The sequence below is a fragment of the Ambystoma mexicanum genome, chromosome 2p (assembly GCF_040938575.1).
Source record: "Ambystoma mexicanum isolate Mex_15411 chromosome 2p, UKY_AmexF1_1, whole genome shotgun sequence".
Classification (NCBI taxonomy): domain Eukaryota; kingdom Metazoa; phylum Chordata; class Amphibia; order Caudata; family Ambystomatidae; genus Ambystoma; species Ambystoma mexicanum.
In genome coordinates, this window is record NC_090923.1 from 133,531,244 (window position 1) to 133,603,332 (window position 72,089).

The window sequence follows — 72,089 nt, forward strand, 5'->3', positions numbered from 1 at the left end:
AATATAATCTTCCCCGCCCTCGACTCTTTGAAAAACATGACAAACGATGGCGCAATAACAAACTTTAGTCACATCTCTCCCCACCCATGGCTTGATACTATGTTAGTGACCTTAGTCTAAGCAAAGCCACACAGTTTTTAACAGAGTTCTGGTACCTTGCCTTTCACTCTTTCCAGGAGCCAATAAAAAGGATTTAAGGCAGTACCTGACGTAAACCAGTACCTGACGTCTATGGACAGAGACATCTAAATTGCGACACGGTATCCAGACGCACACAGGCACCAGGTACCCCTAAGTGATTCTCTCATTTATTCACTCATGGAACTAGAGCTCAACATAGAGCTGACCCTATTTCTCTACTCTACTATATGGGGTATTAGTATCCACATCAACCAGTTTAATTTTTCTGAACCCATATAGAAATACCTGTATTTGAACTCCATTTGGAACCTTACATCCTGTTGGTATCCATATGACTACCCTTGCTGCCTGACACCAAGCCTATGTGGGAATGAATCTGAGTACTTGGGAACTGCAGCACCGGCAGGTAAGACATTTGAAAGGCACTACGAGAATGGATTCACAATATTAGTGCCCAATAATTATGGGCATCCACACTATAACCCCACTCACTAGATATATCTTTACCCCCCACAGGGTCCCAGATTAGGAGCCCTGATTAAGGCGGACTTGCCACACTCTACCACCACCGAAACGTGATGAGTACAGGGAACATTTGAAGAGAACTTGTTTCCCTGTCTTAAGATTTTTTGTCCAACAATCTTCTGCCAGCAATAGCAAGGCAAAGATATGTTTTACCCCACGACCCTGCAACATTGATTGTTTTTCGAAAATAAATTGATTTCTTGGGGGTAAATTTGTACCCTCACCGGGCTCAATAATGCAGTGGACTCACTGAACTCTCAATATGCACTTGAGCCCCCAAAATTGCTTTGACAGTGATTGAACTAACACGCATTGTTTTTCTGTTATTTGTGTTTTCATTATTTTCTGTATATGAAGCATTATTGTACACTGCACATAATAATGCGCACTATGCTAAGTTTAGTCACTACAATTATTGTAAAAATATTATTGCATTTTATCACAGTTGTAGGTTGGCTTTTTGTCACAATTACTTGTTTAGATATTCATGTATTACTCTCTGAAGAACAGAATAAATACATGTTTAAGAGCACCCATTACACTGATACAGTGGGTGGTGATTATTAACAGCGGTTGATTTAATCATAGGATTTCTACATTAGGAAACCTAATCTCTTTTTCCAGAAAGAAATCAGTGGACAGCTCTCTGCTCAAGTACCTGTCCATCCAAAATCTTTGTGGTTCTAACTAGTAACAGTAAGGGTGCACTCACTTGTTTAGATGTCCGTGGACAGCACCACCACATATGTCCTCTCGAGCCAACCTTGCCACCCCCCTTTGGACACCGTTGGGAAGCCCCTGCAAACATCTTAGATGTCTTGAGGGGGTCTCTATGCCATCCCTGGAGTACTTTGAAATTATGTTCCATATCTTCGTTGTAGAAGTTCCCATGGAAAGCTACCTTATATATCTTGGCCCATACCTCCTCTGTGAGATCCTCCCCCGCCAGTTTGTTCCAATACTGTTGAAGCCCCTGCCTATCCTTTTTATTGCTGGTGGTTATGATTTTGTACAGTTTGGACACCATCCCTTTCCTGGACTGGCTGAGTCTATTACTTTCTCGAAAGGAGTTATCGGTCTTTTGAGTGTCACTCCCCATTTCTGGTCACACAAGAGTCCCTTCAGCCGGAGGCATTCGAATACTGTGATGTTGCCGGCTCCCAGGGCTTCTACCACTGCCTCGTATGTTTGGAATTCTCCCTCTAGGAATAGCTGTCCCACCCTCTCCAGACAGTTCTCTGACCAATTTTTGGCGCATTTCGGAAGCCCCTATCTCCCAGTCTTATCACGGGCCCCAGAGTGAAATCATTGGGGAGGGCCATGTCGATAAATTCTCTGATTGAGCATCCTTTTCCCACAGGAACCACAGTACTCCTATAGTGGGGTGGTTGAATAGGCTGCTCAGTGTGTCCTATGTGGAGACCATAGGAGATCCCTCACCTTGACCGGGTGTGTAACCATGTACTACAAATAGGCCTAGTACGTACCCATTTCATCTCACATGTGGTCCAGTAACACCATAAACTGGGCTACTTTGTAATATAGGTGGAAATCAGGTAGGCCGAAGCCCCCATACTCCCTCGGGAGTGTAAAGGTTGATCTCTTGGTTGTGGAGTTTTGCCTTGCCAGATACATTTCTGGACTCCTGTCTGGAATTCTTTAAAGGTAGATTCTGGTACCTTCATGAGGAGGGTTGTGAATAGGTACAATAATCTTGGTAGGATATTCATCTTTACCGCTGTCATGCGGCCACACCATGATAGGATCATGTTGCCCCAGTGTTTCAAATCTGCTTTAATGGTGGACAATAACAGGTCATAGTTGGCCTTTGCCAGGGCCGGTAGGTTTATTGTCCCACGTACTCCCAGATATTGTAGTACTATTTTTTCAACCCTGAGCCCTAGGAAACTATTCACGGGGTCTAGGACCGGGACATTCGGTCAGAGAGGTAGTAGCATGGATTTAGATTTGTTAATTGTCAAGGCTAAGAAGGCTCCGAAGATGTCGATTAACGAGAGGAGGGCTGGGAGAGACGAAGGAGGGATCGACAAGGCATACCAGGATGTAGTCTGCAAACTGGGAAAGTTTGAATTCAAATTGGCCCCTTTGATTCCACTGTATTCCTGGGTGGCTCCTCACGCTATCACCAGGGGTTCCAGCCTGAGAGCGTACAATAAAGGGGACAGAGGGCACCCCCTGTCTCTTACCCCATGAAAGGCTGAAGGGGGCCGTGAGTTCCCCATTCAGTTCCCCATTCAGTTGCACTTTCTCCCTGGGAGCCCTATATAGAGAACCCACCCATTTTCTCATGTGTTCCCCAAATCCCATTTTTGTAGGAGAACCGTCATGTACCTCCATTCCACTCTGTTGAAGGCTTTCTCTGAGTCGATGGAAAACAAGCTAGCATTGAGTTCAGTTTCCTGTGCGTAGGGAATCAGGTCATTGGTCTTTCGGATATTATCCGAACCCTGGCACTCTTTAATGAAGCCCACTTGCTCCCCATGGACCAAGGTGGGCATAAAACCCTCCATCCTCCTACCAAGCACCTTTGCCAGGATTTTGACGTCTGTATTTAATAGAGAAATTGGACGGTAAGAGGAGCACTGCGTTGGGTCTTTACCCTCCTTCAATAACACCATTTTAATGGCCCCCATCATTGTCTCGGGCAAGATGTCCCTCTCGAGAATTGCGTTAAAGACCATGGATAGGTGTGGGGCCAGGGAAGAGTGATACAGCTTGTAAAACTTCACTGAGAACCTGTCCTCCCCCCGTGTCATACCTCCCTTCATTGCCTTTATTACCTGGACTATTTCCTCCTCCGATATCGGGGCCTCAAATTTTTCGCCACTGTCTCACGCTAGACCTAGTAAGGGTAATCTCATTAGAAAGTCTTCTATGAGGGCTTCATTTCCATTGAATTCCGATTTGTACAGCCTTTCATAGTACTGCTTAAAGGTCCCCACTATGGTCGGAGTATCATGTTTCAGTGTTCCCTTGTCGGTTTCTGTGGCTTTAACCATTTTGCTTTTCTGGGCCTCCCTCAGTTTCCACGCCAATATTCTATCTGGCCTATCCCCTTAATCGTAGTATTTTTGATTGAATAACAGAAGGCTTTTTTCAGTTTTGCTCAATAATAGATCCTTAAATTGGGTTTTAAATTGGTCTAGGGACACAGCTTGGCCTGGGGTGATGGACCCGCCAGATACCTGTCCCGGTTGAAATTCTGCTATTCTTTCTCGTACGGTCTTTTCCTGGTTATCCATTTCCCTTTTCTTCTGCGCCCCTACTTTCATGAGGACAATATGGTTGCCTTGAATGTGTCCCATAGGATGGTGAGTGTGGGCTGACCTCCCAACTCTCATTTATCTAAAAAAATCTACAATATTTTCTAGTACCATTTGGGCAGTTACTGGGTCCTTCAAAAGGGCATCGCTGGATTTCCACCTCCCCATTCACCGGCGACCCCAACCTCCCATCAATGTGACCCTCACCAGGTCGTGATGGAACCAGGGGACCGGATCCACCCTTAAGTTTTGTGTGTGGGCAGGTAGGGCACTATCCACCAGGATGTAGTGTATCATTGAGAAAGTTTTGCATGTTTTTGAGTAATATGTGTATGGGGGATCCCCCATGGCCGAGCTAGAGAGCGTGTCCTCTAGACCCTGCTCGCGATTAATTCTGCAGAAACTGCGAGATGTGGATCATCTTGGGTGTCTGTGTTGTCATTCTCGTCCTGTCTCTCGACGGGCCTATTAACATATTGAAATCCCCTGCCACTATAAGCGTGCCCACCACAAAAATTCTCAATTCTTCCCTTACTTCCTCCCAAAATGGCACTTGACCCTCATTAGGACCACAGAGCACTGCCAATGTGAGTGGGGTTACCTGTAGCTCCTCTCTAATGAAAATTTATCAGCCCTCTGGGTCCCTAATCGAGGCCTCCATTTTAAAGCCCAGGTTGTTAGCCATTACAATCGCCACTCCCTTTTGTTTAGATTTGTAAGAGGCATGGACCACTTCCCCTATCCCTCCACCTCGAATGCGTGGTTCTTTTCCCCTCACCAAGTGGGTCTCCTGGAGGAAGAGCAGGTCTAGTTTTGCACACCAGTACTCTCTACCGAGGAGAGATCTCTTTGTGGGTGAATTCATTCCCCTGATGTTAAGGGAACCTATTTCCTGGACGGTTAGTTGATCAACCATTACAGGGTGTGGGTCTACCTCTTTCCCCAGCCTCATTATGTATCCCTGAGATGTCGCCGTGACCCGCCTTATCTTCCCTTGGTCTGCGTCTAGCACTTGCTGTGTGCACAAAACAATCAACCCTATCCCCCTTCTCCCCCCTCCCCCTGGCCCTCTTAACCCCTCCCCCCTGGGTGGAGCCTGACTCCAACTGCCACCCCTTCCCTACAACCAAACCCTTAGTCCTTACCCTCGGTCTCTCCCCTTCCGCCCCCCCGGTACCCAGCCAACAAGTTCGACCATTCCTGGTAATTGACTGGACCACCAGTTTGCCCGCTTCTTCAGGGCCCTACTTTATAAACACCTCATGTGTAGAGCCCATGTACCCCCCTTGTGTGAGATCCTCACTCCCCCGTAATGATTGTCACTTTACTAGCATATCACCCTTCAGTGTGCCCCCATACTTGCTGTTAGCTTGGGTGTGGACAATCTCTTGCCTCACATACAGGTACAGTTGCTTCCCCCCCGGTTATGACCTTCTTCACACTTTGGAGCTTCATGGACCGTCATCGTGGGGTGGTGAGGGAGTGTTAGTTTCTTACATGTTCTTGATCCTAGGATCCGCCTCCTGTTCCTCGTGTTCCCTCTTCCATTTTCTGCTCCAGCTGCTTCCCCAGTGGGCTGTCTCTGGTCCTCTGCAGTGCCCACATACTCTTGGAGTGCCACTTTGATGTTGTCTTCTGAGACCAGATGTGATCTTTGTTCAATATATCTCAAGGAAAGCGAGTAGGGATAGCCTCATCGGTACCGGATTCCCTTTTCCCGTAGGCATTGTGTCAGTGGGCTGCACAGCCGTCGTCTGGTCAGGATAAATGCAGAAAGGTCTTGAAAGATTGTTATTCTTGCATTGTTGTACGTGATGTTGTTGGCCTTCTTGGCCTCCTCCAGGATTTTTGTCTTTTCCGCATAGTAGTGAAAGCGCACTAGGATGGAATGAGGACCCTCAGCTCAGCCCCTTCCATATGAGCCCTGTCTATCATGGGGTCAGTTGTTGCCTCATTCCCGAACAGGAGGCCGATCACATCTTTGACAGCTCGACATATGTCCCTCTCCGTCTCCTCCTCCACCTCTGGAAGGCCGAAGAACCGCAGGTTATTTCTCCTTTCCCTGTTTTCAAAATGGTCTATTTGCAGGGCCCTCTCCTCGTCCTTCATTTCTAGGGAGGTTAGTCTGGTGTCAAATTGCGTTTCAGGATGTCTACTGGTGACTGATTGACCTACATCTCATAGCCTATCTTCTACCTGTCCACTCTCTGGTCCATTTTCTCAAGCCTGTGCCCAATGTCCACCTGCATGTCTCTTATTTCTTGCAGTATGGTAGCTTTATCTTTTTTCGTGGACATGGAGCCTTCTTCCTGTTCCCCGGTCTGATCCATTCTTCTTTTCGGGCCCGGATTGACTTGGCACCCTTTCACCTTTGGAAGCGGAACACCTGAATGACCTTCTTCCAACTCATTCAGCTCCATCTTGCATGCTGCTAGTGCTTCCGGTGTGTGGGGGCCGTCCAGGCTGGGTAGTCCCTCCTCCCCCCTCGTAAGTAATTGTTCTTATTACATCCCATTCTCCTCTCTAGGAGCAAGGTATTTCGATGTATTTGCCCCTACCAAGGTGGGCACACATCCCAGGGGTGACACCTGGGGGTCCTCAGCTTTGCCCGGTTCACTTGTCTCTGCCGGTGCCCTGTAGGGTTTATGGGGCCTGGGGTGGGAGGCCCTGTAGGGTCCATGGGGAGTGGGAGAGGGCCCACCCCAGCTCTTTTCTCTTTCACTTGTTATTGATGGGGTTCAGTTACTTCAGATTATGAGTGCTTAGGCTCAGTCACTTGCCTGCAGCGCAGTCCTGCAGGGTTACGCCCGTATACACCGGGTTTTTGTAGCGTGAGGGTGTGGATTATGTGTTGTTTACCCCTCAATCCCTTCCTCTTGGTCATGGTTCGGCCGACTATCGGCAAGACTTGTGTTGTTCCTCCGGTCCGGGACCCCTGTTGATGGTGTTTCAGCAGGGTAGGCACCAGAACTAGTCCTGGGGGCCCTCACCCCAATTGGTCCCACTAAAGACTGTGTGGGGGAAAGGGTGGCAAACCAATCTGGACCTCTGTCTCTGCCGTATTTTCTTTATCTTCTCCTTGCGTGGCTTTTCTGGAAGGTTCAACTCCTGGCTGTGGGCCATCCACGAGGCGGGCACATGCCCCAAACATAAACATGGGGGCCCTCACCTCTGTCCGTGTCTCCCAGGTAGATTTGGATCTGTTATTACCATAGGGGGGAAAAGACTTCCCCCGTAGTCTGATTGTGGGGCCCTCCTCCTGGTTGGGCCTGCACCTACTACGCCTCTGGTGGGGGGGCTCAACGACTCCCCCACCTTACTGGTTGGTCCCCTCCTCCTTGCCACCTTATCTCATGCTTTGCTGTAGTGATGTTCTCTTCATTCAAGTTGCATTTCCCTTGGGGGATGGCAGAGACAAGTCACCCTATCCCTCTAATGGGGCAAGTTCACCCCCCTCAGGGCTCACCCTGGAGAGATCCATCGCTCCACGGGTATCCCTGGGATCTACTGTCCTCGTTTCCCTGCCTCAGTGGGGCCTGGGCCTGCCCTGTATGGCTGGTGTCCTGTTGCTCCCTGCCTCTTAGGTGTATCGCGCCTACGCAGATTAGCCCACCTCCGCCTCCGCCTCTGCCCACTGGCCACCTCCTCACCTCAGGTCTCGGTGTGGGAACCCCTACCCCGGAAGGGCCAACTATCCAGCGCAGCTGGCGGGCCCATTGGTGGATGGGGGAGGTTTCGCCCACCTTGCTTTTGCCCCCATGGGCTCGGGCTTCACATCGGGGTGAGAGCTTTGCCTCTCCACCCGATCGTCCGTCACTTCCACGTCCTTCTCCCCATGTGTGTCTCGCTGTGGCACGGAGCACTTTCATTTCAGGCCGTGAGAAACTTCAGCCATATCTTGACGTTGGGGGGACGTTTACGCTCGCTCTTTCGCCCTAGGGGGCCTCTGATATTTGTCTACCTGGGGAGTAGATTACCCGCTGGGGGGGGCTCGAAAGTGGGGACTCAATCCAATATTGTTGGGCCCTGGAAGGGGAGAGCTATGCAGATGCTGCTCCCGTCTGCTAACCCCCTGGTGGCCGTCAACAGAACTATTTTTTAGTAAATTAAGGTTGCATTGTTTTATTATAAAAGTGACAGGGCTTTCTTCCTAAATTAACTTAAAATGTTTGGTAGGGAGTCGAAGGGGCAAAGTAGTGTTTTTGGGCTGTTAAATGATTAAAAAAATGCTTATAATTGCTAAGTTAGTTCAATAAAAAGTGCATAACAAACGCCCGGAGGAAGCCAATGCTCGTTTACTTTATCATTTGTTTTGCTTGGACAAGCTTTTCACGTGACTTAACAGTGAAGATCTCGAATCACGCCTGAAATCAGCATGGAAGATATCTACATGATCATACCTGCCTCTTCTTCGTCACAGTAACTAGTTAGTAATCCTACCTGAACGCCTACATCCCTCTTCCTTGTCCCAGTATTAATAGTAATTGTATGCATATACCCCCCTATATCCCTCTTCCTCATCACAGTCCCCTACTAACTCCACCTCACTCTTTTTCACTCCATTTCTTCACTGTACTCAACTCCCACTGCGTCAGGCATTCTCATCAGTCCCACACTACCACCACCTCACTCTAACTTGCCACAGTACCCCACTACCGACAACTCTCTCTCCCTCATCACAGTATCACACTACCACCACATCACTATTTTACATCTGTTCCACACTACCACCATGTCACTCTTCCTCCTCACTGCACCAAACTAACACCAACTCACACGTCAGCCTCACGGGCATCACACACCCCCACTACCACCAACTCACTCTTCCTCATCACCATCCCCCACTATGACCAATCTCACTATTCCTTGTCACAGTCCCCCACTATCACCAAATCACACTTCCTAATCACCGACCCCAACTATCACATTACGAATGTTCTGCATAACAGTACCTTACTACCACCATGTCATACTTCTGCATCATAGTATCCCACTACCACCATCTCACTCTTCCTTGTCACCGAACCCCACTACCACCAACTCACTCTTCCATGTCAAAGTACCCCACTAACACCACCTCAATGTTCCTCATCGAAGTCTGCCACTACCACCATCTCTGTCTTTATTATCACAATACCACATTGCCACCATGTCACACTTCCTTACCATAGTCCCCCACTAACACCAACCCACTCTTCCGCTTCACAGCCCTCCACTACCACTGCACCACTCTTCCTCATCACAGTCCCCCTCTACAACTAACTCACTCTTCCTCATTACAGTCCCCAACTACCACCAGCATACTCTTCCTCATATAAGTACCCCACTACCACCAACTCAATCTTCCGCTTCACTGACGTCCGATACCACCACATCATTCTACCTCATCACAGTTCCCAACTGCCCCACCTCACTCTTCCTCATCACAGTCCCCAACTAAACAACTTCAGCCTTCCTCGGTACAGTCCACCACAAACCCCACTACACTCTTCATTGTCACAGTATACCATCCCTAATCCCTTCTTATCTAGTGGACACAGCAAAATGGACATTGGTACACTCAAAGAAATAAAATAAAATGTACTTGTTCAATTTTTTTTTTTAATGGTTTAAATGAATCTATATATCGCATGCCCCAGAATGAACCGGCTTTTTCATATAGATAACATTACTTTTCTGGTTAACTTTCAAACCCTTGCATGAATACATCTGAAAATATCTGTCACTAATATTTCGAGGCAGCTGCCTGTGTGTGCAACATTTCAAAATTGTGTATTAATGCCTTCTTAGATTAAAAAAATATTACCTTTGATTGCTTCGATTGTATTTTGGCATGTGCCTAGATTTAATCATACATTGGTATACTGAAGAAAAAATCTACTTTTTAAGTCATTAATGTTTTAAATGTATCTACTTATCGCAAATGCCCACAATTTATACATTACACCATTGCACTTAATAAAAACACAAGAATGCCAGGGTTGACCTTTATGTCAGTTTACAGATGCAAATGCGTGCACATCTGAAAGTGAGAAAAGGTAGCATTCCTTTGAGAAGGAAGAGTTGAAAGTTGGACTTCTTGGCACTGTCCTGGATGTGAGGGAGGAAGGAGAGAGAGGAGTCGAAGATGACTCCAAGGTTTATGGCTTCAGATGAAGGAGAAAGGGAAGGGCTGATAGAGGATAGCCAGAGTGAGGGGATTAAAGTGGGAGCTGGGGTCTCAATAGGAAGGATCTCAGTCTTGCTGGCATTGATGCAGAGATTGTTAGAAGTGCACCAGTACTGGATGGCAGATAGGCACTCCAGGATGATGGAAGAAGTAAGAGGGTCAGCGGGGAGTTTGAAGAAAATGTGTGTGTCATCTGCGTAGCACTGGAAGTTAGGAGAGATGGACGAGATGAGGAGTGCCAGTGGAGCATGTGTGTGTTAAATAGCCACAGGGAGAGGTTGAGCACTGGGGGACACCACAGGTGGAGAAATAGATAGGGGAGGAGAAGGTGCCTAGAATAACCTTGGGTGGACGGTCACTTAGGAAGGAGTTCAGCTAGTCTGGTGCCTACTCTGAGATGGCCAGGGTATCGTGGAGCCATTTTATGAGGTTAGAATTGTTGGCCATGTCAAAGACAGAGGAGAGATCAAATAGAATGAGGACAGCTGGAGAGTTAGAGTCCAGAGATGCAAGCAGTGCTTCACAGGTGTTCAGAATAGCAGTTTCCGTGCCTCTGGATGCTCGGAGTATCGATTGATGGTTGTGGAGACCACCAACAAGTTTAGTGTGAGAAGAAAATTGGGGGGAAGGCTAGTTTCTCCAGGAGTTTCCCAAGGAAGGGGGTGATAGAGATAGGGTGGTAGTTGGTTGGGCAGGTGGGGTCTGCTTAAAGTTTTTTCAGGAGAGGGCACACAAGGGAGTGCTTGAGGTAGGAAGGGAAAGATCCAGTGGCAAAGGAGTGGTTGTAGAAATTGGCAAGTGCAGGGGCAAGAGAGACAATGTTGTCCTTAATGGTTGTGGAGGAGCAGGGCGAAAACTGTTTGGAGGAGACCTTCATGGAGCGGACAACTATGGTGAACTCAACAGGTGTGACAGCGGAGAAGGAGAGAGAGGAGTAGGGTGGGTGGGAAGCCATACGAAGCAAGGGGGTGGAAGAGGGATCGGGGGAGAGGGAAGCAAGGGTGCTCAGGATGCCCTAAGTTTTAGTAGTGAAGTGAGTGGCCAATGAGCTGCAGAGGGCTTGGGAGGGAAGGGGTGAAGAGGAGAATGCGGAAGGGTTGGCTAGATCCCTGCATATTTCAGCCATGTTGTTGGATAAACTAGAGACCCATGCCTGGATGTGGGCACTTTTCTGTTTGCAGATGATAAGTCTGTATTGTCTTTGGAGCAGGCAACAGGCCAGTTTGTCAGAGGGTGAGTCAGAGGTCTGCCACTTCCGTTCTGCAGATCTTCTCTTGCGTTTCACGGCTGCTAGTTCAGAGTCATACCAGGTGTTAAGCTTGGAGGCAGTTCTCAGGATGATCCTCATGACTAGGGCAAGAATATGCCACGCACTTCGTGGCACCGCCAGATCCGGTATTACTACTATGGCGCATATGTCTATTCAATTTGGAGGGAGATGCATATAGGCCTTCGAACCACAAGCTCAATAGTGGTCCAATAATACAGCTGTGCCCACCTTGATGCCTGGTGGGTCCATGATACTTTGGCATTTTTTCTGACACATAGGGTTGGATTTTCTGTTGGTATTAGGGGTACTGGTCCTGCTTCATCTTCTACTGACGTAAGCAATTTGGAAATTCAGTCCATTCTTTAAGGCACTCCCTGTTTGCGTTTTCCACAACCTCCTTTGGTGCAGTTATGAGTGAGTGTGCTTTACAGCCGATCAGTCCATCAACCCATCCGTCTGCGGTCAATACTCACCCTGCAATGTATAACTGGAGTATATTCCAGCAGCTAGGTGTATTTTCCTGTGTGTTTTATTTCTTCACTCTGTAGGGCAAATAATATGTCTTTTGTTTCCTTGTGTTGTGTTTGTGCATAAATCATATGGGGCATTTGTTTTATGAAGCTATCCTCATGGAGGGAATTTGCCTTTGTTACCCAATGTAACCCTGCAATTGCCCTCTGGTGGTGCATAGTGCGAGATGCATTAATCAGTCGCTCTGTGGGTGTTTACTTATGTTGCTATGAACACTCGGGAGGCACTCATGGCTATGGAATGAGGGAACACACAGAACAGCTCTTATTAAACTTCTCTCTTCCCACCTTCCTTGCGTTTGGGTACCACGCATTTTTTGTAACATGGAGAGAACTATCTAAATACTGCTTCCTGTGGTTCATGCATTTTGCACACTTCCTTTACTCTTTTAACTTGTGTGCCTCATTCAGGAGGAATCTCAGTTTTCATTTCAGCTGCTGTTATCTCAGCAATCATACTTTTGTTGCCCTCAATAAACACCGTCCTTATCATAACATTTAAGTTAAACAGCTGCACTGCAATGCAGTAGAGGATATAACATATTGCAAAATGCAAAAAACAATGCTAGAATCATTATAGCCAAATAATTGATAGTTTGTTTTCCTCTTCCTCCTCGTCTTCTTCCTTGCCTTCTTTCTCAAACTCTAGCCTTGTAAGAGGCTCTCTCTCATTCGCCCCACTCACTGTCTCCTCCAATACATTCCTACCCACACTTTGCAGAGACTTCCCACATGTCTTTCTTCTACTCATGCTCTCTCCCCTCTACTCACATTTAGAATGTCACTGTTCCTCATTGCTACATCTTCCCTTGCTATGTCATTCAATGTATGTCTGCTAATTATGTCATCAGCTTCTTTTCCGGGTCCCCCTCTCTCTCTCTCTCTCTCTCTCTCTCTCTCTCTTCCTCCCATGTCCTTTCTTTTTCTTTCTCTTCTTCCTGTTTTCTTTCTCTTTCCCTCTCTTCTTCCAGTTTTTCTTTCTCTGTATCTCTCTTCTTCCCATTGTCTTTTTTGTTGTCTCTCTTCTTTGATCTATTTCTCCTTCTTAATCTTCTGTCTGTTTCCATCTTCAAACACCTTCTCTTTTAAATTGTCTGTCTTTTCCATCAAGCGTGAGTAATATTTGCCCTCATATCCATTTATTTCACACAATTGTAGTCCCATCCTATTCTTCCTGCACGCCCCTACTCTTTGACCTTCTTCATCTTCTTCTATTGACTTCACTTGCAAACTACTCTGTGTGTCATATTCTCTCTGCAACAACAATGGTATTTGCTTGTTCACCTTCTCTCATCTTATGCTGTCATCGTCACTATAACTGGGTGCAAACATTTAGGGTTGGTATACCCTGCAAAAGCCTTTAATGGGTACAGTCCCTGTACAGTCGAGGATGGGACACTGGTCAGAAGAGGAGAAAGAGCTGTGTGTGGTGTGTTACCTCTGTCATGCTGGTTAAGCATCCGTTCCTTATTGCTTGGATCCGCTACCTCTTCCTCAAACATTTTACACAGATTGAGTACACTTATTCTCATCTGTAATTGTTTTCCCTTATGTGTGGCATGAAAAACTTCCTTCGAATAAGTACCGCCTTGAGGCCAAGGCATGAACATCTTGCTGGAGCATCTTTAACCCACTGAACATGGTATTTTAGTATTTATCTTTGTATCTGGGAAGTGACTTTCAAAAATGGACAATGGGAATATCTGACATGATATCAGAATGAAAACACAATTTACCAATAGTCACACTGTTCAACACTCGCTCACCCTTGTCTCTTTTTTTTCCTACCCCCTAAAATATTTTTCTACAGCATAAACACACTGGTGTCTCTCTTCGAAATACCTCTCCTGAGCAGCACCACAAAAACACTGCTCACACTCTAAACCACTTACCACTACCTCCTTATTAGCAACACAAATTGACTCTTCTTATTACACAAAAACACCTTTATTTCCCTACACTATACCACAACAAAATAAAATGGCTCCAACAATCGTTAACATAAATTAAAATACAGCTGTCTTACCACTATATGCGGGGGATCCTTCTCTTTATTTCTCTGCCCCTAAAAGGGATTCACTGCACAGTCTTTTCCGAGACTTGTCGAACATATTCTCTCTTTCTATATCTCACAAAATCATTTATATATATATATATATATATGACATTAAATTCTCAGTTTTGCTGTGAACAGTTTATACTGAGATCAACGGATACTCTGAAGCTTTTCGGCATTGATTCTCTTCTATTTACCTGCTCTGCCCTCTGCACCCAACAGGGCAGAGTGCCCGACCGGGCAGGACTTTACATCAACGGGGGTACCTGCCAACCTCTCTTCTTAGATTCACTCTCCACAAGCTGGCCGAAGAAGCCTTAGTAGTCCACAAAACGCCTATGGAGCTATCCTCTGCTAGCAAGGGTAGAGATGGCCCCAAATTGCTACACTAGTAAAAAGAAAACTCAATAAAGGAGTACTCAAAGTGCACGGTAAAACCCAGCTTTATTCAATGCATAGAATCTCAGTCAGGGACAGCATACAAGCAGCTCTTACAAAGAGTGTGAACAGATTTTATGCAAAAAATACATCAACAATGATGTCATAATACGATATCAGTTACAAAACGTATGGATATCTTAAGTGCCGGGAGTATAGTTCAAGGATAATTAGCTCACCTTAGAAGCAAGATGATGCGGGATAGTACAGGTTTGATCCCCGGGTCTGTGCTTAGAAACCTCTGGGTATTAAGAGTGTTATAAATAACTTATTATTATTATTATTATTATTATTATTATTATTATTATTATTATTATTATTAACACAGACGTGTTAGTTTCCTCATTGGTTTACACATCTCTGATGACTCCTCCTGAGCCCAACCCATCATAGATAATAGTTTCAATACCTCACTATCTTAGCCATTAAATAGCAGGAGATAATCATCATAGGTGGTGTAGCGAGAGGGATTTCTATTGGTTGCCACATTATTTACCAACCTTGGACACTCTGACGGAGATTTGAGAGGCAGATTTTGGGAGGGCGTGGCCAGCATGCAAGCAGCAAGGACGTGAGTCCCGTGAGCTCCCCCTGGCTGCCTGCGATATCCTGTTTAAATATCCTTTGGACGGACCGAAACGGCCTGGAAAGACACCCGAGCCAACCTAAAGCGGTATAGCATGCCTGGAAGAAATCCTGACTCCCGGACGAAATCCGCTCCGCATCTACTTCGACAAGCCTGGAGGCCCCCTGGGCACGAGGAAATGCCCGTCAAAATGGCCACCGCGGACAACGACTGAGGAAGACACGGGTCGCCGAAGCACTGCAAGTAGGGGAGGAGGGACTCGGAGCCAGCTCCTTCGTATGGGTCCACGGAACACAAGCGTGCACTGGCCCGGCGGGATCCTAGATTGCCAGCTGGACCTACGCTGTGTCGGAGACACACGCACGACTGGGTCGAGGGATGAGACAAGCGCTGGTGCCCCGGACACATCCTGCTGCACTGTGGGGCAACGAACAACACCCAATCTGCTGGACCCGACCCGACGATGTTCTGGGAACCTGTGTATAAGCCTGAAACGAGGTGAGCCAACCAGCATTGCCCCGCACCCCACCACCAACCTCACGTAAACACTAGAGTGGGCTCTGGGCCCAAGCACGGAGGGAACCGGCCAGATACCACGGCGAATACGGCTGCCACCTTCCCCAAGACCCTAGGGGGGAGGTGCAGGGGACTTATAGCGGTGGCAACAGGCGGACAGCCACGACGCTGTGCGGAAACCCGGAACGCGATCCTGTACCCAGAGCAATACCATAGACCTGAACACATACAACCCGGGGGGTGGCCCAAAAAAGGGACCCTCTACCGTTTATTTAGCACTTGCCAGAGCCCTACACTCCGACGACTGGAAGAGTTGACTCCGACACGTACCCGGAAGGGTGGCCTTACTGGAGAACAGCAAATCCGGATCTACAACTCTGCCGTGTCCCGGAGGGCGCCCGATCTCAAGCCTGCAAGAAGCGTCCCCCCATGGCACTCATATGCTGACTGACCACATACATATGAAACCCCGGTGTGGCACCACATACCTACTGTGGGGTAGATAAGAGGAGCCTATAACGGGTGCCGTCACAAGAACAGTGAGGACGTGACTAAAGGCATGGTATTGGGCGGAGCTGAAAACACAAGGCCCTGCTACCTGTTGTCTGGCCGCGGTAGCATGGATCGAAATTAGGCCGCCTGTCGTCTAGTACACAGGTGGGGGGAGGCGGAGATCACCACAGGCCGCACACGCAAAGAACGAGCAGGAGACCCACAACGATTCCCACACCATGGGCAAAGATAAAACGAAACGGGGAACCACGCAAAGCACCATGGACCAATACGCAACTAGCACCCCCACCACTGCAATGGAGGTGGAACCACTGATGGCCTCCCCCTCTGGAAAAACTACATGGGTTGCAGAGCCCCCTGGCCTTGCTGGCTATAGACTTTGAAAAGGCTTTTGACTCTGTTTATTGGGAAGCAATATGGGCGATTATGCAACGAATGGGTATAGGACCGTACTTCATGAGCTGGGTTAAGCTGCTATACCACCTTCCCGAAGCTGTAACCAAGGTAAACGGGCATGTTTCAAATCCTTTCCTGCTGGGTAAGGGCACAAGACAGGGTTGCCCCCTGTCAGCTTTGATATTCGCATTAGCGATCGAACCTTTAGCAATCCTACTAAGATCCACACAAACATGGAGTGGATTCAGGTGGGCAGAAGACTGGGAGGATAAGGTGTTCTTATATGCAGATGACCTGCAAATATACCTACAGGACCCACGTGACTCTTGCCCTATCGTGACGCAATTGTTAAAAAGATACGGCATGTTCAGCGTCCTTCGCGTCAACTGGTCTAAATCCATACTGTTCCCAGTGAAGCAGATAGACAATGCAGTGCCAGACGAATGCCCATACCGCATTGAAAAGGAACAATATAGATACTTAGGCATACAAATTACACATAAACTAACAGACTATGTGTCCAAGAACCTACTCCCTATAACGTTAAGGTTCAAAGATGACGTCCAACATTGGATGTCCTTACCACTTACATTATTAGGACGCGCTGCACTTTTCAAAATTATGGCACTCCCCCGCTTTCTTTATATATTACAAAATGCTCCACTACCCACAGTGCCCAGTGAGTTTCATAGAATAGATCAAACACTCAGGAAACTTCTATGGAAAGGGGGACACCCACGCCTGGCACTCACGACCCTACAAAGATCCATATGGGAAGGCGGAATCAGACTCCCCCGGCTACAAACATATCACTGGGCCAGTCAAATGGCAATAATACATGATAAACTACACTGGGACACCACACTACCGCACAATAGAATGCCGGATTCCAACCCACAAGAAAGACCCATCATGAAATACCTCTATTGCCAAAAAGACCGGGCTGCAGTCCCATCCATGCAGACACATATAACTCTGATATGGTCAGATACTCACAAATACTTAGGCTGGGATGGAAAGCTAACCCCAGCACAACCACTGTGGAATAACAAACACCTCCGGGAAGTGAACAAACTCCCTAAATGGCACTCCTGGTCCCAACTAGGCATTACAAAAATTGGGGACGTAGTGAGAGAAAAGGAAATAATACCATTCGAAGTTTTAGCTACCACCTTTACACTTCCCCCTAATGAACAGTACCACTATGTGCAGCTTAAACATGCGCTACAGGTTCATCTCCCCAATATGATAGACATGCCAGACTACTCCTCGCTGGAACGCAACCTATTCCCAGAAATGGTTACACACAAAGTCACGTCCACCTTATATGGTGCCATAACTTCTTTCGCCACAAAAGAATTGTCAGGTTTGAAGACCAAGTGGAAAAGGGATGTGGGCGCCATACTTCCAGAGGACTGGGTGGCTGCACTTATGTTCCCCAGAGAGGGGGCTATCTCCTTCAGGTTCAGGTTAATACAACTGAAGATACTGCATAGAATCTATTACCCGAGGGTAGCACTATTCAACTGGGGGAAAACCACTGACCCGCACTGCTTGAGATGTAGAAGGGAGGAAGGCTCCTATTATCACATACTGTGGGAATGTGCCGTCATCCAACAATACTGGCAGAAGTGCTGCAGCGAACTGTCAAGGGTAATGGGCAAAAGAATTCACATGAGCCCCAAACAACTACTGCTGGGAATAGAAGAGGATATCGAGCTAACACGTTATGAAAAAGCGTGTTTATCTACCACCTCTGCAATACTCAAAAGAAATATAGCGCAACTCTGGGGCTCTGCAACAGTACTGATTTATGAGCAATGGATCACAGATGTGGACAGTTGTATTGCAATGGAAAAACGAGTATATACAGCCCAGGGTTGTCCTGAGAAAGCTCAGAAAATATGGCAAAAATGGGAAGATGCACACTGAGCAGTGACCTATATGGATAGACTGTGCTAAAACCCAAGGACTCGTAAGGGAACCAGTCTGCGTAATATTAATGTGGTAAAATGTCCGGTTATGCTAAGCTCCTCTGTATGTAAAGCAAGGTGTGGAACTACGAATGGGCGGGAAAGGGAAGTATTGGTTACACCATTGGTCGGGGCTGTATGTTTTCTTTGTGTTAATACAAAACAATAAAATGTTATATTAAAAAAAAAAAGCTTTGAGAGGCACATAGGGCAGGGGGAGAGAGAAGTTCATGGTCTGCACTAATTCCAATTAAAAGTGCTCCCCATAATTCCCAGACCATCTGGCCTATCTATTCCTTTGTCTTTGGTCTTGTGCATCATCTTGTGTCAGTGTGCATGCACACGAGTTCAGCAGGTCTCTTATCTGTACTTGGTTCATAATGAAAAGCCAGTCAGGCCGATTCATGGAATAATTAGCGCGGCGCAAGTGGGCAAAAACGTGCGAATCGCAGTGGAATAGCGAAAATCGCAGTGAACGTGCGAAAATCGCACGAAAAGCAGCGCACGTCGATTCATGGAAGGCCGTGCGCGAGAAAACCACCGGATGTGCGATAAAAAGTGCGCGGCGCACGTTAGCGCACAGGCCATCTAACAGCGTGCGCCAGGTCACTGCGAAAATCGCACAGGCCACAGCGAAAATCGCACATAGCGCGGCGCACGCAACAAAAGTAGGCGGAACACGGGAGTAACACTCGGAATGGGGAACAACTTGCCAAAACGTGGGCGTCACGGGGGAAGTACAGGGCACAAGTGCGCGGAACGCCCACACGCTCGCCTACAACACGTATTCATGGAATAGAATAGGGGAAAAAAGCGCACGCTCAAACCAGCGCACAGGCACAAACACGACTGCCACAAGAAAGCAGGCGGTAGCGTCTCTGCGGCTGTAAGAAATGTGCGCCAAAAGGTGCGCCAACTAATCGCACCTATATACTGCCATGATGAATGTCCCATACTGTGGCCCTCCAGGAACAAAGACGTGCAAAGGGGTACCCACAAACACGGACACCCGCTGACAAAAAATACGTGTGCGTGTATACCGGGGTGCGCGGGAAGTCTAACACGCGATTTCAGCAGGGTACGTGCATCACAGGGGTTCGCGTGAAGTTTCACACGCGATCGGGTCTGGGGGAGCGGGCTACGTGTATTTCTGGGGTGCGCGTGAAGTTCCACACGCGAATAGGCTGGGCGCGTGTATTACAGGGGTGCGCGGGAAGTTCCACACGCGAATAGCCTGGGCGCGTGTATTTCAGGGGTGCGCGGGAAGTTCCACACGCGAACAGACTGGGCGCGTGTATTTCAGGGGTGCGCGGGAATTTCCACACGCGAACAGCCTGGGCGCGTGTATTTCAGGGGTGCGGGGGAAGTTCCACACGCGAACAGCCTGGGCGCGTGTATTTCAGGGGTGCGCGGGAAGTTCCACACGCGAATAGCCTGGGCGCGTGTATTTCAGGGGTGCGCGGGAAGTTCCACACGCGAACAGACTGGGCGCGTGTATTTCAGGGGTGCGCGGGAATTTCCACACGCGAACAGCCTAGGCGCGTGTATTTCAGGGGTGCGGGGGAAGTTCCACACGCGAACAGACTGGGCGCGTGTATACCAGGGGTGCGTGGGAATTTCCACACGCGAACAGCCTGGGCGCGTGTATTTCAGGGGTGCGGGGGAAGTTCCACACGCGAACAGCCTGGGCGCGAGTATTTCAGGGGTGCGTGGGAAGTTCCACACGCGAATAGCCTGGGCGCGTGTATTTCAGGGGTGCGCGGGAAGTTCCACACGCGAACAGACTGGGCGCGTGTATTTCAGGGGTGCGCGGGAAGTTCCACACGCGAACAGACTGGGCGCGTGTATTTCAGGGGTGCGCGGGAAGTTCCACACGCGAATAGCCTGGGCGCGTGTATTTCAGGGGTGCGCGGGAAGTTCCACACGCGAATAGCCTGGGCGCGTGTATTTCAGGGGTGCGCGGGAAGTTCCACACGCGAACAGACTGGGCGCGTGTATTTCAGGGGTGCGCGGGAAGTTCCACACGCGAACAGCCTGGGCGCGTGTATTTCAGGGGTGCGGGGGAAGTTCCACACGCGAAAAGCCTGGGCGCGTGTATTTCAGGGGTGCGCGGGAAGTTCCACACGCGGACAGCCTGGCCGCGTGTATTCCAGGGGTGCGCGGGAAGTTCCACACGCGAATAGCCTGGGCGCGTGTATTTCAGGGGTGCGCGGGAAGTTCCACACGCGAATAGCCTAGGCGCGTGTATTTCAGGGGTGCGCGGGAAGTTCCACACTTGAATAGCCTGGCCGCGTGTATTCCAGGGGTGCGCGGGAAGTTCCACATGTGATTTCACAGTGTGGGTCCTCCCAGGTGTACCCTGTACACCCTCCACGGCCCCTGCAGGCAGCCCACACCACAGGGGACTACCCTGCATCCCTGGTCATGTCCCGCAGGCAGCCCACCCACCATGGGCATGCCCCCCAGCAAAGGCACATGTCTCCTTGAACTAATGAACACCAACTCATGTCCCCTTGCACCCCCACCCCCCAGCACTGTGGGGCACCTGCCAGCAGGCCCCCACCCATGTCCAACTCATGTCTCCCACCCCCCCCACACCCCAGCACTGTGGGGCACCTGCCAGCAGGCCCCCACCCATGTCCAACTCATGTCTCCCACCACCCCCACCCCCCAGCACTGTGGGGCACCTGCCAGCAGGCCCCCACCCATGTCCAACTCATGTCTCCCACCACCCCCACACCCCAGCACTGTGGGGCACCTGCCAGCAGGCCCCCACCCATGTCCAACTCATGTCTCCCACCACCCCCACCCCCCAGCACTGTGGGGCACCTGCCAGCAGGCCCCCACCCATGTCCAACTCATGTCTCCCACCACCCCCACACCCCAGCCACCAGGGACACCCTCCACCAGGCCCCCACTCATGTCACCCACCACCCCACCCCCCAGCAGTGCAGGGTCACCCTCCACCATGCCCCCACCCATGTCCAACTCATGTCTCCCACCCCCCCCACACCCCAGCACTGTGGGGCACCTGCCAGCAGGCCCCCACCCATGTCCAACTCATGTCCCCCACCCCCCAGCACTGTGGGGCACCTGCCAGCAGGCCCCCACCCATGTCCAACTCATGTCTCCCACCACCCCCACACCCCAGCACTGTGGGGCACCTGCCAGCAGGCCCCCACCCATGTCCAACTCATGTCTCCCACCACCCCCACCCCCCAGCACTGTGGGGCACCTGCCAGCAGGCCCCCACCCATGTCCAACTCATGTCTCCCACCACCCCCACACCCCAGCCACCAGGGGCACCCTCCACCAGGCCCCCACTCATGTCACCCACCACCCCACCCCCCAGCAGTGCAGGGTCACCCTCCACCAGGCCCCCACCCATGTCCAACTCATGTCTCCCACCCCCCCCCACACCCCAGCACTGTGGGGCACCTGCCAGCAGGCCCCCACCCATGTCCAACTCATGTCCCCCACCCCCCAGCACTGTGGGGCACCTGCCAGCAGGCCCCCACCCATGTCCAACTCATGTCCCCCACCCCCCCCCACACCCCAGCACTGTGGGGCACCTGCCAGCAGGCCCCCACCCATGTCCAACTCATGTCTCCCACCCCCCCCCACACCCCAGCACTGTGGGGCACCTGCCAGCAGGCCCCCACCCATGTCCAACTCATGTCTCCCACCACCCCCACCCCCCAGCACTGTGGGGCACCTGCCAGCAGGCCCCCACCCATGTCCAATCCATGCCCCCCTGCACCTGGGTCCCAACATTCCCCAATCATGTCCGTAATGCCCATCCTGCCCTGCCAAAAGGCCCAACCAACTATCACACCCACCCACATATCAAAGGCAATTACATGTTACACCCCCAATGTAAATAATGCAATTTAACACATGTCTGTCACACACAATGGCTGCAAGTGAATGACAAAACACCCAACATGACATGCCTGAAAGCAATGAGATGATACGACACATTGAAGAATAAAAAAATATTATGTATTGAACAGCAAACAAGAAAAAACACAAAGCAAATCAAACTAAACAAGAAGAATGTCCAAGAAAAAATTCTGAATTATTAAAATAAGGAAATTAAGAAGATCATCCTGGGTCCATGAGCCCTACCAAATTAAACCTAACTGACTACTAACTAAAAAGTGAACTATATACAAAAAAGTGGTGCATTGTCCAATCGCAACCAAAAAAAATTCAAAAAAACAAAGGAAACCTAACCCTAACTATACAACTATATACAAAGGCAGCGGGCTATTCGGACGGCTCACTGGTTGTTGTCATGGGCCAGGGCATCATCGAACTCCTGGTCAATGGCTTGGAGGCGGGCATGTTCCCTGGCCCCGAGGTCCCGCAGGGATAACGCAGTGTCCAGCTCTAACTCCCTGCGAAGACCCTCGAGGCACTCAGCCCGCCTCAGCGCCCTCCGCATGGAGTCCTCCGCCCTGACCATCGTGAGCCGTTCCTCCTCTGCCCGCTGCCGCTCCGCACCTATCCGCTGGCACAACCTCTCCCACACGGAAGCCACTCCCATTCCAGGGTTCTCCTGCCCTCCGGCCGATGCCTGCACCCCCGATGTTGATGGCCCCGAGCCATGATGCCTCCCACGTTGAGCCTGCTGCTGCCTCCGACGCAACTGCCTGTGCCAGCACGACGGCATCCAGGCTGATGGAAACCACCGACGCCGTCGTGCACGTGCACTGCCCGATGATGCCGTCACATCCTCCATCTGCTGGGGTCCAGTTGCTCTGGTGTCCACCCCTGCTGGATCTCTGACTCCCGACTGTGGCAGGGATGGGATCCCCACCGAGCTGGCTGCATTGGTCGGGGCAGGTCCACAGGGGGCCCTGGTGGCATCTGGGCTGGAAGACGGCAAGGAGAACGACTGGTGGATAGCCTGCACAGAGGAGGAGAGGGCCGCCACATTGGCCAACACATGCAGGAAACCCCCGAACATGGCCGATCCCAATTGGGCCACGTCGGCACGGTGCACTTCGTGATGACGTGCGTGCTCCTCCCGGGAAGCATGCACGGCATCACGAATCACAGCCGTGCGCATCGCGACCCCAATCAGGACCTTCTCCGCACGGCCAGGGGTTCCCACGTCCGCAGGTGGAGGGGAGTCAGGTGACATGGACATCCCCTCTACCTGCGGACGGGCCTGGGACGGGGCATCCCTGCTGGTGCATGGTGGTGCGCTCACAGGGTCAGGGACAGCGACATGCACAGGCCCCTCCACGGTGACCTGTGCTGCCTCCTGCCCCTGGCCCTGGACTGCACCACTTGCACCAGCAGGGATGCCCCCACCAGGCCCCATGTGTGCCCCAGTGGCGGCCTCCTGCTCCTCTGTGCAAACCACCAACCTGGATGGCTCCTCACCGTCTCCCACCGTAGCAGGCCCCTGTGGGGGCTCACCCACCCCTTCCGCTGCAGCCGTGGGGGCATCCCCGCCGCCTTGCTCCACAGCGCCGTCTCCGCCCTCTTCTTCACTAGCCGCTGCGTAGAGGGAGACAAAGAACACAAGCATCAGGGCACTGTACAATGGTCCCCTAGACAGGAAGCAATAGCAGATGAGCACCACTGTCAAAGTACACTTCCATCATGTCCCTCCACAACACATGGGACAGTCCAGGCAAAACACACACAGTAACAGGCATGGTGCATGCCATGGACATTTCCATGCATGTCCAATGGACTCTTGAAACATTCAATGATATGTAACTCACATGCATCATGCCTCATGCCCATCACATGCACACACTTTACCTCAGTCACATCCATCTGGCCCCAAACACACCAAACACAGCGGTTACAAGGGTAATTTGGCTGCTTTACTGAATCTCTGCATTGTCACACACATGTGTCATGCATCCATGGCATGCACAAGTCACAGACACGCAGGTCAGGCACACAGACATGGCTACCATATATGTACCTGGCATCAGCACCCATCCCTCACCCCCACCCATGTCCACGTACAGAGACTGGCATGCTCTCATGTTCAAAATCTGAATAGGGCTCCCCATGCGGCATTTCAACACATGCAACAACCATGTGCATCACACATCACTGGTCGCACATGCATTACCATGATGTCCCTGCACACATACATGCATACATGGCCTATGGCACACATACAGGCAAGTATCATAGAACCAGCACACCGCAACATGCCCTGTCTCACACAGTAATGCATGGACACTTACCGCTCAACTCCAGACGGGCCTCCCTCTCAAGGATCTGGGCGTGGAGCGCTGGGCGTACGCGTTCCAGGACCCTCATCTGGATGGAACTCATGCGGCCCCGGCCCCCCTCCACGAGGCGCCGGGCCTTCACAAGGGTCCTGGACCTCAAGTCCTCCCAGCGCTTCTTGATCTTCAGGACGTCGTGGGTTGCCACCCCCTCCGCGTTGATGGCAACCACACAGTCGGCCCAGATCCTCTGCCGTCCTTCCTTGCTGGCGTGGGACGATCCAAAGAGGGCATCATACTGCCCCAGGACATGCTCCACCAGGACACCAACTTCGGTGACAGTGAAGCTGGTGCCCCTCTGCCCCTCTGGCCTGGGGTTGCCACTGGTGCCAGATGTTGAAGTGCCCGACATGGCAACCCCAGAGGCAGGTGTGGGTGGGCAACTGGGTCCTGGGGCTGGGCTGTGGAGCGATGTAATACCAGTCGGGAGTCTTCTGTTCCAGCAGGGGTGGACACAGCAACTGGACCCCTGCAGATGGCTGATGTGCAGGCACCAAATGGCAGGGCACGGTGGCAGCAGGCAGGCAGGCAGGCAGGCAGCAGCAGATGGCACGTGGGAGGCTGCTCGGGGCACTGGGGGGCAGTAACTCGGCCTTCTGGGCAGGAGCGTGGGCTTCCGTGTGTTTTCGCGTGGCCAGCTTGATACGGAGTGATTTGGCACGTGAAAATCCTGCACGTCAGCGTGAAATCCGAGGAAAGGCCCTTAGCGCGTAAGCGCGTCAGCACGCATACGCGATTCTATTGGACCAGAGTCCCTCAGCGCGTAAGCGCGTCTGTGACGTGACCCGCACGGGTGTTCCCCACTCAGCACGTGATGACGGGGCACACGTGGAGATACTGCACGTCAGAGTGTCATCGCGTGTAATTGGACAAAAGTGCGCGTACACGCGATTGGCCTATGTACGTGTATTTAATGGGTGCGCGGCCACTTACACACGCAAGTACGTCAGCGAACCTGTATCACGTGGTGCGTGTGAATTTCCACACGCTATTGGACTGGGAACTGGTTTCCAGGGGTGCGCGGGTCACACGCTGTATCCCGTGGTGCGTGTGAATTTCCACACGCTATTGGACTGGGAACTGGTTTCCAGGGGTGCGCGGGTCACACGCTGTATCCCGTGGTGCGTGTGAATTTCCACACGCTATTGGACTGGGAACTGGATTCCAGGGGTGCGCGGGTCACACGCTGTATCCCGTGGTACGTGTGAATTTCCACACGCTATTGGACTGGGAACTGGTTTCCAGGGGTGCGCGGGTCACACGCTGTATCCCGTGGTGCGTGTGAATTTCCACACGCTATTGGACTGGGAACTGGTTTCCAGGGGTGCGCGGGTCACACGCTGTATCCCGTGGTGCGTGTGAATTTCCACACGCTATTGGACTGGGAACTGGTTTCCAGGGGTGCGCGGGTCACACGCTGTATCCCGTGGTGCGTGTGAATTTCCACACGCTATTGGACTGGGAACTGGTTTCCAGGGGTGCGCGGGTCACACGCTGTATCCCGTGGTGCGTGTGAATTTCCACACGCTATTGGACTGGGAACTGGATTCCAGGGGTGCGCGGGTCACACGCTGTATCCCGTGGTGCGTGTGAATTTCCACACGCTATTGGACTGGGAACTGGTTTCCAGGGGTGCGCGGGTCACACGCTGTATCCCGTGGTGCGTGTGAATTTCCACACGCTATTGGACTGGGAACTGGTTTCCAGGGGTGCGCGGGTCACACGCTGTATCCCATGGTGCGTGTGAATTTCCACACGCTATTGGACTGGGAACTGGTTTCCAGGGGTGCGCGGGTCACACGCTGTATCCCGTGGTGCGTGTGAATTTCCACACGCTATTGGACTGGGAACTGGATTCCAGGGGTGCGCGGGTCACACGCTGTATCCCGTGGTGCGTGTGAATTTCCACACGCTATTGGACTGGGAACTGGTTTCCAGGGGTGCGCGGGTCACACGCTGTATCCCGTGGTGCGTGTGAATTTCCACACGCTATTGGACTGGGAACTGGATTCCAGGGGTGCGCGGGTCACACGCTCGCCTAGAACACGCGCTAAGCATAAATTGCGGACTTTAACAATAACAAGCTCAGACGCCAGGATGAACATACCGTTCCTAGCAGCAGTGGCAGTGGGCTACCAAAGGAGGAGGAGGAGGATAGTCAGGGCCAGAATATTCACACCCAGAACCAGCCTTTTCGGGATGCCTGATGACCAGGTGTATGGGAGGTACAGGTTTCCACCACACATCATACTGGACCTGGTGAGTGAGTGGGAGGATGACCTCACATCACCCACCCTGTGCTCCCAAGCACTCAGCCCCCTGGAGAAGGTCCTCAATGTACTGCACTTCTTAGCCACTGGATCATTTCAGCGGACAAGTGCCATAGTGGGTGGGGTGTCACAGGCCACCCAGTCACGCTGCCTACACCAGGTCTTGAACATCATGACTGCACGGCCATCAGTCCGCAGGCACATATACCTGCCCAGAACACCTGCAGAAAGGCATGCTGCCGCCCTGGATTTTTACGCAGTGGCACGATTCCCCAAAGTGCTAGGTGCCATCGACTGCACCCATGTGGCTCTACGTCCCCCCAGGGCATCTGAGCACATCTATAGGAACCGCAAGCACTGGCATTCCATCAACGTGCAGGTAGCATGTAATGCCAAGGGAATCATCACCTCAGTATAGCCAACTATCCCGGCTCCACCCACGACAGCTTCATTTACCTAATGTCCACCCTAAGCCGGGACCTAGAAGCTGGGCGGCATGGCGATACATGGCTGCTTGGTGAGTATGTATGCCACTGCACATGCATGCATGTTGGATACTGAGCAAGGTCACAACCTCACCAATGATACCAATCCCCACCTCCACAGGGGACAGTGCCTACCCTCTCAGCCCCCACATGATGACGCCAATTCGGAACCCCACCACGCCACCCCAGGTAAGATTTAACACAGCCCACATTACAACCAGGGGCATAGTGGAGCGCACATTCGGAGTGCTGAAGTCACGCTTTCGCTCCCTTGACCGTTCTGGCGGGCAGCTGTTATACGCTCCCCCAGTAGTGTGCAGGATCATAGTGGCAGCATGTGTCCTGCACAACGTTGCAACACGCCGGGGCCTGGCCGTGGACATGGTGGTGGCCCCACATCCCCAACCACATGCACAGCCGCTGCGCATGGGAGGGGAAAGGGCACAGGGGGAGGCAGCCCGTACACAGCTAGTGGCAAATTACTTCACATAGAAATCACACCCCTGTGGAGTGCACACTGCCCTGGCACATTCCATCTGACAATCAATGATGACTCAACCTGACACTGATCCTGAATGTGTGGAGAATGAACCGGGAATTCCATGTCAGCCTGAGATTGTTCACCTGGAAGTGTCACAATGTGTGCATCCCTACCCACACAGACACCACCAATGCAGTTTTGTGAAGTTACACATTGAAGCAGCTAAAATGAATACCCACTTGCAAAATGCAACAAGAGGACAGTGCCATGTCAGCCAACCCCACCCCAGCACTGCCACACGACACACCGTGCCATGTCATGCTAATTGCAGGTAAACAAAGTAATCCCCACAACATGACATCACTCTCACTATGTACAGTGGCACTATTAGAAACCTGCAACACCTGAAATGCTCACAGCAATGCCGGACCAACAACATACTTGAGCACGTAGTACCATTAACATGACATCAAAAAGGTTACATATTAGTAGTCTCACCACCTGGAAATGCCTGCACTCCCACCACTACCAACTGTGCAGTGTTGGCGCCATGTAGAGTTGTAGGTGCACTGCTGCCAACATGGTCCCCTTCGCCAGACTAGAGGTCCTTGTGTGGACTTGAGGAAGGGACCTGCAAATTGGGAGGTAGACACAGAAGAAGAGTTACACATCAATGCAACATGCAGTGTACAACACAACAGCAATATGCACTATGAATGTATACACAGTATTGACTACAGACTGGCCACACAGCTCATGGGAGTCCAACGTCACTGTGTAATTCACTGTCACTTGGGCACACCCTTTGCAAGCCCATGGAAACGGGAAGCAGGAGGGGTGTGTGTGACTCAAACCCAAGCATCTGAACCAAATACATTACAAGCCTGCATGTGCCCAGCCACAATGCAGCGTATGCCCACAGGAACCACGGAAGCCAACAGATCGGAGCCAACAGATCGGAGCCAACAGATCGGAGCCAACAGATCGGAGCCAACAGATCGGAGCCAACAGATCGGAGCCAACAGATCGGAGCCAACAGATCGTCCCAAAAAAATTGGGAATAAAAGAAATCAAAATAAAAATAAAAATAAGAAACAATCAAAAATGGCCATTGATGGGCCCGGGGGGGTTGGGGAGGCCACCCAGGAGGTCCGAGGACAGGATGCACACCAGAACCCACCTGCGTGGATCCTGGGAAGATAAAACACCTCCATGGGCTCATGGCCCACACGGCTACCCTATTGTGGGAGTGTCACTGCTGTCGCTATTATCACCCTGTGCAGCTGCATCCGGAGGTGGTTGCACTATGGGAGGCAGCCCACGCAAGGCCCTAGTCTGTTCCTCCATGGCTGCAAGCATGCGGGTGTGGTAGGTCTGGTTCTGGAGGATGAGTGTGCGGAGGTCCCCATGCAACAACTCACGGGATGCCCGGACCTCCGCCCTCGTTGCCTGCATCTCAGCTGAGAGCGTACGGGTGAGACGCTCCAGCTGCTGTTCTGTCCTTTGGTGTGTTGAAGCCTCAAGCTCAACAAGAGTCGTCCTGAGGTGTAGGAGCTCCTGCCTCAGGGCTTCCCTGTGGCCCTGGGACTCAATGGAGATGGCCTCCTGCAGAGTCGCCAGTGCCGCCCGCCTGTCCCTGTTGGACCCCAACATGTCCTCCCTGTGTGACTGGCAGATGGAGTCGGTTGCCTGCTCTAGTCGCTCCATCAGCCTTTCTGGGGGGACAATGGAAGTGGCCACCCTATCCATGGCCTGAGCCATCATCTCGGATGATGCAGCCTGTTGGGTAGCCATACCGTAAATGGATTGCTCCCATGCGGTATTGCCGGGTGGCGTACGGCCACCACGTCGGCGGGCACCACACCTGTCTGGGGCAAGGCGAACTGCGCCTTGCTGTGCCGGCACTGCCTGAGGCTGCAGGACTGCATTCCCCCTCTGATCTGCTGGCCCAGGAACAGGATCAGATGTCGCGGAGTGTGACCCTGCATCCGTAACCACCGAAGGCGTAGCTGCCAACACTGACATCCCCATGGAGGGTACTGACCCTGGAGCAGGTGGGTGAGACAGAACAGAATCCCTCCCTGGAACACTCACCAGCGACGGCACGTAGGTCTCATCCGAATCAACACCCGAGTACAGCTCGGGGGAGGTGCAGCCAGAGACACCCCTTGAGAGCACGACCTGCAGCACTTGTGGGTTCTCCCCCACCACCACACCACGTCCCTCACTGGTGGTTGGTCGGCCCTGGGACACCTCCTGGGTCTGCACCATCTCCACAACCCCAGCAGTATCAGGTGCGTCTTCCTCTGCAAAGACATGAAAACAAAGTAATGGAAACGGGCATTAGCACCATGGCACACATTGAGGGCTGAGAAGCAAGAGAACCAGTACTTGATTGACACATGTCCCACATGACTAAAACCCTCCCATGCATGCACCCTCACTGCGTATGAAGTGCAGGCAAATGGCACACACTGATGACACCAAGATGGAAGATGAACAAATTTTCTGCATGCTGCCTGGCAGTGGCATCACACATTGGCCTGTGATTGGCAGGTGAAACACACATGCCATCACACAGATGGCATGTACCATTGCTATTGAGTGAAGATGGAGAGGAGGGAAGCACCTATTCATTCAGTCCAGTTCCCGCATGTAATAGCTTTTCTGATTCTAACAGGTCAGATTTTTCACCTGGAGCTGCCAGTCTGAAATGGTCAAATAGCACAGGGACATGTGTGTACAAATGATATCCAGGTAACAAAGTCACTCCACTTTACCATACCCATGTCAGACATGTGACTAGTGGACAGCGACATGCCTAGTGAAAGTGGTGGAATGCAAACAAACTGACTGAATGAACAGTGAAAAATAAGCAAATATGTTGTGTCAAGGTGACACTTCAAGGGCAACTGGCGTGCAGTTGTGCTAGATGTCTACTGTTGGCAGAAGGGATACTGCTATGGCCAAATGCAGCTGCGCAGGAAGTATTGCATGAAGCACATGGCTGACCCATCCGACTGAGGCGCACACACTCTCACCTGGCACCCAAACAGAAGCCCTCACACACACACCATGCACATGTATGACACACACATGCATGTGCACTCACCGGACAATGCCTCGTAATCAGCCAGATCTCCCACGCCTTGGATCTGTTCCTCCGTGACGTAGGTCCCAGCGACTGACTCATGTGGAGTGAGTTCCATGTCTACTACTGGAGACCCACCTCCAGTCACTAGAGTTGCGGCATGACTTGAGGCCAGCTTACTCTTTGCCCTGCGCTTTAGGTCATTCCAGCGCTTATAGCAATCATTGGCTGTGCGCCTCACGATTCCAAGGGCACTTACGATGTCCGCAACGGTCTGCCAGTGTGCCTGGCGTTGTGCAGGTGTGGTCTTGGATCCTGCAACAATGACCATCTCGTTGTCATGTCCGGACACATACTCGACAAGTGCATTCAGTTCGTCATCCGTGAAGCTGGGCTTCCTGGACGGGCCGGACTGTGTAGCCGTGTCTGGGGCATCAGCCTGTGCCGGACGAGCACTCTTCCTCTTCCGCTTGGAAGGTGGTGGTGATCCTGAGTGTCCTGCGCCGCTCTGGACACTAGGGGCAGGAGCCCTGGTGGACTCTGTATCAGGAGTGTGGGATTGCACACTCAGCATGGGAGTTGGTGCAGGCATTGGCTCTAGTGTGATGGTGTCAGGGGGAATGTCAGCAGCATGGACTAGGACCGACACTGTCCTGGCTGGGTGTGTGAGGGCTGGGGTGGATGGAGCCGCAGCTGCCCCTGCAGCCACTCCGCCCTGCCTCCTTGGTGCAGCAGATGACCTTGCTGCCCCAGATCCACGTGGCATGATGGCATCAACGTGCACCAGCGCACGTGTCGTAGCCCTGCTGACCTGGAAGTCAGCCATGGAGTCAGCCAGGTCTGGTGCCACAATGGGCTGGTCCAACAAGGGCTGAGCATGGATGGTGTCAGCCACTTCAGCCTCAACGGGAGGGGGGGGGGGAGGAGGGGGGGATGATGGGTGCCCTTGACTGGTCCTCCACACATGGGGGGACAGGCTCACCCTGCAAGTTACGACCACGTCCCCTACCGGATCCACCACGGCCACCACTTGTGGCTCTTCCACCTTTGCCACCCTTACGGAATCCTCGCCTCCCAGCCATGGCACTGATATTAATGTGCGTATGGGAGTGGCTGTAGACAATTGTCCTGGGCAATTGGGGGTCAAAGGGGTTGGGTACCAGATGGTAATTGTACCCTAGTGCTCTAGCACGGCTGATTGTAACCCCTGGGGAAAGATGACGGGTCACGCAACGCACAGGAGGCCCAAAAAAGGGAGATGACGTGCACGCAACCCCTCCTAGACCACGTGTGCAGAAAGAAAAACCTGCACTACGCTGTGGCACCCAGTAACACAAGAATGAACGTATGCGTGTCACACGGAGCCTAGAATGACCTCTGAAGGGGTAGGCTACACACGGGGCAAGCACAGAAGTTGGATACGTGCGTGACTCACCGTCTGCCAGGTAAAAGAGCGTGAAGAATGCGCGCGTTTGGCTGGCTAAACCCCCGCCAAAAGAAGATGTGTACGCTGTCTGAGAAGACAGGACAACAGTAGAAGGGGACACTGTTTGAGGGAACAGGCCCAGGTAAACCAGTAAAAGAGAAAAAAGAGAAAAAGCTGTCAGAGGTAACAGGGAATACGAACTGGAAACGCCGTGAAGTAAATCGCGTGTGAAACGACAAGAAGTACAGATTTCACCCACTCGCTCTCCACGAAAAGCACGTACAAGGAAATGGTGTTCTACATGTACCTTATATACAGGCCCACACTACAGCGTCACTTACGCGGCGTGTACGTTCACCAATCACACGCTTTGTCACTCCTGCGTGTAGATCCATTTTCACCAATCACACGCTTTGTCACTGGGACGTGTCACGCAACAATTTCCTGCACGTGCAGGTGACTATAGGCGCGCATATGCTGTTGACGGGTTTACGCGCTAAGGGCCTTTGCTGACGTGTGGGATTTCACTACCTATCAGGCTGTCCACGCGTTCACACACGAGAGACCACGCTCCTGGCCAGGAGGCGAAATTACTGCCCCCCAGAGCCCTGAGCACGCTCCCACCTGCCATCTGCTGCTGCCTGACTGCCTGCTGGCCACGTGCCCCACAGTGCTGGTGGGTGGGGGTGTTGGGAGACATGGGTGGGGGCCTGGTGGAGGGTGCCCCTGCACTGGTGGGGGTGGTGGGAGACATGGGTGGGGGCTTGGTGGAGAGTGCCCCTGGTGGCGGGGGGGTGGGGGTGGTGGGAGACATGGGTGGGGGCCTGGTGGAGGCTGCCCCTGCACTGCTGGGGGGTGGGGGTGCAGGGGGACATGAGCAGGTGTGCAGGGTAGTCCCCTGTTTTGTAGGCTGCCTGCAGGGGCCGTGGAGGGTGTACAGGGAACACCTGTGAGGACCCACCCAGCCTAATCGCGTGTGATGATTCCCACGCACCCCTGTAATACACGTACCCTGGCCAATCGCGTGTTAAACTTCCCGCGTACCCCTGTAATACACGTACCCTGGCTAATCGCGTGTTAAACTTCCCGCGTACCCCTGTAATACACTTACCCTGGCTAATCGCGTGTTAAACTTCCCGCGTACCCCTGTAATACACTTACCCTGGCTAATTGCGTGTTAAACTTCCCGCGTACCCCTGTAATACACGTACCCTGGCCAATCGCGTGTTAAACTTCCCGCGTACCCCTGTAATACACTTACCCTGGCTAATCGCGTGTTAAACTTCCCGCGTACCCCTGTAATACACGTACCCTGGCCAATCGCGTGTTGAACTTCCCGCGTACCCCTGTAATACACGTACCCTGGCCAATCGCGTGTTAAACTTCCCGCGTACCCCTGTAATACACGTACCCTGGCTAATCGCGTGTATAACTTCACGCCTACCCCTGTAATACACGTACCCTGGCCAATCGCGTGTATAACTTCCCGCGTACCCCTGTAATACACGTACCCTGGCTAATCGCGTGTTAAACTTCCCGCGTACCCCTGTAATACACGTACCCTGGCCAATCGCGTGTTAAACTTCCCGCGTACCCCTATAGTACACGTACCCTGGCTAATTTCGTGTTAAACTTCCCGCGTACCCCTGTAATACACTTACCCTGGCTAATCGCGTGTTAAACTTCCCGCGTACCCCTGTAATACACTTACCCTGGCTAATCGCGTGTTAAACTTCCCGCGTACCCCTGTAATACACGTACCCTGGCCAATCGCGTGTTGAACTTCCCGCGTACCCCTGTAATACACGTACCCTGGCCAATCGCGTGTTAAACTTCCCGCGTACCCCTGTAATACACGTACCCTGGCTAATCGCGTGTATAACTTCACGCGTACCCCTGTAATACACTTACCCTGGCTAATCGCGTGTTAAACTTCCCGCGTACCCCTGTAATACACTTACCCTGGCTAATCGCGTGTTAAACTTCCCGCGTACCCCTGTAATACACGTACCCTGGCCAATCGCGTGTTGAACTTCCCGCGTACCCCTGTAATACACGTACCCTGGCCAATCGCGTGTTAAACTTCCCGCGTACCCCTGTAATACACGTACCCTGGCTAATCGCGTGTATAACTTCACGCGTACCCCTGTAATACACGTACCCTGGCCAATCGCGTGTTAAACTTCCCGCGTACCCCTGTAATACACGTACCCTGGCCAATCGCGTGTTAAACTTCCCGCGTACCCCTGTAATACACGTACCCTGGCTAATCGCGTGTTAAACTTCCCGCGTACCCCTGTAATACACTTACCCTGGCTAATCGCGTGTTAAACTTCCCGCGTACCCCTGTAATACACTTACCCTGGCTAATCGCGTGTTAAACTTCCCGCGTACCCCTGTAATACACGTACCCTGGCCAATCGCGTGTTGAACTTCCCGCGTACCCCTGTAATACACGTACCCTGGCCAATCGCGTGTTAAACTTCCCGCGTACCCCTGTAATACACGTACCCTGGCTAATCGCGTGTATAACTTCACGCGTACCCCTGTAATACACTTACCCTGGCTAATCGCGTGTTAAACTTCCCGCGTACCCCTGTAATACACTTACCCTGGCTAATCGCGTGTTAAACTTCCCGCGTACCCCTGTAATACACGTACCCTGGCCAATCGCGTGTTGAACTTCCCGCGTACCCCTGTAATACACGTACCCTGGCCAATCGCGTGTTAAACTTCCCGCGTACCCCTGTAATACACGTACCCTGGCTAATCGCGTGTATAACTTCACGCGTACCCCTGTAATACACGTACCCTGGCCAATCGCGTGTTAAACTTCCCGCGTACCCCTGTAATACACGTACCCTGGCCAATCGCGTGTTAAACTTCCCGCGTACCCCTGTAATACACGTACCCTGGCTAATCGCGTGTTAAACTTCCCGCGTACCCCTGTAATACACTTACCCTGGCTAATCGCGTGTTAAACTTCCCGCGTACCCCTGTAATACACGTACCCTGGCCAATCGCGTGTTGAACTTCCCGCGTACCCCTGTAATACACGTACCCTGGCCAATCGCGTGTTAAACTTCCCGCGTACCCCTGTAATACACGTACCCTGGCTAATCGCGTGTATAACTTCACGCGTACCCCTGTAATACACTTACCCTGGCTAATCGCGTGTTAAACTTCCCGCGTACCCCTGTGATACACGTACCCTGGCCAATCGCGTGTTAAACTTCCCGCGTACCCCTGTAATACACGTACCCTGGCTAATCGCGTGTATGACTTCACGTGTACCCCTGATATGCACGTTACCCGCTTTGCGTTCCTTGTTTGGCTGCCCTGTAAACTGGTCCAGGGTTAGCGCAGCCCTTTGCGATGATTTAGCGATTTTGATGGCTTTTCCTTGCGCGAGGGCGTTCTTGGGGGCGTTACTGGCGCTGCTGCAGGGTCGCTGCGATACTCTGCGCCACGGCTGGTTTGGGAGCATGAAATCCATGAATACGCTGTGCGCGGAAATCAGTTTTAGCGCACGTGCCTGGCGCAGTCAATCGCACGCGGACACTCTGCGCCAGCCGCTTGCGACACTTTTCAGCGAAATTCTATGAATTACCCTGAGTGTCTTTATCATGTGTTAGGGAACCGTGTTTGAGAATTAGGGGCCGATTCATGGAACAAACGTGCGCCGAAAATCTTCGTGCAAGCAGGCGCAAGCAGGCGCAAGCAGGCGCAAGCGGAAAAAAATGCGATTCATGGAAGTCCCTGCGCGTGTACACCCCCGGATGTGCGCCAAACCCGTGCATGGCGCACAAGTCACTGCAACATCCCGAAAGGCGTGCGCGACGCGCACAGTGAAAGCGCACAACCTCGGCGCATACACCAGAAAGTGGGCGGGACACGGGGCGTAACGCGCGGAATGGGGAACAACACGCGAAAATAAGGGCGTAACTAGGGATGTACTGCAGGGAAGCAGACGGAACGCCCACACGCACTCGAACCACACGTATTCATGGAATCGAATAGGGCAAAGCCACGCACAGCCAAAGACACGCACAAGCCGAAACACGTCCGCCACACGAAGGCAGGCGGTAGCGTCCCTGCGCATTACAAAAGTGGCAACATACAGCAATTGGGTGTAACGCTCACCTGATTCTCGCAGAGGCGCCGGTCTTGACTGGGCGACTACCGTATCTTCAAAGGTGATGTGTAGCACCCGGTTGGCTCTTTGGGCTGGACCTCTGTGCACTGTATGCCTGACGTGTAGAGTAAGATGTCTGCAGATAGAAAATATGGGGTTAATGAACTGGGGTTATTGGGGTGTCCCTATCTCTTTCCTCTTCTCCTCTCCTGTAGACCCCCAAAGGTTAACGCTCTCACCTTAGGTAAGTGAATGCCGAGCTCTCCATCTGCCTCGGGGCAGGGTGCTGTAACCAGTTTCTTCACTGGATAGGTAGCGCAGGCCTCTTGACTTCAGAGGACTGCTGTCCGTCGTTTACTGCACGAACGGTAAGTTTCGAGTCATTCAAATGTCTTTAAAGTCTTTAGTAATGATGTCTCTTGTTTTGCAGGGTTCCGGCGATGGCGGATGACGGGCTGAAGTGAGTTGAAGATGGAGCCCGTGTGATGAATAGAAGCGCCTGGAAGCACGTAAGTAAGCGCTTGTTGCCTGCTTCACTATGCGCTCTAACTGTCTTTTTATTTTGCAGGTACGAGTTCGCAGCGGCTGCAGGGTGCCGGAATACCCACTGGATTAGATGTGGAAAGGAGTAATGGCACGTGAGTATTAAAGTTCCCCAATGTCTTTAAACGCACCTTGTTTTGTCTTTCAGATGCGGGATGCAGCGCCGAAGCGTTGGTAAACTTTTGTCTTTCAGATGCCGGAATGCTAACCTGTTCTTTCTTGTCTTTATAGGTGTTGCTGAAGACTGGATTCAGGATGGTAAGCCTTTGCCTTTCAGATGCCGGAATGCTAACCTGTTCTTTCTTGTCTTTATAGGTGTTGCTGAAGACTGGATTCAGGATGGTAAGCCTTTTTCCTTAGGCCCAGGACCGGATGCAGAATACACGATGAGCGTTCTGCTGCAGAGGTTGCAGGATAACGCAAAGCAAGATTCATCCACCGGGTGTGGTTTAAATAGCCTCCTGTAGTGCTTAGGTGTCTCCTTCCACAGCCACGCCTAAGTAAGAAAAGAGTTCCTGGTAAGAAAAGAGTTCCTGCCTTCCAGAAGAGTTCCAGTGTTCTGAATCTAGGGAGTGGCTCCAGCCCCACCCAACAGGAAAAGTAGTTCCAAACAGAAGAGGATCAGAGGCTCAACTGGCAGGCAAGTAAGCAGCATGGTCTGCTGAAGGTAAGTCCACCCAAGCATTATGAGCCCGGCGCTTCCAGCGTTGGGACTGGGCATATTTATGAGCCTGGTGCCACTGGCGCCAGGACTGGGTCCAAAAGGTCCCAATTGGGACTGGTTGGCACTCGGAACCTGGGTTATGGATCTGCTTCCAAGGGAGTTGGGAAAACCCTGACCTTTTGGAAGCAGAGATCATGACAGTACCCCCCCTCAAGGCCCCTCCCAAACCGGGCTTCTCCGGGGGTTTTGGCTTGTCAGGAAATGTTCGGTGAAATCTTTTGATTAGGCGAGGAGCGTGGACATATTCAGCAGGTTCCCAGGATCTCTCTTGGGGGCCGTAGCCTTTCCAGTCAATTAGGTAGAATAGTTTAGATTTGGAGATCTTGGAGTCCAGAATGCTTTTGACTTCAAACTCGAGTTCTCCATCCACTAGGATAGGTTTTGGAGATTTGGTTAGTCGGGTTTGAGGTTGCACAGGTTTTAATAGAGAGACGTGGAAGACCGGATGTATCTTCATGTGCGGGGGCAAGTCCAACTTGACCGCTACTGGGTTTACTATGGTAGTGATGGAATAGGGACCAAGGTATCTTGGGTTGAATGTGCGTGGCCCCTTTAGAGATAGATATTTGGTGGATAACCAGACTTGATCCCCTACTTGATAGTGAGGGGCTTCCTTCCGATGTTGATCTGCTCCTTTCTTGTATTGTTCTTTAGCCCTTTGAAGGTGAGAAACAGCTTCCTTAAAGGCTTGGGTGATTGTAGAATGCAGGTAGTCTACTGCTGGTGTTTCAAGATCTTGGAGGGGATCCAACTCCGAGGTTCGAGGGTGACTGCCGTACAAAAGAAAAAACGGGGTTTTCCCAGTTCCCGAATGGACAGAGTTATTGTAGGCATACTCGGCTATCCAAAGGATATCTTTCCAAGTTTATTCAGTTTGTTGCAGCATGCAGCGTAAATACTGTTCCAGAGTTTGATTGGTCCTCTCGGTTTGTCCGTCGGTCTGAGGGTGGTGACTGGTCGATAGTCTCACATCAATTTGAGCCGACCGACAGCAACTTCGCCAAAAATGAGAAATAAATTGACTACCTCGATCCGAAATTAGAACCGAAGGAAAACCGTGCAGTCGGACGATGTTTTCGAGAAATTCTCGGGCCAGAGTTGCTGCTGTTGGCAAGCCTTTGAGCGGAATGAAATGCGCCATCTTGGAGAATAAGTCCACGATTACTAGAATCGTATTGTATCCGGAGCATGGAGGTAGATCGGTGATGAAGTCCATAGAAAGCGTATGCCAAGGGCGAGGTGGGATGTCAATAGGGCGTAAGAGGCCTGCTGGTCTTTCCTTTTGACTCTTGTTTTGGGCGCATACTCCACAGGACATTATAAAGTCTCTGATATCTTTTTTCCAAGACGGCCACCAGAAGTAGCGCTTGATCTTTTCTGAGGTCTTGGCTATACCGGGATGACCTTCCATTAAAGAGTCGTGATAACAAGAGATTACTTTTTTCTGTAAATCTGTGCTGGGTAGGTATAATCGTTCTTGGAAATACAATAAGTTGTCCTTTACTGCAAAGTCCTTTCCCTGCAGATGCCAATTCTGTATGTCTGCTGGAGTTACAAGTTGCCTGGCTTTATCCTTAACTTCCTCTATGGATTCTGTGGCGATTACACCCAGAATTCTTTGTTCGGGAATGATTGGTACAGGTTTAGGGTTGACCAAGTGTTCTTCCACTCCCATCCGAGAAAGGGCATCGGCTTTACCGTTCTTTGTACCAGGTCGATAGGTAATTATGAAGTCAAACTCGGCAAAGAATAATGCCCAACGGAGTTGTCTAGAGGATTGGGCTTTTGCGGTCTTCAAATATTGCAGGTTTCGGTGATCCGTAATCACAGTAACGGTGTGTCGGGCCCCCAGCAGATAATGCCGCCAAGCCTTAAAGGCAGACTTGATAGCCAGAAGTTCCTTGTCAGTAATCGTGTAATTGATTTCAGGAGGCGAGAATTTGCGGGACCAAAATGCCACGGGATGCAACTGATTGGTTACCGGGTCCTTTTGTGATAGAACTGCCCCCATGGCAAGGCTTGAAGCATCAGTTTCCACGATGTAGGGGAGTTCGGGGCAAGGGTGTTTTAAGATTGGTGCAGAGATAAATTTAGTCTTCAAATCCTGGAAAGCTTGTTCCGCCTCGGTAGACCATTCAAAACGTTTGTTTTTCTTTAACAAGGCAGTGATGGGCTGGACTATTCGAGAAAATTCAGGGATAAACCTGCGGTAAAAGTTAGCGAAGCCTAACATGCTTTGCACACCTTTTACGGAGGATGGTGATGGCCATTTGAGAACTGCATCGACCTTCTTTGAATCCATACGCACTCCGCCAGGTGATAATATGAATCCCAAGAATTCAACTTCAGTCACGTTGAAAACACATTTTTCCAACTTAGCGAAAAGTTTGTGTTGACGCAATCTTTCGAGGACCATTTTCACGTGTTTCCGATGTTCAGATTCCGATGAAGAATAAACGAGGATGTCGTCAATGTAAACAACAACACATACATCTATGAGCTCTCTGAGGACATCGTTCATAAAATATTGAAAGGCGGCCGGGGCATTGCAAAGTCCGAAGGGCATGACCTGATATTCAAATAGCCCATACTTGGTGCGGAAGGCCGTCTTCCATTCATCGCCCTCTTTTACTCGTACCAAGTGGTAAGCTCCTCTAAGATCCAGCTTTGTATATATGCATGCTTTTCTGACTTGGTCCAGGAGTTCAGGGATCAAAGGTAACGGATATCTATTCTTAACGGTGATCTGGTTCAGGGAGCGATAATCGATACAAGTTCTAAGGTCTCCTTCCTTTTTTGGAACGAAGAACAAAGCTGAAGAAGCAGGGGACTTGGAAGGACGAATAAACCCATTTGCCAGGTATTGATCCAGGTATTGTCGAAGGTGAAGGTTCTCAGGCTCGGTGAGGGCATAAATTCTACTACAAGGAGGAGTAGATCCAGGTATCAGGTCTATCTGGCAGTCATAAGACCTATGAGGAGGTAGAGAGTTAGCCTGATCCTTCCGGAAAACATCTTGGTATTCTAGGTATTCGGGAGGTAACTGGGGAGTCTCTGAAGAAATTGCGGCCAGTGCAACACCAGGTGGAGGGTGACAAGTAGAGACACATTCTGGAAACTGGACCGTTCTTGCTCGCCAATCGATCAGAGGATTGTGTTTCTCTAACCAAGGTATTCCTAGAATAATCTGAAACTTAGGGGCCTTGATCACATCGAACACGATCTTCTCATGGTGTCCATCTTGACTTACTAGCGTCACCTCTTGAGTGGTATGCGTTACTGGCCCGGAGGCTATCTCCGTACCATCCACCGTAGTAATGACGTCCTTTACAGCCTTGGGACAAAGAGTTAGATTCATCCTCAAAACCATTTCATGATCCACATAATTGCCGATGGCACCGCTGTCGACGTAAGCTTCAATTGCATGTAATCGATCCGGATTATCAGGGCTAATGAGGACCATAGGTATCACGAAATGCGAGGTCACAGAACTGGTTTTCACGCTCGGCAAGAGGACCTCTATTCTTGTCGGGCGAGGTCGTTTCCCTGCTCAGAGTTTGTAACTTTGGTAACTGCAGCTCCTACTGCCTTCTTGGCAGGTTTCACCGGACAGTCTCGAAGAAAGTGCCCTGAGTTTCCGCAATATAGGCATAATTGCAACTGTTTCCTCCTTTCCCGCTCCCTTTGTGTTAGAGGACCTTTCAGACCCCCTATTTGCATGGGTTCCCCGGAGTCTACTCCTTTGGAAGGAGTTGGCGGTTTGGAAAATACTCGAGCATCAAACTTGGAACGATCGGCCTTCCTGTTCTGCAGCCTGTGATCTATTTGAACGACCAAGTCTATATAATCCGAACAGTCTTGTGGGGGATTCACTACTTGGGCTAAAACATCTTTGAGCTCTCCACGTAGACCTCTATAAAACAGCGTAATCCTTTTGTCCTCAGGCCATTGAGTTTCCACTATTAGTCTATTGAAAGATGCAATATAAGCCAAAAGGTCTTGATTACCCTGTCGCAACGAAAGAAGCTCATTGTCCAAGGCCTGCCCCTGTGAATGTCTTGCGAACAGTTTTTCCATACTAAGCTGAAAGGCTTGAAAATCATGGAGAACCGGATCATCTTGATTAACTAGAGGGATCGACCAGTCTGCCGCATTGCCACTAAGGTACGAAAGTACAAAAGCTACTTTTGCTTGATCAGTTGGAAAGGCTGCTGGCCGGCATAAGAAGTGCAACCGGCACTGATTGATAAATACTGCAAACCTCTTTGGGTCACCAGAAAATCGTTCGGGCGGAGCCAGAGGTACATTCCCAGGTAGGTTGATCTGCACTGGATTCATAGAGGATGTTGAAGGAAGATTTGCCCCTGATGCGGGTAACGGGGTCTGTCCGGCTTGTGACTGTAGCACTTGTCTAGCAAGATTGTCTGTTCTCTCCTTGGAAATAATTAGTTCCCTTCTTAGAGCATTCGTTTCCTGACGAGCTGCATGCACTTCTGCCCTTAGTTCCCCAAGTAACCGGGCTAGGGGGTCAGTATCCGAGGTTTCCATAGCGCCTGGGCGAGAGTTTTGCGGTAGGCTTTGCGTTCTGTAACGCTCACCTGATTCTCGCAGAGGCGCCGGTCTTGACTGGGCGACTACCATATCTTCAAAGGTGATGTGTAGCACCCGGTTGGCTCTTTGGGCTGGACCTCTGTGCACTGTATGCCTGACGTGTAGAGTAAGATGTCTGCAGATAGAAAATATGGGGTTAATGAACTGGGGTTATTGGGGTGTCCCTATCTCTTTCCTCTTCTCCTCTCCTGTAGACCCCCAAAGGTTAACGCTCTCACCTTAGGTAAGTGAATGCCGAGCTCTCCATCTGCCTCGGGGCAGGGTGCTGTAACCAGTTTCTTCACTGGATAGGTAGCGCAGGCCTCTTGACTTCAGAGGACTGCTGTCCGTCGTTTACTGCACGAACGGTAAGTTTCGAGTCATTCAAATGTCTTTAAAGTCTTTAGTAATGATGTCTCTTGTTTTGCAGGGTTCCGGCGATGGCGGATGACGGGCTGAAGTGAGTTGAAGATGGAGCCCGTGTGATGAATAGAAGCGCCTGGAAGCACGTAAGTAAGCGCTTGTTGCCTGCTTCACTATGCGCTCTAACTGTCTTTTTATTTTGAAGGTACGAGTTCGCAGCGGCTGCAGGGTGCCGGAATACCCACTGGATTAGATGTGGAAAGGAGTAATGGCACGTGAGTATTAAAGTTCCCCAATGTCTTTAAACGCACCTTGTTTTGTCTTTCAGATGCGGGATGCAGCGCCGAAGGGTTGGTAAACTTTTGTCTTTCAGATGCCGGAATGCTAACCTGTTCTTTCTTGTCTTTATAGGTGTTGCTGAAGACTGGATTCAGGATGGTAAGCCTTTGCCTTTCAGATGCCGGAATGCTAACCTGTTCTTTCTTGTCTTTATAGGTGTTGCTGAAGACTGGATTCAGGATGGTAAGCCTTTTTCCTTAGGCCCAGGACCGGATGCAGAAGACACGATGAGCGTTCTGCTGCAGAGGTTGCAGAATAACGCAAAGCAAGATTCATCCACCGGGTGTGGTTTAAATAGCCTCCTGTAGTGCTTAGGTGTCTCCTTCCACAGCCACGCCTAAGTAAGAAAAGAGTTCCTGGTAAGAAAAGAGTTCCTGCCTTCCAGAAGAGTTCCAGTGTTCTGAATCTAGGGAGTGGCTCCAGCCCCACCCAACAGGAAAAGTAGTTCCAAACAGAAGAGGATCAGAGGCTCAACTGGCAGGCAAGTAAGCAGCATGGTCTGCTGAAGGTAAGTCCACCCAAGCATTATGAGCCCGGCTCTTCCAGCGCTGGGACTGGGCATATTTATGAGCCTGGTGCCACTGGCGCCAGGACTGGGTCCAAAAGGTCCCAATTGGGACTGGTTGGCACTCGGAACCTGGGTTATGGATCTGCTTCCAAGGGAGTTGGGAAAACCCTGACCTTTTGGAAGCAGAGATCATGACATTGGGCCTGTGCGAGCGGGCTACGTGTATTTCAGGGGTTCGCGTGAACTTTCTCACGCGATCGGGCCTGGGGGAGAGGGCTACGTGTATTTCAGGGGTTCGCGTGAACTTTTTCACGCGATCGGGCCTGGGGGAGCGGGCTACGTGTATTTCAGGGGTTCGCGTGAAGTTTCTCACGCGATCGGGCATGGGGGAGCGGGCTATGTGTATTTCAGGGGTTCGCGTGAAGTTTTTCACGCGATCGGGCCTGGGGGAGCGGGCTATGTGTATATCAGGGGTTCGCGTGAAGTTTCTCACGCGATCGGGCCTGGGGGAGCGGGCTACGTGTATATCAGGGGTTAGCGTGAAGTTTTTCACGCGATCGGGCCTGGGGGAGCGGGCTACGTGTATATCAGGGGTTCGCGTGAAGTTTCTCACGCGATCGGGCCTGGGGGAGCGGGCTACGTGTATATCAGGGGTTCGCGTGAAGTTTCTCACGCGATCGGGTCTGGGGGAGCGGGCTACGTGTATTTCAGGGGTTCGCGTGAAGTTTCTCACGCGATCGGGCCTGGGGGAGCGGGCTACGTGTATATCAGGGGTTCGCGTGAAGTTTCTCACGCGATCGGGCCTGGGGGAGCGGCTACGTGTATTTCAGGGGTTCGCGTGAAGTTTTTCACGCGATCGGGCCTGGGGGAGTGGGCTACGTGTATTTCAGGGGTTCGCTTCACGCGATCGGGCCTGGGGGGAGCGGGGTACCACTCTCCGTCTGCCTTGCGTGTAGAAGAACGCGTATCCAACACCCGCTGTGAAGTAATAGCGTGTGAACCCCAACGGATGGAAAACACACGCACCGCACGAAAAGCACGTACAGAGCAGTTCAAAGGCACGCGGGATCTCCAAGCCCTGCCAGGGCAACGCCCATGCGCGAAACGTCACAGACGCGCTTACGCTGTAAGGGCCTTTGGTCCAATGAAATCTCGTACGCTTGCTGACGCGCTTACGCGCTAAGGGCCTTTCCTCGAATATCACGCTAACGTGCAGGATTTTCACGTGCCAAATCACTCCCTATCAAGCTGGCCACGCGAAAACACACGGAAGACCACGCTCCTGCCCAGAAGGCCGAATTACTGCCCCCCAGTGCCCCGAGCAGCCTCCCACGTGCCATCTGCTGCTGCCTGCCTGCCTGCCTGCCTGCCTGCTGCCACCGTGCCCTGCGATTTGGTGCCTGCACATCAGCCATCTGCAGGGGTCCAGTTGCTGTGTCCACCCCTGCTGGAACAGAAGACTCCCGACTCGGATAACATCGCTCCACAGCCCAGCCCCAGGACCCAGTTGCCCACCCACTCCTGCCCCTGGGGTTGCCATGTCGGGCACATCAACATCTGGCACCAGTGGCAACCCCCGGCCAGAGGGGCAGAGGTGCACCAGCTTCACTGCCACCGAAGTTGTTGTCCTGGTGGAGCAAGTCCTGGGGCAGTATGATGCCCTCTTCGGATCGTCCCGCGCCAACAAGGAAGGACGGGAGAGGATCTGGGCCGACTGTGTGGTTGCCATCAACGCGGAGGGGGTGGCAACCCGCACCATCCAGAAGGTCAAGAAGCGCTGGGAGGACTTGAGGTCCAGGACCCTCATAAAGGCCCGGCGCCTCGTGGAGGGGGGCCGGGGCCACATGAGTTCCATCCAGATGAGGGTCCTGGAACGCATACACCCAGCGCTCCACGCCCAGGTCCTTGAGAAGGAGACCCGTCTGGAGTTGAGCGGTAAGTGGCCAAGCATTGCTGTGTGAGACAGGGCATGTTCCAGTGTGCTGGTTGTCTGATACTTGCCTGTATGTGTGACATAGGCCATGTACGCATGTATGTGTGCAGGGACATCATGGTAATGCATGTGCGACCAGTAATGTGTGAACCGCACGGTTGTTGCATGTGTTTAAATGCGACATGGGGAGCCCTATGCAGATTGTACACATGAGAGCATGGCAGTCTCTGTTCCTGGACATGGGTGGGGGTGAGGGATGGGTGCTGATGCCAGGTACATATATGGTATGCATGTCTGTGTGCCTGACCTGCGTGTCTGTGACTTGTGAATGCCATGGATGCATGACACATGTCTGTGACAATGTACAGATTCACTGATGCAGCCTAGTCATCCTTGTATCCACTGTGATTGGGGTGTACGGGGCCAGATGGATGCGACTGAGGTGAAGTGTGTGCATGTGATAGGCATGACCCATGATGCATGTGAGTTCCATTACATTGTATGTTTCGAGAGTCCATTGGACATGTATGGAAATGTCCATGGCATGCACCATGACTGTCACTGTGTGTGTTTTGCCTGGACTGACACATGTGTTGTGGAGGGACATGATGGAAGTGTACTTTGACAGTGGCACTCATCTGCTATTGCTTCCTGTCTAGGGGACCATTGTACAGTACCCTGATGCCTGTGTTCTATGTCTCCCTCTACGCAGCGGCTAGTGAAGAAGAGGGCGGAGACGGCGCTGTGGAACAAGGCGACGGGGATGCCCCCACGGCTGCAGCGGAAGGGGTGGGTGAGCCCCCACAGGGGCCTGCTACGGCGGAAGACAGTGAGGAGCCATCCAGGTTGGTGGTTTCCACAGAGGAGGAGGAGGCCGCCACTGAGGCGCACATGGGGCCTGGTGGGGGCATCCCTGCTGGTGCAAGTGGTGCAGTCCAGGGGCAGGGGCAGGATGCAGCACAGGTCACTGTGGAGGGGCCTGTGCATGTCGCTGTCCCTGACCCTGTGGGTGCACCACCATGCACCAGCAGGGATGCCCCGTCCCAGGCCCGTCCGCAGGTAGAGGGGATGTCCATGTCATCTGACTCCCCTCCACCTGCGGACGAGGGGACCCCTGGCCGTATAGAGAAGGTCCTGATTGGGGTTGCGATGCGCACGGCTGTGATTCGTGATGCTGTGCATGCTTCCCAGGAGGAGCACGCACGTCATCACGAAGAGCACCGTGCCGATGTGGCCCAATTGGGATCGTCCATGTTCGGGGGCTTCCTGCATGTGTCGGCCAATCTGGCGGCCCTCTCCTCCTCTGTGGAGACTATACGCCAGTCGTTCTCCTTGCCGTCTTCCGGCCCAGATGCCACCAGGGCCCCCTGTGGACCTGCCCTGACCAATGCAGCCAGCTCGGTGGGGATCCCATCCCTGCCACAGTCGGGAGTCGGAGGTCCAGCAGGGGTGGACACCACAGCAACTGTACCCCAGCAGATGGAGGATGTGCCGGCATCATCAGGCAGGGCACGTGCACGACGGCGTCGGTGGATTCCATCAGCCTGGATGCCGTCATGCTGGCAGAGGCAGATGCGTCGGAGGCAGCAGCAGAGTCAACGTGGGAGGCATCATGGCTCGGGGCCATCAACATTGGAGGGGCAGGCATCGGCCGGAGGGCAGGAGGACCCAGGACAGGAAGTGTCTTCCGTGTGGCTGCGGTTGGGCCAGCAGATAGGTGCGGAGCGGCGGCGGGCGGAAGAGGCGCGGCTCACGATGGTCAGGGCGGAGAACTCCATGCGGAGGGCCCTGGGGCGGGCCGAGTGCCTCGAGGCAATCCGCAGGGGGTTGGAGGAGCAGATGTCGTCGTCCCTGCGGACCCTCGGGGCCATGGAACAGGACTGCCTCCGGGACATAGACGAGGAAATTGATGATGCCCTGGCCCGGAACACCACGGAGTGAGCCGCTGGACTTGCCCGCCGCCTTTGTATATAGTTCTTTAGTTTTAGGTTTCATTTGTTTCTTCTTATGATTTGGAGTCGACGGACACAGCTCCACTTTTTGTATATAGTTGCATTTTAGTTAGGGTTTTTTGTAGGTTTCCTTTGTTCAGTTGGGCTCATGGACCCTTGGATGTTTTGTACATAGTTCTTCATTGGATTGTTTTATTTTTTTATTTTTGATTTATTCTCCATGGAGCAATGGTGTTTGCATTTATTTTTATCTCTCGGATTGATTTTATTTTTAATGTGACTTTGAACAACATTTTTTGGGATTTGGATTTGTAGTTTTGATTTTTTTGGACGGACATGCAGCTTATCTTTTTTTCATTGCCATTGTAGTTTGTTTCATTTCATTGCATTCAATTTTTTTTAATACAATTTTGTTTTCATACTTCACTGTGTGGTATCATCTCATTGGTTTCATGCATGTCATGTTGGGTGTTTTCCCATTCATTTGCAACCATTGTGTGTGACGGACATGGGTTCATTTGCTTTATGAACATTGGGGGTGTAACATGTAATTTCCATTTCCATGTGGGTGAATGAGTTACTTGGTAGGGCCTTTTGGCAGTGGAGGCTGACCATAACGCACATGATTGGGGATTGTGAGGACCTGGGTGCAGGAGGACATGAGTGGGGGCCTGGTGGAGGCTGCCCCTGCACTGCTGGGGGGTGGGGGTGGTGGGAGACATGAGTGTGGGCCTGGTGGAGGCTGCCCCTGGTGGCTGGGGGGTGGGGGTGATGGGAGACATGAGTGGGGGCCTGGTGGAGGGTGCCCCTGGATGCTCGGGGGTGGGGGTGGTGGGAGACATGAGTTGGACATGAGTGGGGGCCTGGTAGAGGCTGCCCCTGGTGGCTGGAGGGTGGGGGTGCAGGGGGACATGAGTGGGTGCCTGGTGGAGGGTGCCCCTGGATGCTGGGGGGTGGGGGTGGTGGGAGACATGAGTGGGGGCCTGGTGGAGGCTGCCCCTGCACTGCTGGGGGGTGGGGGTGGTGGGAGACATGAGTGTGGGCCTGGTGGAGGCTGCCCCTGGTGGCTGGGGGGTGGGGGTGATGGGAGACATGAGTGGGGGCCTGGTGGAGGGTGCCCCTGGATGCTGGGGGGTGGGGGTGGTGGGAGACATGAGTTGGACATGAGTGGGGGCCTGGTGGAGGCTGCCCCTGGTGGCTGGGGGGTGGGGGTGCAGGGGGACATGAGTGGGTGCCTGGTGGAGGGTGCCCCTGGATGCTGGGGGGTGGGGGTGGTGGGAGACATGAGTGGGGGCCTGGTGGAGGGTGCCCCTGGATGCTGGGGGGTGGGGGTGCAGGGCGACATGAGTGGGGGCCTGGTGGAGGGTGCCCCTGCACTGCTGGGGGGTGGGGGTGGTGGGAGACATGAGTTGGACATGTGTGGGGGCCTGGTGGGGGCTGCCCCTGGATGCTGGGGGATGGGGGTGGTGGGAGACATGAGTGGGGGCCTGGTGGGGGCTGCCCATGGTGGCTGGGGGGTGGGGGTGCTGGGTGACATGAGCAGGTGTGCAGGGTAGTCCCCTGTGGTGTCGGCTGCCTGCAGGGGCTGTGGAGGGTGTACAGGGACTACCTGGGAGCACACAGCCAAATCGCGTGTGGAACTTCCCGCGCACCCCTGGAATACACGTACCCTGCTGAAATCGCGTGTGAAACTTGCCCCGCAGCCCGAAATACACGTACCCTGCTGAAATCGCGTGTGGCACCTCCCGCGCACCCCTGAGATACGCGTACCCTGCTCGCACGGGCCCAATCGCGTGTGGAAATTTCCGCGCACCCCTGAAATGCACGTACCATGCTGAAATCGCGTGTGGAACGTCCCCCGCACCCAGAAATACACGTACCCTGCTGAAATCGCGTGTGGAACTTCCCGCGCACCCCTGAAATCCACGTACCCTGCCAAATCGCGTGTGAGACTTCCCGCGCACCCCTGAGATCCACGTACCCAGACAAATCGCGTGTGGAAATTCCCGCGCACGTACCCGGCCAAATCGCGTGTGGGACTTCCCGCGCACCCCTGAAATCCACATACCCTGCCAAATCGCGTGTGAGACTTCCCGCGCACCCCTGAGATCCACGTACCCAGACAAATCACGTGTGGAAATTCCCGCGAAGGTACCCGGCCAAATCGCGTGTGGAACTTCCCGCGCACCCCTGAAATCCACGTACCCTGCCAAATCGCGTGTGAAACTTCCCGCGCACCCCTGAGATCCACGTACCCAGACAAATCGCGTGTGGAAATTCCCGCACACCCCTGAGATATGCGTACCCTGCTCGCATGGGCCCAATCGCGTGTGGAAATTCCCGCGCACCCCTGAAATGCACGTACCATGCTGAAATCACGTGTGGAACGTCCCCCGCACCCAGAAATACACGTACCCTGCTGAAATCGCGTGTGGAACTTCTCGCGCACACCTGAAATACACATACCCTGAGGAAATCGCGTGTGGAACTTCCCGCGCACCCCTGAAATACGCGTACCCTGCTCGCACAGGGCCAATCGCGTGAGGTACTTCCCGCGCACCCCAGTGATACACGTAGCCCGCTTGCCGTGCTGGTACAGGGTTAGCGCAGCCCTTTGCGCTGGATTGGGTATATTGATGGCTTTTCCCTGCGCGAGAGGCGTTCTTGGGGGCGTAACTGGCGCTGCTGCAGGGTCGCTGCGCCACTGTGCGCCACGGCTGGTTTTGGTGGCTGGAATCCATGAATACGCTGTGCGCGGAAATGGATTTTGGCGTACGCGGCTGGCGCAGGGATTCGCACGCGCACACTGTGCGCCTGCCGCGTGCGCCACTTGTGCACTGAATTCTATGAATTACCCCCTTAATGTCTTCCTATTTACTGGACTTTAGCTAATTCTAATGTGCATGTTGTCCTATTTGCGGCCACTGGATACACACTTTGTCTAGCCACTATAATGTCTTTTGAACTACTGATCCCGTGTATATGGACATCAAAGGCTTTTTTGCTCTTATTATAATTTAATAAACTCAGGAGTCTACTGCTTTTCATCCTGGGAACAGTTATCTCATCCCTGCGTTCTGCACATTCATTACTCACTTTTATGCACCTGACCTTGGCGTTTGCTACAAACTACTGTTTCGTCAGCTTCAAAGCTTATAAAATAATAGAGTTTGTATGAATTCAGCATCTTGTCTGAGGCCTTTCTAACTCATGGGCCTGCTGCAGCCTCTGACTACTAAAATGGCTATACATCTTCACTTCTCGCCTCCATATTAGAGACCTATATTTGTCTTTTCATGTTACATTCACCTTGTCCATCTGCATATGTTGGTGTCCATGCCTGTGTATTCTGCATCTAATCTGCCTATAATTCCATCTGCCATATCAGTGTAGCGAGTCCCTCTCTTGGTATCCTAGAATCCTCCTCCCTTATATGCTATATACACAGCACACTACTTGTGATTTCTACAATCTAACTGTAATCCCTACTAGTATCCAACAAACTATCTATTCTTTATGAGCACCCAGAGAACATTGGGTGAGTGTGCTCTATATACAATCTTTATAGATACAGACAGGAGATAGATAGATAGATAGATAGATAGATAGATAGATAGATAGATAGATAGATAGATAGATAGATAGATAGATAATGGCGTTTACATTGACTACTTTAAAGTATTGTTTCTTGGAACCAGCTTTAGTTTGTTTCGTATCTCACCCTTACACTTATGGGGCGGTAGGGATGTCTCAGCTGATATCGTTTCTCACCTGCATGATAATGCTCAGGAGCAGGGGCTGGAATTGGTACTTGTACATTTATCTTAGTTGTGTGAGAAACCTGAAGGTATTCTCCCAGGTACAGCCCAGGAATCCCTTATACAGGTAGCCAGGACACAGCCATCGCTGTTTGATCCAGTTCCTGGGGGTGGACCAGTGGGGGCGGATCACCTGGGAGGGGAAAACAGGGTTGTACTCTGGGAATTACCCCAGGTGCGACGTAGTACTATACCGGAGAAAGGGACGAGGAGGACGAGGTCTGTGAAGCTTTTATAGGCTACAATACATCTGCCTTGCTTCCTCCCATTAACTATCTCCTACCCCGATCCCACAACCCCTTCATACAGAACCAACCCTCTAAAATATCAAATCCGATTGCACCCAAACAGTATCTATCCCAGAATCACTATCTTCCTGCTTCCTAACCGAACACTCACGGCCATTCTTTTCGACATTCCTCTGGTTATTCTTTCCCGGATACCCAGTCTACTCAGAGGAAACAATACCATTTCCCACAATCCCCCATGTTTATTTTATGATATTAATCCTGGCTATTCCCGTTTATTCTGCAAACCCTACCATCCCGCCCCTCTGATTGCAACTTTCTGAACTGCCAGTTAAAAGTGACCAACAATTACAATTCCCATCATCCAGGTCATTCTCATCCATTTCACAAACTTTACCCATTTCGTCTGTCTCCCTTCTGATAATTGCATTACTTCCCCATCAAATCCCGTAGGACAATGCGACACTCTAATCCCCCCCTTTCCTGGCACAAGACAACAGACTTGCATTGATAAAGCTATTTACCTGACATGTCCCGACGCATGGGTCAGGCAAAGTCAGGCAATTGAATTAATTCACACACACCTGATGGTCCTTCCTTTTTCCCACATAGATAAATAGTGGAACAGCAGAGCACAATATGAGCAAGGCAATATTGCTCTTTTCGTTCCTGGGCCGCAAAACCTTAATGGAAGAGAATCTAAGACTGCAAACAATAGCACAAGTGTCTTGCGGTAGATGTCAGCGGTACACAGGGCAAGCCTATGCTGATAAGCAGGAGCAGGGGAAGCTGATGCGCCCGTGGTACCGGTCGTGACTCTAGAGAGAAAAGTCACGTGGTTCATAACAGTCTGTCCGTCGAGGGGAGAATCAATAAGAACCGGGCTGCGTTGAATGAGAAGCACAAAGTGGAAACTTTGAACCGAGTTTTATGAACTGTGCAAAGAACTGTGAAAAGTGGAGATCAGCTACAGAAGGAACGCGGCACTACGTGGGTGCTAATTCCAGAGACTCTGGTCGATCCCCATCAGAGCAAAACTATGGGTACTAGAAGGCCATAGCAGAGTTGTCAAAAGAGATCAAAGTGGTTATACAGGAGGTCTAGTAAAATCCCTGTACAATCGAAAGACTTTGATATAGATCAGTGGGAAAGCAAGGGAAACAAATCACGCTATATGATAAAGCAAGGGAAGTGAATCCTGCAAATGCAAGCAAATGTGAAGTTGGCAAGAATGAAACTGGCAGAGAGATTCTGTTGAAAAGGGGGCACGTTTTAAGTCCCAAGAAATAATGTGTTGTTAAGAGTGAACCCGGTGGAGGGATGTCCATTGGAACTGTTTAAAAAGACATTGGGCCTCATTCCGAGTATGGCGGTAAGGGATAGCGGCCACCGCTAACGAGAGCGGTGGCGGTAATCCCTTACCGCCATACTCCGAGTTCCCTTAGCGCCATGGTGCTTTTAACACCTGCTTTTAGCAGGCGTTAAATACCATGGCGCTAAGGGACCTTGATGTTAATTACGCCACCGTAATTTACGGTGGCGTAATTGACGCCTTCCCCACTCCCATTATGCCCTATGGGGCAAGAATGGGAATGGGGAAGGGTAAATGGGGATTGGGGAATTACCGCCCCGCCAACCTTGGAATGGGGCGGTAATTCCGCCAACCACCAAGGCGCTGCCGGTCCGGGTACGGCGTCAACCAAGGCGTTAATAGCGCCATTGGTTAGCGCCGTACTCGGAATGAGGCCCATTAAGATTTGTGAAAGAGGGATCCATGTCAGAAGAGGGGGATCCAGGGGTGAAGCCATCACCCAAGTACTGACAGTCAATAGGGGTCCGAGCCCAACCGAGAGAGATCAGGGGTGAAGCTATCACCAAAATGTTCAATGAGAAAAGAACTGTCTTATAATTAAGGAAATGCAATATGTCAGAAGGGTCAGCGCCCAGAAGAGGGGGACTCAGGTGTAAACCGATCACCCAGTGAACATTGGAAACAAACTTTAATTTGTTAAAGGAAATTCATTTCAGAATCGGAGAGGCCCTCGAAAGCAAGAAAACATAGCTATCTGGGGTCTTGATATCATTAACACACTTTCTAGCGATCTGGGCCCAGAAGAGGGGAATACCGGGGTGAAAGTCGTCACCCAAAGCCCATGGAAAATACACAGTAGGCCTCATTATAACTGTGCCGGCCGTTAACAATGGTGCTGGTAAGCCTACTGGCACCATTGTTACCGGACCGAAACAGTACAACTCTGCGGGTGGGTGCCATCCTGCCCACCAGGGTCAGACCTGCAGGGTGGGATGGCACCTGCTCGCAAAGTTCTCAAGGGAGCATCGGCCCTATTGTTAACGGTGCCAGCGCTCCCGTGTCCCCATTCCCTATGGGACTCCATGGGAGTGGGGACTAACAAAAATACCGGCGCCTAACTTCCCAGCCACCGGACTTGGAATAGCCTGTGGCACTGGGACGTCAAGTGCCGGTAATTCATTACGGATCCGGCGGTTACCTGCCGGTTTTACCAACACGACTACCGCCGGACCTGTAATGAGACCCAGTGTATTTGTTATGTTAGTTGAATGCGGCAGGTCCTCAAAGGCAAGAGACTTTCAAGAAAACTAGACTTAGCCATCAACGATACTGAGAACTGCCATTACAACTGTCGTCTTGTGCTGTAGAAGCCCAAGACTGTACTGTGCACCAAGCCCCCAACTTACCCTGTTTCCAAAATGTGGGGAAGGGAGACCCAGGCTACCGCATCCTGACATATTATTTGAGAACACTTCTTCCTTTTCTTGAGAATTATCCCACACCCTTTTTGCATTAGTTGTAAGGTTTGGCAATAGGTTTCTTAGTATAGGCCCATTTTTATTTGACACAACAGAACTAGGGCTGCCTTATTTTCATTTGATGGTCAACGCTAGTTCCCATTTTAGATTTAGACCTAGATTGGGTATTTTTCCAAACTGCACACAACATTCATTGTTCAATAAACACCCTTGAACTGTGATCACTTCTGTCTGTCTTACTTGTTGCCATCATGAGTTTCTTACTGCAGGGAATGTGGATGATACCTGCATATTCATCTGCCCCATTACAAAGATCTAGTTCACACAACCTCATTCTTGTCCTCGATGTGGCCCATGTCTATGTCAACTTTTTCCACCTCAAAGCATCATTTCTCTTCTCTCCATCTCCTTATCACCTCTTCAATGCTCTGTCACATTTTCTTCCGCCACCATACTATGGCATATGGTTCCGGCTCCATACGCCATAGAATGGTCCCAGAAGTAAGCGCTGTTTCTGACTCTCACATTATGTGGCGGTTCTGCAAATTTGAGAAGGTGTACCAAGCAGAGCCCAGCACGGTAGACGCGGCTATAGGTGAGAAGAACTCTTTCTCTCATGAAAGAGTTCTTCTCCTGGGTACGCCCACTCCTAAAGAAACCCTTGCTTGACCCAACTAACCCAAGGAATTATAGACCCATCACCACAGCTCTGTTTCTACTAAAAATCCTTGATAAAGCAGCATATCTGCAAGTACAACATTTCCTGTAAGCCAACAACCTCCACGGTCTCTGCCAGTCTGGCCTCTGCCCATATCACGGAACCGAGACAGCCCTGTTAGACCTCAAGAATCAAATTGATGACATCGGAGACTCAGGCAACAAGCCCTTCTCCTCCTCCTAGATTTATTGGTAGCATTTGACCTCGTAGACCACGACACCCTCTACCACCACCTATCATCTGCTGCTAACTTCTCAGCTGAGGGCCACAGCTTGGATCACCTCCTTCTTCCAAGAGAGAGCCATGAAGGTCTTTTCCTACCAAGCCTGCGCACACCTGAACTTCATCAACTGTGGAGTCCCACAAGGCTCATGAATCAAACCCACTGTATACAATATGTTCACCAGGCCACTGTTCCTCATCCTTGACGCACTATGCATCACCTACACTAATTATGCTGACGATACTCAGGTCCTCATTCCACTCTCAGGCGACTATGAATCCAACACCAAAACCCTAAACTCAATCTACTCTACCATCCAAACATGGCTGGTAGTGTCTAAACTGGCTGTGTCTAAACAGGGACAAAGCAGAACTACTCCTCATCGGCTCCCCTGAAACCTTAAAGAGACTTGATGACCAATATAGCACCTTCAAACAAAATACTGTGATGGGGGCACAACAATGTAAAAAGTACTTCAGAGGATAAGTTAATTAGTTCGTAGATTGTTTTCAAGCAGAATTTTCTGGTTATTTCAGGTGCACCAGGGTAAATCTCGAGGCCACCCGAGATTCCCAAAAATAAGTACACAAACAAATGCCAAGTATTGCTACTTGACAACCCTATGGTGCACTCCTAACGGGATATAACATATAGCACCTTCACCATCGACAACTCCCAAATATCAATCTCCCAAGGTGTCTACCTTGACTCCAACCTATCTATGACAAGACAGTTCAACGCCATAGCATCTGCAGCGGCTTATCACTCCAAACTACTAACCGCAGCCAGACCCTTCCTCTCTGACCTAAACTGCCTAAACATAGACAGAGCTATAATCGGATGCCAACTTGATTACTGTAATGCCCTCCTGGCTGGCACCTCCACTAAAAACATTGATAAACTCCAGGTTGTCCAAAACATTGCGCTTTGGGCGGCCAACAGCATCCCCAAAAGAGAGCATATAACAGTCACCAGAAAACAAGCCCACTGGCTCCCAATCAAAGAAAGGGTCATCTTCAAAACCTTGGGCCTCACACACAAATGCCTGCACAACACAGCCCTTCTGTATCTTTCACAAAGCATCACTAGAGCACACACAGCAAAACCCACCAGAACCCCTTACACCAACCACATCACAGCGCCCAAGGTCCTGAGGACAGGCGCCAGAGGTCCAGCTTCCCCTTCATTTGCCGCCTCCAATTGGAACTCGCTTCCGCCTCACCTTAGAGGAATAACATCCCACATAGCCTTCCGCACAGTTATCAAGACCATGCTCTTCATCTGAACCTGCCAACAATCACCTTACGAGGTGATCACTGCTTGTGATCCATGGACTGTATCCTTATCTTTTCTTGTAACTAAATGAAAATAATGTACTGTCTCATCTGAACTGCTACACTAAACGTACTCAATAGCAATGTATGCATCATGTAATCAAGTCACTTACTTGTAACAGTGCCTTGATGCCTCCGGGCTGCAAATGAGCTTTATAAATCTAAATATATTTTTTTTTTTATATGAATCGTGTGGAATTGATATCCTTCAGTGAGTTGGCGAACTTATCACCCTGTGGAATCAGAGACTCCTGATTATGAGTGTGGAGTTTTGGTACTGACAAGATCTGTGTTAAACGGTTTGTATCTATCAAAATGTGGAGGAAGCGCACGTGGAAATGAGACAAAATATGGGGCAGATTTAATCATGTTGTGAAATCTTTTTCTTGTACTGATGAAGGCCTCAACATATGAGAAAGAGGAATATAGCTATGTATCCTTGTAGAATGGCTGAAACTCATGTCTCGGCAATATGTTATTTTGAAACATCCAATGAATGTATGTCACTGAGGGCTGGATCCATTACAAAGGACACTCAGAATTATGTCATTATATTTAAGCAGATATAACACCAGAGTGATTATGTTAAACACAATACAATGTGAAAGGATGTTGATTTATACTGCACTTTAACACATTGCACTTTATTAGCCCGTCTTTGCACATTGAGGCTCATTACAAGTTGGCCGGTGCGATAATAATTTACCGGTATTAATGTATACTGGCATGTTCCCACAACAGCCAACTACAGGTTTGTCAGTGGGCACCTGAGTTGCCTCTAGATAAGAGCTGGAGGTAAGTCAGACATCTCACCGGCAACAACGCTGGTATTACCAGCACCAGTTTTACTGGTGGCGGTAATACCAGGAAGATATGATATGATAGGTTATTTATAACACGCTTAATACCCAGAGGTTTCTAAGCACAGACACGAGGATCGAACCTGTGCTGCTCAGCGTCACCTTGCTTCCAAGGCGAGCGCGTTGCCCCTGAGCTATCCTCCCCAGACTCAAAGTGAGTCCAATGGGATTCCATGGAATTGGGATTTTTCAATTTCAATTCTTTAATATGCATTTAACCAATAATGGTTTTACATATAAAATCAACATACACACATCTAAAATATACAATGAATTACAATATTCTAAGACAAGAAATGTATCAAAATAGAAGAACATTATAAAAGCTAAATCATTTTAATATTCATTGTTAGAAATACACAATACCATAATCTTTCAAGACATGTAAAACCATTTCATAAAATTTCATCATATAAAAATTGGGATTTACAACCAGTGTCAGCACTTGTAATCCAGCAGTAATACTGCCGGACTGAGTAATACAGTAAACTGGGATCCTGCCGAATTTACCACGAGGATACCGGCAAACTTATAATGAGGCCCATAATATGTCTTACGGTTCCTCGTGGGTGCTGAGTTCGGAGGACGTCATATTTGCGGTGGTATCCGGTTCCCCCAATGCTGTTGCATCACATCTGAGTGACAGATGTTGAAAAGGAAAGAGATTTGCTTCAATTAAAGTTCCATAAATCCCCTATAAAACTGATAAATGTCTCATCATAATCAAGCTAGAAAAAAGGCATTTCCAACTATCTTGAATTTACAATTGTACCATAATAGTGCTCCCAAATGAAGGTCAGGATAGAGTGTGCCCTTGCCCAAATCTATGCGGCAAACTTTATAAATGGAATTTGATCTGCGTCTTTCTGCCCACTATAAAATAGATCCCAGTTTGTTAAGGGCTGCATCGTCGCTGCCTCTATGTGCATCCAATTTGCTCCTATATGTAATTGAGAACGTCTGTGTATATGAGGTGATAGCTGAAAGGTCAGGTCATAAGGTTTGATGTATTGTACTGTATTTGGTTATTTATATAGCGCTCTTTCCCCACTTGTGTGGCCTCAATGCGCTTGGGATGTGTGGTAGCCTTATACTCCTGCTTTTGTGCTGGCATATATTTGGTACCTTTTACCCTGGCTGTTTTTGTATTCCATATAAACCTCTTTATATGTTTCTGAATATAGTTTAGCCATATTCCATCAAGTCATATTGGTATCATATTCAATATAAACTCATTTTGACCACTTGCTTCCTTCTCAGAAGCATAGGTGAATTCCTTCCAATCTTACAGATCGTGTTATGATGCTTTTCCATGAAGGCACTAGATTGTTAGGTAATATGTCATGCATGGCCCGTATTTAATTTTATTCCAATATATTTCATACCGTTAAAGATCCATTGGTCATCAACATAATGGGCCTCATTACATGGTAGGCGGTAAGGGTTTACCGGTACCGGTATTTTACCGGTACCGGTAAACCCTTACCGCCTTACTATGAGGCACCTTTGCGGGTTGGGGAATTTAACGCCTGCTTTTTGCAGGCGTTAAAACCAACCCGCAAAGGGACCAGGGAGCTAATTACGGTACCGCAATTTGCGGTGCCGTAATTAGCACCTTCCCCATTCCCATTATGCCCTATGGGGCAAAAATGGGAATGGGGAAGGGCAATGGGGGAAGGGGGAATTACCGCCCCACCAACCTTGGAATAGGGCGGTAATTCCCCTTTCCACCAAGGCGGTGTCAGTATTTTACCGGCATGGACTAAGGTGCTAATAGCACCTTGGTCCACCGCCATCCGTGTAATGAGACCCAATGTCAATCATCTTATATGGTCTGTGAGGAAATCGCCTTTGCTGTGCATTTCTGCCAGTTAATCTCGTAGCCTGATAATTATGAACATTTGGTAATGTTTTGTTTTTCTCACATCTGTTCTATGGTCAGGCATACTCTATAAAGTGACAGATTAATGTTGGTGTTCTGCCCCAATTGGGGTTTGAAATGTTCACTCTCCACTAGTCATTGGCTACTGACAATAGACTCTTGGTGAGTAAGACGTGCTTTGCTGTGTGTAAGTGCAGGACTGAGATGGAGAGTGCATTTGCATGGCTGGCTAGCAGCTTGCAACTTGACATGTTTACCGCTAACGCAAACCATCATCAACTCATCAAATTGTGTATAGAAACCGCCAATAACAGATGCAAACAAGGTTACATGTATCCAACATGCTACATATGACAATACATTTTGTACATCCCAATTGCAAACTTTCTTTGAAAGGGTTTTACAGCCCCTTCTACTCGTTAACCAAAACCTTGCTGTTCTTATTAAACATTTGAAGCTTTTTAGAATATAAAAGATTTTAGCACCCCCGCACTTTTTATTGGATAATGATGTCTTGAAGTGCATAATGTTTCAGTGGGCATAGATATATGTACATAATTTGTCAGATTAATTCAATGACTTCTCAAATGAAAACATTATTGTGGTCATGATGGTGTTCCACTACTTAGTGCCAGGCATGTTCTATGTTACCTTTTGGCGTGTGATATTCTGATGTATCTCGTGTATGATTACGTTGGAAAAAAAGCTGCTGTGCTGGAAAACAGCGTCAGCCTTTGTTTTGTTCTTGTATTGGAAGCACCACCAAGGATATTCACTTCAATGAGATGGTGTTATTTACTTTCAAAATTACTTGTCTGTCTAGAATTTCACAACACCCATTCCATCGCCATCTAACATTTCCAAGAGGAGAATAGGTTTTTCTGGATCTGAGTATTCCATTGTTTTCCCATTTCTTGTAATGAACATGTTTGCTGGGGCCAAGCGTCATATTTTAGATCCAATTCTGGAAGAGTTAGTTTTTAATCTAGGAACTGCTCCCCTTTGTCCAGTGTGAGTTTGGAGAAATCTGCTGTTGAAAAAAGTGCGTTGCCATCAGGGGTTAAGGGGTTTCCTCTTTGCATGTGGCAGTATTTGTCATGCTTGATTATGGCATAGTAGGCATATTATGAAATTTCACAATCTGTCAGGTTTTATTGGATGGCGTAGTCTCATCAGGTGTGCGCTTTGTATTGGGAATGCTATCTGAAGAAAATATGGAAGTCATGTTCTCATGAAAGACATGGATTTGTGCCTTCATATTAATCCGAGAACCCAAAACAACACATATTATCCTGCCCTGAGTGGTCTAAAAGCTCTGTGATGTTGGCATCTTTTTTCATTAATCATATATTGTAGTTATTCCTTGCCTTCCATCCTTTCTTCAGCTATTACAATGATGTGCAATTTTTATTACACATATTTATGCCACGAGAAGAAGTGTGCACTGGCTAACAAATCGCAAGCTTATCATTTTCACAACTTTACCCATTACACACAAATGTCTCGCAAACGTCGCCCCAAGATCCCTCTCGTTCAAGCTCCAAGCACCCATTCAGCGAGACTTACGTGTTCCATGAGCACTCACCGACTTATTGGTCCCAGATTGAGACAACAAAGTACTGGGGGGGTTGAGCTTCCCAGTCATAGCCACCAGGAATCGGAACACCGTAGCACCTTCATACAGGGTCTTCCACAAGCAACTTAGGACTTGACACCACCAGCACTCCGTGCCCATTGAAACTGCTACCTTATGTGAACTATTTAATTGTTGTCCTGAGACTTTTACTTTTCTTAATGTAAATTCTACCTCCTAATGTACTACGCAATTATGTTTGTATGCCATTGTTTCCTTTTCAAACAGTGCCTTGATACCTACGGGTTTTGCGCACTTTACAAATGACAAATAAATAAATATAGTGATTATGCTTAAGCGCTTTACATAGAACATATATAATACCCTATACACTATCTTGCTTCCATTTCAGTTACTTTACCATATTGTATTTTCATATATTCTTTCATCTTTTGAAGAGTGGTATGTGTTGATGTACGGCTGTCTATGAATTGCACCGTTGATGTTAAAGCTTTGATTTTCCTGAATAGCCATTCTAAGACTGTTCTAAGGTGTTCCTTATAAGCTAGATGCACAGCGTCCTTCATTTGACTTCCCTTCCCAGGCTATACATTCAATTTGCTGATCAGTTGCTGATCCCAAATGTCATGATTTAAATAGAGATGATTTTAGAGCATGCATTTTCTTATTCCTACTTCCTCTTGAATAGTTTTTTTTACAAACGTGAGTTGGTTGGAAAGTGTCTTCGTCTAACCACATGAAGAAAGGATCAGTGAGCTGTAATCGTGGATCACTACATTTTTCGGGATATTCGTATTATGGTCCTATGTGCCAGTGACTACATTTGTTAAGCTTGTGAATGTTCCAGCCAATAAACCTTCCTAATAATGGACCCTGGTGTGGATGCTGCAGTCCTCTTTCTTTGTTAATGCAGCAGAATAACAGGCCACTTCCTAAATATTTCAGCTGACTCATAATACCCCGAAGCTGCTGTCGACCCTAAGCGGTTTCAGAGAAATCATGCCTTCTCTTCTGAACACGTGCAGGCCAGTTGCCACTCACGTTCCTCTTTTCGATCCTGCACAACTCACTCTCTGCTCTGGCTCAACTCTGGTCAACGTTCGCCTCCGACGCCGATCTGCTCTTCGATTGCTGCATGATTCCAGCGCTGCTGTCTCACTTGTTATTTCAGAATTATGTTTTGATTTTACAGTATATGCCTTTTCATAATACAGAAATAATGTAGCCCTTTTAAAGATTTGGAATAAGGGATTCAAGTTCTTAGTGGTCTCTGTCTTCTGAATCCTGACGGCTACATGTATTTACTTTGTGGTACCACTGTGTCTTCTATCCATGAGACGTTAGCTACATTACCATCACCGCCTCTTCCGCATATATCCATGAGAATTCTATGTTCCAAAGAAAACCTGAGGATATAAAGCGCAAATATGGTATAACCCCTGTCGCTGTGCACAAGGACGTGCTTCCCAATCCCGTAAATCTCGTTCCGTAGGGATGCTGTAACCCTAACAACTAATCAGGCACTGGACACTGGGTCCATAGCCGCAGCTACAGTTGAACCACAACCGGCACACACCACAGATGCCCTCCCGATACTTGGCCAGCTTCTGTTTCTTTTGACTCTAAGGGCCTCATTACACGTTATGCGGTAAACCATGGTGCTGTTAGCACCATGGTTGCCGCCGGTACCATACCGGTACCACCATGGAGAAAAGGGGAATAACCACCCCATTCCAAGGTTGGCGGGCGGTAATTCCCCCTTTCTCCATGGCCCTTCCCCATTCCCATTTTTGCCCCATAGGGCTCAATGGGAATGGGGAAGGAGCTAATTAAGGTACTGCAAATTGCGGTACCGTACTTAGCACCAAGTTCCCTTTGCGGGTCCCAAATTTAACAGCTGGTCTACACCGGCCGTTAAGGTTGGGTCCCGCAAAGGGACCTCGTAGTAAGGCGGTAAGGGTTTACCGGTACCGGTGCCCTTACCAGTACCAGTAAAACCTTACCGCCTACCATGTAATGAGGCCCAAAGAGTGTTAATGCAGGAAGCATTTTCCCCCAAGCCTCACCTGAACCCACTCTGTCCTGCACGACACTCCCCCCGCTGACCTCTCGACAAGACATCTCTATACCAAAGTTCAATCATCTACATTCAAACTTGCGCATCTCCATTTTAAATACACAGTCTCTCCTCAAACACGGTACTCAGGTTTGTGACCACATCATTGAGACACAATGCAACCTTATAGCCATTATGGAATCATGGGTTAGTCCTGGTACCCCTTCCCCCACCTTACTAACCACCTGTCACACCAACTTTACTATTTGGAGAGCTGATCTTACTAATTGCAGAGGTGGTGGAGTGGTGGCCATTATAAACAAGCGTTTTCCTTGCACAAGACCTCTCACCCGCCCCTAGATGGTTGTGACAGCATCCAATTTAAAATTAAGCTAACAGAGAACTACTCTTTTACAATTATTAATATATATCGCTCACCTTTAGATATGTTATCCTTCGAGGAACAACTTATTAATCTGCTTAAGTCTATAACTAAGGATAACACACCGGTGATCGTTGATCGTCCTGGGTGTCTTTAATCTATGGGCTAATAATCTTATGGACAAAAAGGCGACTACCCTCTTATTAGCATTGAGCTCTATTTGATTCAATCAGGTGCTCTCTACCCCTCCCCATAAGGCACAACAAATCTTGACTGGGTCTTGAGACAATGGGGGTCATTCCGAGTTTGGAGGCAGCCATGGTGCCATGGTGCAGCACCATGGCTGCCTCCAAACTCGGGTCCGGCTCTGTGGTGTCGGAATGGAGACTTACCGGGACATTCCGACCTATGCGGACCCGGTAAGTCCCCATTTCGAAAACCATTCCCCATTCCCATTTGAGCCCCCATAGGGCTCAATGGGAAGGGGGAAGGAGCTAATAACTTGCGGGCCCGTTATTAGCTCCATGGTCCCTTAACGGGTCCCACTAAGGGCGGCTGGTAAAACCAGCTGGCCCTGGTGTGACCCGCTAAGGGACCCCGGTGCCGTTAACCCCCTATCGCCAGGGTTGGAATGACCCCCATTATGTCTCCATGACCGAAACTACCATCTGTCACTGTCCATGGTCTGACCATATTTTGGTGAACTTCTCCGTCTTATTACCAATTAGTCCTTCTCATCCCAAATCCACTCCTATAGAATATGTCATGGTTAGGAATTTAAAGGAAATAACGCCACAATCTGTATCATGTCAGTTGTTAACCAAACTCAGACCAGTGGATACCTTTAACAAATTCAATGATTTGGCCTGGCATTTTACAGATATGATTAACGTAATCATTGACAACCTTGCATCCAAAAAACATTGACTAGTGAAATTCCAAACCAGTAACAGTACCTGGCTCAATGATTCTATTGTTGACCTATGACCTTTAAAGAGAAAAGCGGAAAGAGAGTGGTGAAAGAACTCCTCTCCTCTACCTAGCTCCCTATATAAACAATCCATTCTTAATTTGAAGAATGCGATCATTTATGCCAAATCCTAAAACAGGACCTATACTCAAAAATCAAATGTATAAGAATTATTTGTAATCCTCAAGGAATTCGAAGGAAAACGCCCCAGACTTAATTACACTAAAAATTTCTCATTATGGTGTCAAACAATACATGGTGAATGTAAGCAGAAAATCTCAGGACACTTAGAATACATAGCAGCACAACGAGTTCATGATCAGCTTCCAAGCCCAATTCTGGCTGACACCCTGAACAGTTTAGCCCATGTGCCTAATAAGGAACATGAGAAAATTCCTTTTTAATTCAAACCATGTTCTGAGGAACAAACCCTCAAAAAGTGGGCAGTATGAAACCAAGTCCTATTTAGAGGATAGTTGTTCGTCTAGTGTGATTAAAGAATGCATGAATACGCTAGTTCCATGGGTATCAGGTCTTGTTAATTTATCTTTTGCAGAAACAAATGTACCTCCAGTCTCAAAAGAGGCATGGATTAGCCCCCCCTCCTAAAAAAGAATACATCAGACCTAATATAGCTAAACACTACCGTCTAACTAACAAGGTACCATTCAAGTTGAATATCTTGGAGCGGGTTGCATACGGCCAACTGCAAGGTTCTCTTAAAAGTATTAATCTCTTGAACCCCAAACAGTCCGGCCTCAGGTCTAAACACGGGATGGGGACCGCACTTATGGACATCAAATCGAACATCGCCATCACCATAGATCGCGGCAGTGCAGCACTATTGATGTTGCGCGTTCGACTTGGCAGATAATGCACGGTTTGTCACCAGATTGGTAAAACAGGTTCACTGCTCTCGTGCTGGATTTCCTCCTTTTTAGGGCCTAGAAATGCAAGAGTGGGCGTACAAGATGCCAGTTACAATTGCACACTAGTCACATGTGGAGTGCCCCAGGGGTCGTGCATTTCACCAACATTATTTTATATTTATATGATGCCCCACCTTGCGCTCCTTGATGACCTGGGTGTCCGGTATACCAACTTTGCCAATGACACTCAAGTCATAATCGAGCTGTCCGGCTGCTATACTAGAGACACCTTACTTGTCAACTCCATATATCATGACATACAAGAGTGGATGGCGAGTAATTCCTATAGCAACACATGCTGATAAAACGTAATTTCTCATTATAGCATCCGGCAATAAGATTTAAAAAACTTGGCTCTGACTATGAAAGTTTCACTATTGCCGGCAATATAATCATAGAATTTAAGTCTGTTAAGACTTTAGGTGTTACTTTTCATGCTGAACTATCCATGAAGCTACATGTGGCGCAAGTACGAGCAACTTGTGGATACACCATTAAACTACTTAACTACATTAATCCATACATTTCTTTAAAAAACAGGGCCCTTCTGGCCACAGCCCTGATTAACTCCTGCCCTGATTATGGTAATAGTCTACTTGAAGGAACCTCCAAAGATAATCTTAATGTGCTCCAAGTTGTTCAGAACCGAGGACAGATGGGAATTACATTGCTCCCGGTTAAACATTGGTTAATGCACAAGATTCTGCCATTGACCAACAAATGCTGCAACAATGACTCTCCACAATATTTATGTCGAGTCGCCCCCTATGCTCTTTTGATTTTACAAAATATGCACGGCCAAGATATAAGGTTACGAGTTTTGGTGGTACAACATTTATTGTCCAAGCACCAGTAACCTGGAGTAACCCCTTCACCTTAAGCAGGCAAATTCACTCAACACCTTTAAAAGGGGTGTTAAGATGCTCCTCATTAATTAATTCATAGGTTGGCTCTTCCTGCAAGCCTATCCTGCTTTTTATGTCTTATGTCTTGTACGTAGTTATGTGCCCATGGGCACTTTTAGCGCATTACAAAAATTATAAATAAATAAATATGTGGCGATATTAGGCCGTCGCTCGACAGGTCCGCAGCCATTATTAATTAACATAGGACTTCCGTGAATGCTTACATGTTGATATATATATAATCATTTATCGAACACTTGAAAGTTCACTTCACTTGTTTCATACCATATATTGCTGCATCACCCAAGCCACCAAATTATAAACCCAGGGCAGGTTTTCAAGTGATCCGTAATGAATATGTATGAGAATTCTTTTCATATGATGAATTTCCTTGGAGATTGCTTGTATATATACTTACCCTTGTGAAAACTCAGCTCAATGTTTATATCAGGCTGGTCAACAAGCTCAGCCCTGTATGACATTTGAATCTAATGTTTCCATTCAGCTGCCGAGCCGGCAGTAGACGGTGGTCCATGCTCCAATGCCATATTGAACTATATATATCAGTGCATTAGATTTGATGACCTTTCCTCTCGGAGACCATATGCTTTTGCTCAGAGGATCAATTTATTAGCAAATAAATAATGATACTGTCCCCAGTTATGAATGACCCTCTGAATGGTAGTTCACAATATAACTCTGAACCTAGCCAGCCAACACTAGATGCTATACGCTCTTTGTGACAGCTGCCGCTGTCAGCTTCTCATGGCAGTTGCCTATTATTGAAGCATTATAATTGAACGTCCTTGGTGAAGTCTCTTTTCCCTCTCTGTCGCTCTCTCTCCTCCTTTCTCTCTCCATGCCTTCTCTCTATTGAAGCAGCCGCAACCGATCCGACAAGTCTTTGTGTTCAATTAGCACACATTGTGTGGCCCAATCGGAAAGGAGGAAGTGGTGGGGCTGTTTTACAAACAAAAACAATTTGTGTTCATTATTCCTTAATTGATGCAACAAAAGGTTGCTGGAAAACATCCATCAGATGCACATTCATGGACTGCATCAGCAAGGATTGGATTTAGGGACAGATAAAGGAGGCGAGAAGGCGCTAATCAAGAGTTATACATACAACAGCAGAGCGCGGAACCAGAGACACAAATAGAGCAGAATTAGCTTAATTACAGATTATGTATTACAGTCAAACTCATGCACTGGCTTCCTTCCAGTTGGATTTCTCTCTATTTGTTAGAGAATTCTTATTTTTTGTGAACAGCGTATGAAATGGCCTTCAGCAGCTGGAAGGTTGAGGAATACAATGTTAGCGGCCATGTGCTATTCAGGAACAATTCATGAACAATATAGACATATACTACAAATGTGTCCAATGGCCAGTAGATTTCTTTATTTTTCCTGATCTTAGAAAATCATAACATTCAATTCCAATTAAGTCTGACTTGATGGCAGCCATACGTTCCAATCAATCAAGTTATTACTGTTCGGGTCAGTTTTTGGCATACGTGTCTACCTCAGTGGAGTTGATGAGGTATTGATCCAAGACTCTGGCTTATTATGTTGTGCTTCTAAGGGATGCTTAGTTCCGAGTAAGCTTCTTCTAGTCTTACACTCTCATTTGCAGGATCTATGCTGGGAATGGTCTTAAAAATGGTGAGGTTTTAGCCTTTACAAGGCAGATCAACTAAGATCTAGTGCCCATGGAGGAGGGCAATGCTGGGAATCAGGTCCCCGGAGCCCAATTTAACGGGCCCGAGTTCAGGCAGGGATTTTAGGGAGCACCAAGCGCACATGCTCCCTAGCATTGACCTGTCCCTGGGAAATACAACTTTCAGCATCCATTTATGGAGGAGTTACATTTGCTCAAAACATTGTTCTAAACAGAGAAAATAAGTTGCAGCTTGCGGGGGGGGGGGGCAGATGGATGCTATGGCAACCATAATGCACAGAGGCATGTCTTGGAGATAAAGCAAAGCAGGTGTCAGCTGGGCTCTGGCCGCCACACAGTGAGAAGCAGTCAGAGCTCTAGGAAGAGTTGGAAGAACCGAGAGGCGAGATGGTCCGGGGATAGGGAGCTACCACTGGAAGTGGGAGGAAGGTGGTAGGGCAGTGGTGCACAGTCACAGGAAGAGGTAGGGTGCATGCAGCCCAGAGCCTTCTGTTTGGCCTACTCAGACAGGAAAGAGGATTCTGATTGCATATCGTGAAATAGTGCACAGATTGGATTCAAAATCCTTGCTCCTGATTGGCTGAGCCAAGATGGATATTTTAGGAGTCTGCTAATTTACATTCTGATCTATGCAGACAACACTAAACTTTACCCGTTTCATCTCCATTTCGTTCGCTACCCTGGCTAGACAACATTCTCAACATATTCGTGCTATTGATCTCTCTTACAGCATAATTGTCCATTGGCCATTTGAAAATGAATCTTGTTTTCGGGATAAATCGGTCTGTTCTTGGAATGTTTATCCAGTGTATCAAACGAATGGGAAGAGGCCTTAAACACTGCTAAAAAGACTGCATCTCTGTGGCTCCTAACATTCTCAATAAATGCTCAGTGTGTCACTTACCTTACATTACCCCTTCAAAATGTTCCATCCAAGACTCCATGCAACAGACGTCTGAACATATTACAATGGCATTATTGCCAAAAGTAGAAGGGCTGTAAAAGATGTTATCATCCATACCCATTGTATGAGGCATTGGTTTTGCCTCAGGTGTGGGAAGCTAAAACCTATTGCAGCACTTTCTGCTGGATATAATACAAAAAAGCCCTCAACGCATGATTGATCTACATTTCAAGAAATCTCTCCATGCTCATCTAATTTCATGCCTCCCCCACCTAAAATGAAAATGAACATGGTAAAACATTGCCTCTTACCTACCTGCTGCCTCAAGTCGTTATGACCACAATCCTACTGTACTGGCTTCCTCCTGCCACTCACAATAAAAATAGAAAATGGGCTCTTCAGCTATCTCCTGTGCCTATTTTTCCGGTAGCCATCTTGGTATGGTCTATCTTTTGTTCGGAAATAGGCTACAGCATCAGAGTGCTAATACCAATAATGCTGGAAATGGAGTGCAGTACTGTGCAGTAACACTCCACTGCCAACCTGCGAGCTATAACCTCTTGGAAAGATCATTTGTGACAAACAATAGGTGGTCTGAAATAGTGGAGCCTTACTCTGGAATGGACAGACTATGGATACAATCTGGGCACATAACAGGTGTGGAACCTTATTTAGCCATGATGATGAAAAGGGGTAAACTCCTGCTGCCAGTACCAATCGCCACAAGGTTTCACTGAAAAGCAGAACCCCTGCAATGAAGCTAGCTGCTTCAACTCTCAGCAGTTTTAAGATGTCCTCTCTGAAAGCAGTCGAGCAGATGAGAGCCTCTGCTGAGCTGATATTCCTATGCCCCATGACACTGTTAAATACAACATCATAAACCTGGCTCCTGTTGTGGAGTTACGGTGAAACAGTTCTTTCAAAGTGGGCATCTTCAACCTTAGACCTGAAATATTCTGTCTCTGCTCAAGAAATCTCCTAAAAGTCCAGCTATCGCAGTAAACTACTGCCCCTGTCGTCCTCACCCCATTCATTCATGTTACGTGATGCAGGGCAGAACGAGGGCCTGTACTACCAATATAGAGAGCTGCAAATTCTATACCCACCAACCTTTGCAAAATTACAGTGAGTAACATTTTAATTCCCAAATAAATAAACGAATTCCACATTTATTCCACAGTGCACATACAATAGTGCACTCCAATCGAACCTTATTGAGATCTTTTCACTATACATTTCCTAAAGTCATGCATATATTATTGGCTTCTGATAAGGTGTGGGGATGTGTTAAGTGAACACTTGTTATTCAATAGTCAAATGTGGTCTGTCATGAAATGTCTCTTTTCTATGTATTTACATGGTGTTTACGTTTCCAGTGGTTCTTTTCCAGCCCCAAAACCCTAAACATTTGAACTATTTGTGGCACCACAGACATAGCCCTGAGATCTGAATAGCTGTCACCTATTTTTCTAGGGTGACCGACATAGGCATCAGCTGGCAGGCCATTATCAGAGAAGGCAGTTTGCCCGATCGCCCGATTGCTTAATTCTGGCGTTAATGTTTCTGTGAGGATGGCTGTATCTTTCCAAGCAATGTTTATTGGAACTCATCTGCGGGCCTTGGACTAGCCATTTTTATACATGGTTTTAATTTTGAACCACACATTGTCGATAAACCCCCCAAAAACATATTTAAAAGATAAACAAACATGCTAGTCCATCTAATGTACATGTCAGACATGGTTGTCAAAGTCATTCAAAAATAGGGGCTACCATGTATGTCTATGGTACAATGGACACCGTCAAAGCATTGTTATCCAGTTGGCAGTTTGTGAGCATGAGCCAGTGGATGTAGTTCACATGGCCCAAGCCCCACCCACTTGTCAATCAATGTGTGACTTCGTGTTTTGCTGCCCTTTTTCTCCACTTAAACAGCCTTCCAGCTGTTTTCCTTTGCAGTTGGTGAGCAAGTGCAAATTGATCTAAGTCACATTTTCTAATCCCTGCCCACCTAGCAATCACTGCTAAACTGCTGTTGCCTTCCTGTTTTGCTGCACTTTGTCCATGCTTAAGCAGCTCTCCAAGTTCTTTTCCTATGCAGTTGATGAGCAGGTGCAAGTGGATCTAGGTCGCGCGGTTTTAGCCGCTCCCACCGTTGTAGCCCCATCCCTTTCTGCTCTTAACTCTTAGGTCAAGGGCATCTCTCGCCCGGGTGTTTGAAGTGAAGGGCTAATGAAGAAAAGGGCAATTTCAGTTTGGACATGTTTGGACCGAGAGGACCCAGGGACTGAATTCCTGATCAGAAAACAGGTGAGCACATGTCGACATGTGTTTTCCCCCTCTGTTCCCACAGGGCACCCCTACCATCCCCAGGCAACACCAACAGCATCACCCCTCCTCTAAGGTATGGACTCGGCAATGCAGCAACCTCACTCACATCAGCCTCAAGCCCATCAGCACCCCCTCAAAGTCCACAACACAGAAGTCGATGCACGCCACTGTCCACTCAGCTATCACCCATGCATCAGACATCGCCAACCTCATCACCACACATAAACTTGATGCCATCTTCATCATCGAGACCGGGCTGACACCCACATCCTAGATGTCCTTATCCCCAACAACTAAATCATTTTACACAGAGACTGGCCGACCAAGACAGGCAGAGGCCTGGCAGTCATCCAGAGACTGGCCGACCAAGACAGGCAGAGGCCTGGCAGTCATCCACAAGACCTTGTGACTCTGCACCAGACGTGACGTTCACAACATTGGCTCCTTCGAAGTACTCTCCTACCACTTCACCCTCTCCCAGATGGTCACAGTCACCTTAGGTCTCCTTTATTATCCTCCCTAACCCAACACCATCTTCATCTGAGACTTCACTGACCTGGTCACCACCATGTCCCTCACGCATGCCAATAACATCTTCCTAGGTGACTTCAAACTCCCAGGCAACAAGGCCACCAAATTGATGAAAGAATCTCTCCTCTACCTTCTCGACACCCTCAGCCTCACTCAGCACATGAAAGACCCAACGCACGAGAAAGGTGAAATCCTCAACCTAAACACTGCACAGCCTTCCCTCCACTACAGCTCTCCTCTCATGCTCCTGCTTGACTGTTCTGACCACCTGCCCGTGCCTTTCAACATCCTGCACACCACCCAAGTCAAGAACCTCCAGCAGAAACACAACAGACAAACCTTGAGGTCCTTCCTGAACTTCCCAGTTAAAACCCAATATGCCAGCCTCCAGCTCACATGGACTGAACTGCGACTCTCTGATTGAAACACTCAAT